Here is a 50,688-nt window from a genome sequence, read left to right on the forward strand (position 1 = left end):
TCCCCAACATCAGGAACAATCTTCCTGCATCTAGCCTGTCCAACCCCTTAAGAATTTTGTAAGTTTCTATAAGATCCCCCCTCAATCTTCTGATGTCCCGGGTACCTACGGCTGGCACGAGCCGCTACAATATATCCACGTACTCCTACGGACTCGTTACGAACATTCTGCGAGTTTGAATAAAGGGGAAAACTCGGGAGAATTTGTGAATAACTCGGGAAAGTGGGACAGGCCCTCAACACATCTTGGAGGAGCTCAGCTGGTCGACCAGTATCTGTGGGGGTGTTGCATTGTACCGTCTGCTGGGCCCTGTTGTGAACTCCTACCGTGGCCTTCGATTCATCAACTTCAGTCATTACTTCAGAGATACAGAGCGGAAACAGGCCCACCGAGTCTGCACCGATCACCCCGTACACTAACACTATCCTACACTCTTGGGGACAACCTACAAATCTGCACGTCTTTGGAGTGTGGGGGAAACCGGAGCACCCGAAGGAAAACCACGCGGTCACAGGGAGGACGTACAAACTCCATCCAGACAGCACCCACAGGGAGGATCAAACCCAGGTTTCTGGCGCTGTAAGGCAGCAGCTCTACCACTGCACCACTGTGCTGCCCCATGAAATGATATGTGAGTATAAGCCCTTCAGCAGATACTGGGCAGTGACCTGAGGAAAATCTAAGGTGCGACCTCTTGCTGGGTTGGAACCCCCCTCCCCTCATTTAGCCGGACTATTGTGTGGTGACTTGTGCTGGTGCTTGAGATCCTCACTGAAAAAGTCCTCCCTTGAAGAACAAGGTGCCTGGGTGATCCCAGCAGTGGGAGATGGAGCAGAGATCTGGTGCTGCTACCAGGGAAGATCCTGAGGTGAGATTAATAAAATGACCCCTCTAAACCTGTCCTATCCATGTACCTGTCCAAATATCTCTCCACAAAGTGTTGGCGGGGAATCTTTAAACGCAGAGACCGTTGATACCGTTACTAGGAAATTGGTCAATTCATTGTCAAAATATTTCGCTTTTATTCGATTCAGTAATTATTGGCGAAAGTTAGTCGCTGATCAAGGCCCTTATGTGCTCTGGAACACAGATGCTGATTCTGGGGTGACGACATTACAGAAAGCGGGCGTCTCATTAAGATAGTTCCAGTTCCCAGCCACAATTCGCCGGCACGCTGACAGAGCACAAAGGGAACCCCCCCTTCCCCTTCCCCTTCCACTTCCACCCGCATGTCGTACCGTTTGGTTTCGTTGGTTGTCACGTGATCCGGGGTACAGTGTAAAACTCTTGTGTTGCACGCTGCCCAGTCATCGGAAAGACTGGTTACAATCAAGACATGATTACAATCAAACAGTGTACAGTTACAGGATGAAGGGAATGACAAATGTCACAGCATTTTCCACTCCCACCGATCAAACATTATTCCCTCTCTGTCCCGCCCCGCTGATTTCATTCCGCACTTTGCAGGGAATCTTCCCGGACTAGCCGCCCCGGCAGTGGTTTCATTTTGAGCCAGATCCCCTTCTCGGTGCGAAGGATGAGCTCGGGTTTGCGGCGCACCTCGTGGGACGTATCCACGGCCAGTTCAAAGCGGTACAGAGTCAGGGCCACCGCCACCTTCATTTCATTCAGAGCAAAGTTCTGCCCAATGCAGTTCCTGGTGAGCAGACATGTGGCAGAGACAGTCAGAGAAGGCCGGTGTAGATCGTCACAGGCAGCCCAGCCCACCCTGACCCCTCCCTCACCCACCCCCTCACCCACCCCTCCCTCAACACCCCCTTCCCTCACCCACCCCTCCCCCTCCCCTCCATCACCCCCTCCCCCAGCCTCCCTCACCCACCCCCTCCCCCAGCCTCACCACCCCCTCCCTCACCCACCCCCTTCCCCACCCCCTTTCCCAGCCTCACCCACCCCCTTCCCCTGGCTCACCACCCCTCCCCATATCCTACCCCTCCCTCACCACCCCCTCCCCCTCACCCACCCCCTCCCCCTCCCCCTGCCTCACCACCCCCTCCCTCACCTGGAGTAACTCAGCGGGTCAGGCATCATCTCTGGAGAAAAAGGATGGGCAATGTTTTGGGTCGGTGTGAAGAAAGGTCCCGACGTGAAACGTCACCATTCCTTTTGCTCCAGAGATGCTGCCTGACCCGCTGAGTTACTCCAGCACTATGTGCCTATCTTTGGTATAAACCAGCATCTGCAGTTCTTTGTTTCTACATTTTCCGCCTTCTTCTTCCTGACCCCACCACTCCCAACTCATCCTTTGTTCCCCATTCCTCTGCCATTTACCTTTCTTACCTCCACCTTCCAAACCTGATGCCACATTCATTTGTACCTCCTACGACCTCATCTACTGTATCCGCTGTTCCAGGTGTCAACTTCTCTACATCGGCGAGACCAAGCGCAGGCTCGGCGATCGGTTCACCCTACACCTCCGCTCAGTCCGCCTTAACCAACCTGATCTCACGGTGGCTCAGCACTTCAACTCCCACCTCCCATTCCAAATCTGACCTTTCTGTCCTGGGCCTCCTCCATTGTCAGAGTGAGGCCCAGCGCAAATTGGAGGAACAGCACCTCATATTTTGCTTGGGTAGTTTACACCAGCGGTATGAACATTGACTTCTCTAACTTCAAATAGCCCTTGCTTTCTCTCTCTCCATCCCCTTCCCCTTCCCAGTTCTCCCACTACTGTCTCTGACTACATTCTATCTTTGTCCCTCCCCCTCCCCTGACATCAGTCTGATGAAGGATCTCGACCCGAAACGTTGCCCATTCCTTCTCTCCAGAGATGCTGCCTGCCCTGCTGAGTTGCTCCAGCATTTTGTGTTTGCCTGATACCACATCTCCCAGGTTCCTGCTCCTACCCTAATCACTGTCTCCCCAGCTGTAGTGTCCTCCTTCCTGTGGGGGCCTGATCACTTGGATGGATGGATGGATGGATGGATGGATGGATGAAGAACAAAATGAATGAATGAATGATATACACTTTATGAATGATTCATAGTTTGTTCATTCATTCACTCGCTCACTTGAGTGGGACGTGCTGGTGAGATGGAGGTGGCCTCAATGGCGTCAATGTCTGGCTTGTGTTCAAACTGTCAGAGAGACACCCAAGTGTCGGTGGAGTTTGCACTTCTCTCAGCCCTGGAGGAGTGCTGGATTGATGTCCACACCCACACACCCTTATAGATGTATATCAACATCCAAAGGGTTGGTACCCAAGGAGTTAGGTTTGTGTTGATGGAGTTCCCTGAACTTGAACTTGTGTTGAGATCCCTGAACTTGGCATTCTCTCCTCCTCGCCACCTCGCACGAGGGAGCGAGGGCTGAAGAGGGCCGGGCGAGGAGAGGGACATCAGTTCGCAGGACAACCGAATGGAGGCGATGGCTGCAACGGGCCTTTGTGGCCAAGTGCAGCTGGGATGTAAAATGGCACCTCTTGCATGTCGACCCAGTGGGCTGTTCTGTACAATCTGTACTAACCAGGAGATGCTGCTAATGTTTAAGATGCTGGAAAATCGAAGGTAGACAAAAGTGCTGGAGAAACTCAGTGGGTGCAGCAGCATCTATGGAGCGAAGGAAATTGGCAACGTTTCGGGCCAAAACCCTTCTTCAGACTGATCATATACGAGTATGGTCTTGTTGATCTGTATACAAAAAAACATCTTTCACTGTACACGTGATAATAAGTTCATGAGTTCTAGGAGCTGGATCCGGCCATTCGGCCCATCAAGTTTACTCTGCCATTCAATCATGGCTGATCTATCTTTCCACCTCAACCCCATTCTCCTCCCCATAACAAATATAGAAACATAACATAACGACACATAATAAATAAACCATTGAACCATTGCGAGTCAGACCACCCAGATAATTGAGACGCACAGCAGAAGCATTATCAATGGAAACTCTGTGAAAGACCCACAGGTCTAACCTCACCTCGGGCCCGCGGAGAACGGGATGAAGGCATACGGAGCTCTCTTGTCTGAGTTTGCCGAGTCAAAACGGGATGGATCATACACCTGTGGGATTCAACAGAGAGGGTTAACAGGGCCTGGACTGGAGAGTCTAAGCTCCACAACACAGAGGCCGACAGGGAGGACAGGCAGCTCAGTGCTTGCACCAGCTCAGGGCACCCCTGGGGCATAAAGGGTGGACGGGTGAGAAGAGGGATGTTTATGTCTAAGGAAGGAGACGGCTGGAGGCCCTGCAGCAGCCTGGGACTTGCCTGGAATGGGGACCGCTCATGAGGCGTGGACTGGATTTTGGAGCTTCTTGCATGTGGGCTCAGGAGACTATTTCTGTACACTTGCTAATCCTTCTGAACCTTCTGAATTTTGTAGTCGGCAGGGCAGTACTCTGTATATCGTCAACTTGGACAATTTTACATTTTTATCAAGCCAATTAACCTACAAAACTGGACGTCTTTGGAGTGTGGGAGGAAACCGAAGTTCTCTGAGAAAACCCACGCAGATCATGGGGAGAACGTACAAATTCTCCCCGTGACCTATGCGGGTTTTCTCCGGGTGCTCCGGTTTCCTCCCACACTCCAAAGTCGTACAGGTTTGTAGGTTCATTGGCTTCGGTAAAATTGGAAATAATCTCTGGTGTGCAGGTGTTAAATTGTGAGGTGACTACTGGCCGGCACGAATTCAGTGGGCACACGCTGAAGTCTAAAGTAAAGTCTAAAGGATGATCAATGGTCAGCATGAGTCGGTGGGCCGAATGGACTGGTTCCATGCTGTATCTCTACAACTAAAATTTAAGTGGTTTGATGATAATAGTGTGACTTTAGTTTTACAGAAGCCAATTAACCTACAAACCTGTACGTCTTTGGAGTGTGGGAGGAAACCGGAGCACCCCAGGTGGTTACAGGGAGAACGTGCAAACTCCATACAGACAGCACCCGAGGTCAGGATCGAACACGGGTCTCTGGCGCTGTGAGGAAGCTACTCAACTAGATGGTATAGATGTGTGTTGGATAGTCAGCAGGGACGTGGCGGGGCTGTTTCTGTGATGTGCGTCTCTGTGAGTCTGTCGTACCTCAGGATCTGGCCAGACAGTGGGGTTGTGGTGCGTTCCGTAGATGCTGATCAGACACGTGTTCCCTGTAAAGCAAGCGCACACCGTCACATCACCACCGTCCAATGAACCCGGCAACGAGGGCTCCGCCCCCTCAATGCCAAGTCTGCTGCCCGCGGGGACCATCGGCCGGAATCGCCAGCGTGTGGCGCTGCTGCCACCCTCTTGGCAAACCAACCTTGGGCACCCGCGTGCGACCGAGCACCGCGGCATAGAAAGCATTTCATTAGCTTCATCACCGCTTGGTTTGGGAACAGCTCCATCCAAGACCACAAGAAATCGCAGCAAGTTGTGGACGCAGCCCAGACCATCACACAAACCAACCTCCCTTCCATTGACTCCATCTACACCTCAAGGCCAGCAGCATCATCAAGGACCAGTCGCACCCCGGTCACTCCCTCTTCTCCCCTCTCCCATCGGGCAAAAGGTACAGAAGTGTGAAAACGCACACCTCCAGATTCAGGGACAGTTTCTTCCCGGCTGCTATAAGGCAACTGAACCATCCCACCACAACCAGAGAGCAGTCCTGAACTAGTATCTACCTCATTGGTGACCCCCGGACACAGATCCATGCACATGGAGCCTATCTTATCTCTAGCACCAAGTTGGGTCTCCCCTGCACAAGATAGGCACAAATCGCTGGAGTTACTCAGCGGGACAGGCAGCATCTCTCGAGAAAAATAATCGGTGGTGTTTCAAGTCGGAGCCCTTCTTCCGACTCGAAACGTCACCCATTTCTTCTCTCCAGACATGCTGCCTGTACTTCCGCACTTTGTGTCCATCTTGGGTGTGAACCAGCATCTGCAGTTCCTTTCTACACGGGTCTCCCCAACGCCTGATGCTGGGATCACCAGCTCCAGAGGGGAGAACTGAGACACCAGTGTCTGGGCAAATCTCCCGGCCAACCTGCCCCACTTATCCCCACCCCCCCCCCCCCCCCCACACCCATTCCCTCCTCCTCCCCCCTCATCTGCGCCCCCCTTACCCTTTGGGATGACCCTGTTGTCGGGCAGCTTGATGTCCTCGGTGCAGCAGCGGGCCACGGCAGAGACGGGGGGGTGCAGTCGGAGGGATTCCTTGATGCACATGGTGGTGTAGGGCATCAGCGAGAGATCGTCCCTGGGGGTAAGAGACAGCACAGGAGATCGGGATGGACGAGGAGGCTTTGGAGAAGGTGCAGGAGAGGTTGACCATAATACTGAAGATGGAAATGTCAAAGACTAGAGGGCATAGTTTTAAAATCAGAGGGGGAACATTTAGAGGAGATGTGCAGGGCAATTTTTCTTACATGCAGAGATTGGTGGGTGCCTGGAACGTAATACCAGGGGTGGTGGTGGAAGCAGATACGATAGTGACATTGAAGAGGCTTTTGAATAGGCAAATGGAGAGAATGGACCGATACTGCAGATGGAAGGAACTGCAGATGCAGTTTAAACCAAAGATAGACACAAAAAGCTGGGGTAACTCAGCGGGTCAGGCAGCATCTCTGGGGGAAAGAAATAGGTGACGTTTCGGGTCAACACCCTTCTTCACACTGATGGTCAGGGGAAAGTGAAACGAGAGATATAGACAGTGATATAAAGATATATGGAACAAATGAATGAAAGATATGAAAAACCCCCCCAATTATAATGGAAATAAACCATGGTTGGCTGTGGGCTAGGTGAAACTGAGTTTCAGACAATGGAACTCACCAGGGCTGTGGGCTAGGGGAAACTGAGTTAAAGACAATGGAACTCACCAGGGTGACAGTGAACTAGTACAACGACTCTGATGGGGGGGGGGGGGGGGGGTGACGGGGGGTGACATGGAGAGAGGGGAAGCAAGGGTTACAGTACTTGAAGTTAGAGAAATCAATATTCATACTGCTGGGGTGTAAGCTGCCCAAGCGAGATATGAGGTGCTGTTCCTCCAATTTGCGTGTGGCCTCACTCTGACTGTGGAGGAGACCCAGGACAGAAAGGTCAGTGTGGGAATGGGAGGGGGAGATAAAGTGATGTAGATCAGGTGCAGGCAGAGGAGATTAGTTTAACTCGGCTCCATATTCTTCAAAAAACTCCAGCAAACTTGTCAGATAACTTATCTTTCAGAAACCACCTTGACTCGGTTTGATGGCATTTAATCTTCTCTCAGGGTCAAGGAAAGAGCGTTCATGTCACAGCCCTGTCTCCACCAACCTTTCCACCCCCACGCACAAGAAGCGACAAGACAGACACCATTGTGTGCAGATGCCGAGACGTGTGTTCTGGCTGAACAACTTCTAATCCTGTGTGTGGACTCGATAAGAAGAAGAAGAATCTTCTCTAAATAACTATTCCTAACTATTTCTTCTGCAGCTGTATCGGGCTCTGGTGAGACCACATCTGGAGCATTGTGTACAGTTTTGGTCTCCTAATTTGAGAAAGGACATCCTTGTGATTGAGGCAGTGCAGCGTAGGTTCACGAGATTGATCCCTGGGATGGCGGGACTGTCATATGAGGAAAGATTGAAAAGACTAGGCTTGTATTCACTGGAGTTTAGAAGGATGAGGGGGTATCTTACAGAAACATATAAAATTATAAAAGGACTGGACAAGCTAGATACAGGAAAAATGTTCCAAATTTTGGGCGAGTCCAGAACCAGGGGCCACAGTCTTAGAATAAAGGGGAGGCCATTTAAAACTGAGGTGAGAAAAAACTTTTTCACCCAGAGAGTTGTGAATTTATGGAATTTCCTGCCACAGAGGGCAGTGGAGGCCAAATCACTGGATGGATTTAAGAGGGAGTTAGATAGAGCTCTAGGGGCTAGTGGAGTCAAGGGAAATGGGGAGAAGGCAGGCACGGGTTATTGATTGGGGACGATCAGCCATGATTACAATGAATGGCGGTGCTGGCTCGAAGGGCCGAATGGCCTCCTCCTGCACCTATTGTCTATGTTTCTATGTTTCTAAATAATAAATCCCAGTATCTTCCCAGCAACAGATATTAAGCTAACCGGCTTGTAAATTCCTATTTTTATCTCCCTCTCTCCATTTCTGAAGAAGCCATTCACATTTGCCATTCTCCAATCACTTGCTCCTCCTAGTACAATTCTGACACCATGGTATCACATTCAGCACAGATGTGTGGGCTGAAGGGCCTGTTCCTGTGCACTATGTTCCAACAGTTGGACTATTGGGACCATGCATCCCAATCAACATTCATAAGCTCATTAAGTAATAGGAGCAGAATTAGGCCATTCGGCCCATCAAATCTACTTCGCCATTCAATCATGGCTGGTCTATCTCTCCCTCCTAACCTTCCCCCATAACTTCTGACACCCGTACTAATCAAGAATCTATCTATCTATCTCTGCCTTAAAAGTATCCATTGATTTAACAAGATTAGAAACATAGAAACATAGAAATTAGGTACAGGAGTAGGCCATTCGGCCCTTCGAGCCTGCACCGCCATTCCATATGATCATGGCTAATCATCCAACTCAGTAACCTGTACCTGCCTTCTCTCCATACCCCCTGATCCCTTTAGCCACAAGGGCCACATCTAACTCCCTCTTAAATATAGCCAATGAACTGGCCTCAACTACCTTCTGTGGCAGAGAATTCCACAGATTGTTAAGGGCTTGGACACGCTAGAGGCAGGAAACATGTTCCCGATGTTGGGGGAGTCCAGAACCAGGGGCCACAGTTTAAGAATAAGGAGTAAGCCATTTAGAACGGAGACGAGGAAACACTTTTTCTCACAGAGAATGGTGAGTCTGTGGAATTCTCTGCGTCGGAGGGTGGTGGAGGCAGGTTCTCTGGATGCTTTCAAGAGAGAGTTAGATAGGGCTCTTAAAAATAGCAGAGTTGGGATATGGGGAGAAGGCAGGAACGGGGTACTGATTGGGGATGATCAGCCATGATCACATTGAATGGCGGTGCTGGCTCAAAGGGCTGAATGGCCTACTCTTGCACCTATTGTCTATTGTCTATTGACTTGGCCCCCATAGCTGTCTGTGGAAAAGAATTCCACAGATTCACCATCATGTATAGACACAAAAAGCTGGAGTATCTCAGTGGGTCAGGCAGCAACTGAAAGGGAGACGTTTCGGGTCTGGACCCTTCCTCAGACAGTGAACTCTCAGGGACGGGCAGCAACTCTGGAGAGAAGGAATGGGAGACATTTCGGGTCGAGACCCTTCCTCAGACAGTGAACTCTTAGGGACAGGCAGCAACTCTGGAGAGAAGGATTGGGAGATGTTTCGGGTTGAGTGGCGGATTTCAAGAGTAGGTGGGAAATGGACCAGGTCCAACTTTGACCGATGGTTCAGCCACTCACCACTCCAGCTCCGCGAGCTCCTTGTCCTTCATCAGCTCCTCGATCTCCTGCCTGCACTTGCTCTGGTACTGGGGATGCCTGGCCAGGTTGTAGAGGGTCCAGGAGATGCCACTCGCTGTGGTGTCGTGACCTGAGGTAAAACGGCCAGTCAGTTGAGTTGACGAAATGTGTCACATGCTGCTTTACACCGAAGATAGACACAAAACGCTGGAGTAACTCAGCAGGACAGGCAGCATCTCTGGAGGGAAAGAATGGGTGATGTTTTGGGTCGAGACACTTCTTCTGAGTATAAAAGTCTCTGTAAATTGCCCTTAGTGTGCAGAGAGTGAATGAGACAGTGGGATAAGATGGAACTAGTGTGTTTAGTTTAGTTTAATTTAGAGATACAGTGCGGAAACAGGCCCTTCGGCCCCACTGAGTCTATGCCGACCAGCGATTCCCGCCCATTAACACTATTTTATGCACACTAGGGACAATTTACATTTATACTAAGCCAATTAACCTACAAACCTGTACGTCTTTGGAATGTGAGAGGAAACTGAAGATTCACGGAGGTCACCGGGAGACCATGCAAACTCCGTACAGACAGCAACCATAGTTAGGATCGAACCCGGGTCTCTGGCGCTGCAAGTGCTGTAAGGCAGCAACTCTACCGCTGCGCCACCGTGCCCTGTGAGTGAGAGATCGATGGTCGGCAGGGCTGAAGGGCGTGTTTCCACGCTGTATCTCTGAACTAAACTGACCAGGTGGATGGCAGGATTGTGCCAGGGTGCAGAAGGGGTGGCGTTGATGGCGTTTCTGTTTCCAGGGGTGTCCCCCGGTCTCCCAGCTGCCGTACCCGCCCCCCACCCCCCGGCCCCGGCACAAGCTACCCCGGTTCCAACCACGTCCTTACCCTCGAACATGAAGGTGTCCGCCTCAGACTGGATCTCCTCGTCCGTCAGGCCATTCCCGTTCTCGTCCTGGGGACAGTGAGAGCATTCTCACCACATCCATCCTTCCTTACGGAGCATCCCAGCCACAGAGCGGGCTCACCCCACATCCCCTCCCTAACACCGGCCCCTCACAACACGCAGTCCAACCTCCTCACCCCATCCCCCACCCCCTCATGACCACAACCCTGACCCCCTCATGATGCCATGACCCCTCTCCCTGACCCCCTCATGATGCCATGACCCCTCTCCCTGACCCCCTCATGACGCCATCCATGACCCTCATGACCCCAGTCCTGATCCCCCTCATGACCCCATCTCTGACCCCCTCATGAACCCATAACCCCTCTCCATGACCCTCCTGACCCCTCTCCCTGACCCTTTCCTGACCGCCTCATGACCCCATCATGAACCCATGACCCCTTTCCCTGACCCTTCCCTGACCCCCTCATGTCCCACCCCTGACCCCCTCATGACCCCATGACCCCTCTCCCTGCCCCTTCCCTGACCACCTCATGACCCCATCCCTGACCCCCTCATGAACCCATGACCCCTTTCCTTGACCACCTCATGACCCCATCCATGACCCCCCCCTTTTCCCTTCACAACATTCAAACATTCATCCCAGGACTCTGGGACGGGCGGGAAAATCAATCTGAGCTTCCACAGAGATGGGAACTACCGCGGGGAGGGAATGATGGTGGGGGCAAGCGGGACACTGATGTCCCCCGTGTACAGGGTGTGGGGCTGAGAGGGATCGGGGGTCAGAGGGGACGGGGTCACAAGCGACGGGGTCAGAGGGCATTGGATCAGAGGGGACGGGGTCACAAGCGACGGGGTCAGAGGGCATTGGGTCAGAGGACACGGGGTCAGAGGGGATGGGATCACTTGGGGCAGGGTCAGCATGGATGGTCACCGTGGCTGAGCTCTGACCTTAGACAGCAGCAGGATGTCCAGGAAGTCCATGACTTTGCCTTGCTTGGACTGAGGCCTGGTGTCGTCCCCTTGTTCCTTCAGCATCTCCCGCCGCCTCTGCACCACGGCCATGGAGTAGGAGTGCACCAGGTGGCAGGCCCTGTCAAAGCGCTTGCTGTTGGCCGAGAGCTTGTACACCAGGCCGATGTGGTGGGGCAGGCAGCGCTCCCTCTTCACCACCAGCGCACTCAGCTCGTAGATGGCGCTGATGTAGTCATTCGACTCGCTGCGGGGAGGCACCAGGGCGGCAGGTCCAACACGGTGAGTGATGGTGACCACAGAGGCCTGGGGACCTCACCAACCCCATCCCCTCATCCACACCCGCCCCATCTCCTCACCACTCGCCTGGGAGACATTCCCCTCCCTACACTGTAGACCACGGCTTTCATATTCATCATTGCCTCAAGGTTCCTGGTGTTTGCTGTGGGGGCTTCATCTTTAGGCTGGTCTGGTCAGATCTGGTCTGGTCTGGTCTGGGCTGGCCTGGCCTGGTCTGGTCTGGTCTGGTCACAATCTGTTCCTTGACTGGTCTGGCCTGGCCTGGCTGTCTGGTCTGGTGCTGGTCACATCTGTTCTGGACTGGTCTGTCACATCTGTTTCTGGACTGGTCTGGTCAACATCTGTTCTGGACTGGTCTGGTCTGGTCACATCTGTTCGTGGCCTGGTCGGCCTTGTCTGGTCTGGTCAGATCTGGTCTGGTCTGGTCCTAGTCAGGTCCACACTGGTCTGGTCTGGTCAGGGTCGTATCAGATCTGGCCTGGTCTGGCCTGGCCTGGTCTGGTCTGGTCTGGTCTGGTCTGGTCACATCGGGTCTGGTCTGGTCACGTCTGGTCTGGTCTGCCCTGATCTCGTCTCGTCTCGTCTAGCTGACCTTAGCTTAGTTCAACTTATATTAGCATAGCTCAGTGTAGCTCAGTTTACCTAATGATAGTGTAGTCTAGTTTAGTGTTGTACAGCTTATCTTAGTTTAGTTTAGAGACACAACGCAGAAACAAGCCCTTCGGCCCACCCAGTCAGTGCCGACCAGCAATCGACCCGTAGACTAGCTCTATCCAATACATGAGGGACAATTTACAATTTACTGAAGCCAATTAACCCTCAAACCCGACCCCTCCCTCCCCGCCCCCCTGTAGGCACCCCTTACCTATACCACCCACCCCTCACCCCACTTCTCCATTCACCACCCCCACCCCGACCAGCTATCCCCCCATCCCCACTCACAGCTGGCAGTTGCTGTCATAGCTGAAGGTACACTTCAACAGGCTGTCCAGGGTCATCAGGCTGACGTGGTCAAACATCTCGAGGGAATGTGCTCCCTCCGCCACCAGCCCGGCCCACTTGTCCTGGAACAGCACCCAGTCCCATCAGGCTCAGAGCGCAGACCCACCCAGACCCCCCGCCCAACCCGACCCACCCAGACCCACCCAGACTCCCCACCCAACCCGACCCACCCCGACTCCCCACCCAACCCGACCCACCCCGACCCCACAACCCAACCCGTCCCACACAGACCCCCCGACCCACATTGACCCCCCCTGAACTACCCTCACCCACGTGGACCCATGCTAACCCAGGGTGGACCTATGGAGGAGAGCTGACCCAACTGATCCCACCACACATGCACTAGCACACACACACACAGAGCAGTGCAGTCAGGAGACAGATACAGCCTCTCTCCTCCTCACACAAGTCTATGACCTGGGTCCAGTTATCCCAACATCAAGCTCATGAGCTGAACCCAAGCCGAGCGTGGGTCCCTCCAGCCTCCTCCCCCTCCTTCTACCTAACACCCCCCTTTTCTCTCCTTCGTCCCCCCTGTCCCCCTAACTTTTCCCCCACCCTCTCTCCCCCTCCTCCCCCGCTGGTCCTCACATGCAAGATGCTGACGGACTGGTTGAAGATGGTGACGTAGGGCTTGAGGATGTCGAAGTGGAAGGCGGGGGTGAGTAGCTTGCGATGCCGGAACCACCGCTCACCCTGACTCACCAGCAGACCATCGCCTGGGGGGGGGAGAGAACACACGTCAGGGATCACAGCCACTCCCCGGCCTGCTACCTCCCACTGTGGGGGAGGGGGGCACCCCAACGTATCCAGGGTCCAAACCTCCCCTCCCAAATCCCAGACCCCCCCCCCCTATCCCAGGCCACTGACCCCCCCCCCCCCCCACCCCCATCATGTTATAGGAAAGATGTTGTCAAACTGGAAAGCATACAGTGAAGATTTACAAATATGTTCCTAGGACTTGGGGTGTGAGCTACAGGGAGAGGTTGTGTAGGCTGGGACTCTATTCCTTGGAGCGCAGGAGGATGAGGGGTGATTTATAGAGGTGTATAAAATCACGAGAGGAATAGGTCGGGTAGAGTCTCTTGCCCAGAGTAGCTGAATCGAGGACCAGAGGACAAAGGTTTAAGGCGAAGGGGAAAAAATGTAATGGGAATCTGAGGGGTAACTTTTTTTCACACAAAGGGTGGTGGGTGTATGGAACAAGCTGCCAGGTACATGAGGTAGTTGAGGCAGGGATTATCCCAACGTTTAAGAAACAGTTAGACAGGTACATGGATGAGACAGGTTTGGAGGGATATGGGCCGGTGTGTAAACGCGGGCAGGTGGGACATGTTGGCCGGTGTGGGCAAGTTGGGCCTGTTTCCACACTGTGTCATTCGATGACCCTAAGACTCGCCCCCACCAGCACCTCGACCACTCCCCTCATCACCAGCACCGTCCCTCCCACCCCGTCCCGTCATACCCCGTCCAGCCACCCCACCCCCGCACCCCCCACACCCCCCCCCCCCACCAGCACTTGGATAGACCACCAACCAACATGCCCCACCTACCATCAACCAACATGCCCCATCTACACTAGTCCCACCTGCCCATGTTTGGCCCATATCCCTCTAAACCTGTCCTATCCATGTATCCATCTAAATGTCTTTCAAATGTTGCAATAGTCCCAGCCTCAACTACCTCCTCCAGCAGCTCTCTCCATACACCCACCACCCTCTGTGTGAAAACATTGCCTTTCGAGTTCCGATTAAATTATTCCCCCTCACCTTAAACCTATGTCCTCTGGGTGTTGATTTCCCTACCCTGGTTAAAAGATTGTATATTTACCCCATCTATTCCCCTCATCCTCCTGCGCAGCAAGGAATACTGTCCTAGCCTGCTCATCCTCTCCCCATAGCTCACAACAGATCAGTCTGAAGAAGGGTCTCGACCCGAAATGGCACCTATCCCATCCATTTTCGCCAGATATGCTGCCTGACCCGCTGAGTTGCTTCAGCATTTTGTGTCTATTTTGAGCATCTTTCCTGCAGCAGAGTAACTAAACACAATATTCCAACTGTGGCCTCACTGGTGCCTTGTACAGCCATATGGTCAAGCTGCAGAATCAGCCACTCTCATCTTCCTGCGCAACAAGGAATAGATTCCTAGCCTGCCCCAACCTCTCCCTGTAGCTCAGGCCCTCGAGTCCTGGCAACGTCCTCCATAGATCTTCCCCGTTCCCAATGTCACCTCCACTGTCGCTGACTGGCCACGCGAGGAAGCGAGAGGGAGCCACAAGATGGCCGCTGCTCACCTAACCAAGGCCTCAGGAAACCGTAGAAGAGCTCGTCCTTAACAGCGATGGGAGCTGAAAGACAAAGTGAAGCCAGGCTTGAGAAACTGTAGCCCTGAGAGATACAGCGTGGAATCAGGCCCTTGTGCGCACCGAGTCCGTGCCGACCTGCGGTCATCCCGTATACTCGCACTATTCTACACTAGGAACAATTTACACAAAACAATTCACCTGCACGTCCTTGGAATGTGGGAGGAAACCGGAGCACCCGGAGAAAACACATGTGGTCACAGGGAGAACGTGCAAACTCCGTACAGGCAGCACCCATTAATCAGGATCGAACCTGGGTCTCTGGCGCTGTACGTTTGAGTTTATTGTCACGTATACTGCGGTACAGTGAAAAGCTTTTATTATGCGCTAACCAGTCAGCGGAAAGACAATACGAGATTACAATGGAGCCATCCACAGTGGACAGACATATGATGAAGGGAATAATGTGAATATCGTTTGGTGCAAGATAAAGCCAGTAGTGTTCGATCAAAGATAGTCCAAGGGTCTCCAATTAGGTAAATAGTAGTTCAGGACTGCTCTCCAGTTGTGGGAGAGCAGATACTCATTGTTTGGACAATCAGGAGGGGGTGCCTTGACCTCGATAGTTCAGGGTTTTTGAGTGAAGCTCTCATCCCAGTAGTGGAGACTCTAGACTGGTGCCCTGTAGACAGTGGAAAAGACAGTGGAAAAGCTAGAAGCCTCCCAGCCTCTGGCCTGCACTTGGCATCTATGTGGCTGGTCCAGCTAAACTTCTGATCAATAGTAACCAGACCCATCGAAGGATTTTGGCGGTAAGGGATATGGCAATGGTAAGGGCGGTTATGGCAATGACCATGGGAATACAGGATAGGTGGGTGTAGACTCCCTCACTAAAGCTGGCAAACAAGTAAACTGCAGATGCCAGAAATCTGAAATACAGACAATGCTGGGAAACACTCAGCAGGTCAGGCAGCCTCTGTGGAGAGAGAGAGATAGAGTCAATGTTTCAGGTGCAAGACCCTTTGTCAGAACTCATTCACTGGGGCTGAGCAGGTGATGGCCAACCATTATTTGTACGGAGTTTGTACGTTGTCCCAGCCAACAATGGGCCATTATGGGCTCCACCCTTCCTGAGGTCATCTGTTGCCGCCCCTGTTCTGGCCTTTTCTCACCTCCTCTCTATCTACTGCAGTCTGAAGAAAGGTTCTGACCCAAAAAGTCACCTATTCCTTTTCTCCAGAGGCGCTGCCTGACTCGCTGAGTTACTCCAGCATTTTGTGTCTATCTTTGCTGGTTGTAACTCAGCGGGTCAGGCAGCAACTCTGGAGAAAAGGAATAGGTGGCGTTTCGGGTCGAGACCCTTCATCAGTTACTCCAGCACTTTGTTTCTATTCAAGTTTACCCAACCTCACTTTACAGGTAATGCCCTCTAATCCAGGCAGCATTCTGGTGAACCTCTTCTGCACCCTCTCCAAAGCCTCCTCACCCTCACTGTAACAACTGCAGCTGCAGTGACTGAGGCAGAAGTCGGAGGTAGCAGGAAGATCCGTCTGGTACCGAATAAGCCAGGTTCCACAAGTAACTCTTGTCCTGATAACTCTGGGCAGCGGTAGAATTGCTACCTCACAGCGCCCGAAACCAGGGTTTGAACCTGACCACGGGTGCTGTCTGTGTGGAGTTTGGACGTTCTCCCCGTGACCACGTGGGATTTGTCCGGGTACTCCGGTTTCCCCCCGTACACCAAAGACCTACAAGTTTGTAGGTTAATTGGCTTGGTATAAGTGTAAATTGTCCCTAGTGTGTGTAGGATAGTGTTAGTGTGCGGGGATCGCTGGTTGGCGCGAATTTGGCGATCTGTGCTGTATCTCTAAACTAAATTAAACTAAATGTGTCGGAGGTTGGGAAGTCTTCTTCTGAGGCAGGATCCGCACCCTCCATGCAAGAACAGCCCATCATCTGCATAAGTATTGGGATGACAGATGGCACAATGGGCTAAGTGTTCGGCTGGCAACCGGAAGGTAGCCGGTTCGAATCCCGCTTGGAGTGCATACTGTCGTTGTGTCCTTGGGCAAGACACTTCACCCACCTTTGCCTGTGTGTGAATGTGTGTGAGTGATTGGTGGTGGTCGGAGGGGCCTTAGGCGCAGATTGGCAGCCACGCTTCCGTCAGTCTGCCCCAGGGCAGCTGTGGCTACAGAAGTAGCTTACCACCACCGAGTGTGACTGAGGAGTGAATGAATAATGCGATGTAAAGCGCCTTGAGTATTAGAAAGGCGCTATATAAATCCCATCCATTATAAGTAGGGGGTGACAGACAGCAGACCATCCCACGCATCGTGAATGACTGCTTTTCCCTGGGGGCATCAAAGCCATCCACCCAGTAACTGATGCTGTCCTGGCCTGGATGACTATCCTTCACCTAGAACTATTAGGCTGTGCACGCCATACGCAAGAAGAAGGAGAAGTGTGCGGGGATCGCTGGTTGGCGCGGACTTGGCGGGCCGAAGGACCTGTTTCTGTGCTGTATCTCTAAACTAAATTAAACCAAATGTGTCTGAGGTTGGGAAGTCCCTCAGGGTCTCAGGCGACCTGCTTCCAATCCGGACTTAATTACTCCCCTAGATTCAGCTCTTTGACTGGGTTTATGCTGTGACTTTTCAGGGTCATTTAAACTTGAGTTGAGTTTAGTTTAGAGATACAGTGTGAAACAGGCCCTTCGGCCCACCAAGCCCGCGCCGACCAGCGATCACTCCGCACACCAGCACAATCCTACGCAATTTTACAATTTACAATGTTACTGAAGCCAATTAACCTACAAATCTTTTAAAAATTGCTCTTTTTTCTTTTTTGGTGTCTTTTTAAAATTGCTCTTTTTTCCTTTTTCTTCCCTCCCACAAATATGTAATATGTGAATATGTGATTCTGTTCCATTCTGTTTGTAGTTTGGTTGTTTGTTTTTTTGCACAATTCGCGAGCATTGCCACTTTTCATTTCACTGCACATCTCGTGTGTGTATGTGACGAATAAACTTGACTTGACTTGACTTTGGAGTGTGGGAGGAAACCAGAGCTCACGGAGAAAACCCATTCAGTCACAGGGAGAACGTACAAACTCTGTACAGACAGCACCCATAGTCAGGATTGAACCCGGGTCTCTGGCGCTGTGAGGCAGCAACTCTACCGCTGTGCCACCATGTCACTACTGTTTGGGACTTAATTAGGGTCATGAATATTTTACACATCAGGTCGATTCTTGCAAGCTTTGCTTAGGGTTGAGAGATCAGGTTTATTCTGGATGGTTTCCATTACAACGCGCTTTCATCCTGACAGAGGTTGTGGAAACTCGCCCCAGAGGTCCCTGTAGAATCTCGGTGGGAGGCAGAATGGATCATTGCTTAAACAAGCAGCCTCTCTTCGTGGAACTCTGCCCTATAGGTATCTGGAGGGGCAACACTCAGACACAACTGCGGATTGCTTGATTGTAATCATGTACAGTCTTTCCACTGACTGGATAGCAGGCAACAAAAAAGTTTTTCACCGTACACATGTGACAATTATAAACTAAACATTGTCTAAAGATCGTCTAAGCATACTGGAGACCTGTGCCAAAGCCTTGAATCCATGGGGAAACACAAACAGGTCAGTCAGCATCTGTGAAGAGAGAAACAGCAAGTCAGGCAGCATGACAAAAGTGCTGGAGAAACTCAGCGGGTGCAGCAGCATCTATTGAGCGAAGGAAATAGGCAACGTTTCAGGCCAAAACCCTTCTTCAGACTGATGTAGGGTGGGGAGAAGAAAGGAAAAAGGAAGAGGAGGAGCCCGAGGGCTGAGGGAGAGCTGAGAAGGGGAGGAGACAGCAAGGGCTACCGGAAATTGGAGAATTTAATGTTTATGCCGCTAGGGTGCAGACTGCCCAAGCGGAATATGAGGTGCTGCTCCTCCAATTTCCAGTGGTGCTCACTCTGGCCATGGAGGAGGCCCAGGGCAGAGAGTTCGGATTCGGAATGGGAGGGGGTGTTGAAGTGCTGAGCCACCGGGAGATCAGGCTGGTGAATGCGGACCGAGCGGAGGTGTTCGGCAAAACGATCGCCAAGCCTACACTTGGTCTCACCGATGTAGATCAACTGACATCTAGAGCAGCATAGTGAGTCTGGCAGCATCTCTGGAGTAAAGGAATAGGTGATGTTTCGGGTCCAGACCCTTCATGAATCTACATAGTCGCTACAGGCTCAAGAAGGGTCTCGACCCGAATTGTCACCTATTCCTTTTCTCCAGAGATGCTGCCTGACCCGCTGAGTTATACAGTGATGGAGTGATACAGCGTGGAAGATTGCAACCGTCACCTGTTTTGATGAATGCAATCAACCCGGCGTGCACAATCAAATAAGATCAAATAGAACAAGTTGTCCTACAACTTTGGGCTGTGCACGCCATACGCAGGAAGAAGACAGTGTGGGAGCAGGCCCAACGTGCCCACACCGACCAACATGTCCCATCTACACTAGTCCCACTTACATGCATTTGGTCCATACCCCTCTTAACCTGTCCTATCCATGTACCTGTCTAATTGCTTCTTAAATGTTGCTATTGTCCCTGCCTCAACTACCTCCTCCGGCAGCTCGTTCCATACACCTACCATCTTTGTGTGAAAATCTTTCCTCCTTCACCTGAAACCTATGTCCTCTGGTTCTCGATTCCCCTACTCTATGCAAAGGCCTCTGTGCTTTTACGCGATCTATTCCTCAGTTGAGGATGCAGGGTAACGTTGCTACCTTATAACGCAAGAGACCTGGGTTCGATCCCGACTATGTAGTTTCTACTGATTCTCCATCAAAGCAAATCAAGCTTTGGTCAAACTTAATTAACTCCCTTTTACCTGTTTAAAGACCTGTTCCAAAAGACAACATCTGAGACAAGAGGTTAACTGTTAATGTTTAACTACGGGTGCTGTCTGTGTGGAGTTTGTACGTTCTCCCTGTGACCTGCGTGGGGTTTCTCTGGGTGCTCCGGTTTCCTCCCACACTCCAAAGACGTACAAGTCCGTAGGCTAATTGGCTTCGGTAAAATCGTAAATTGTCCCTCGTGTGTGTGTGTGGGATAGTGTTAGCATGCGGGGATCGCTGGTCGGAGCGGACTCGGTGGGCCGAAGGGCCTGTTCCTGCGCTATATCTCTAAACTACTCCAGCATTTTGTGTCTATCTTCGCTGTGAATCAGCATCTGCAGTTCCTTGCTACACAAGAGAGAAACAGAGTTGATGTTTACATCGAGGACCTTTCATCGGCTACCAACTTGAAACACAATTTGCGATCCCGTGAGTTAGCACAGATATAATGGCACGTTTAAAACAAAACTCAACCCAAGGATTTCTCCGTGTCGAACTCCTCTACCTGAAGCCAAAAGGACACACTTGATGTAACTAGGATGGAAGAGCCTCACTATTGGGTGGAGGGGGCCGAACCAGGTGACGCAGCAGGTTACATAGGTTTTGACGATTTCATTCACCACACTTAACCCTTCCTCTGAACCGCGGATCTAGAATGGAACAAAGCCAATGGGAGCAAGAGGGAGAGAGAAATTAACCAAAGAGTCTCAAGTCATCAGCCACGTGAAGTCCACGATTCACCCTGATTACATCAGAGGGGAACATCGTCCAGCGACCCAGTGCTGGTGGGCACGGGCCACACACAATCACCCGCTGCTTATTGGAATGAAAAGCTGCAGAGGGAAATCAAAGAGTGAGAATAAATCAACGGAACAGGATTTGTTTTTCTGAATCGACTTCGCTTCTCCGAAACTCTGGAATGACCGAAACCACAAGTTAAAGACAAAAAGCTGGAGGGACTCAGCGGGTCAAACAGCATGTGTGGATAAAAAGAATAGGCCTGTCCCACGTGGGTGTCATTTGCACGTCACGCAGATGGCGAGCAAAGATTTTGTACTGGGGCGCCGCCCGTGTCGTCCGTCGTGACGCGTAAACGATGTCGCGTAAATTACGCACAAATGGCGCCCAAGTGGGACGGGCCCTGAAGGGGCTCGACCCAAAACGCCACCTATTCCCTTTCTCCACAGATGCTGCCTGCCCCGCTGAGTTACTCCAGCTTTTTGAGTCTATCTTCGGTTTGAACCAGCATCTGCAGTTCCTTCCTGCAGGAAACACAAATTGAGGTCATTAGGCATGCAGTGAGGGATGGTCACAAATCAAATGCAACCATGATGTAGAGGTGGCAGACACAGGGGAAACGTTGATTTGACTCAAGCCTGCTGAGCTACATTAGAAAGTGTGAGTCAGATTAGAAAGCCCGAGCCAGATTAATTAACACCAAACTGCTGCACAAAGATAGATTTGGATTAGAAAGCACCCAGCCAAGATTAGGAAAGACCAGGATTGAACACAAACTGGGAGCTTTATTTGGTGACAATGGTTCAGAGGGGTTGCTTCCAAAGGCTTGAACCTCAGACAACAGTACTCACTGCCTCTCACAAAAACAAACTGAAGAAGGGTTTTGGCCCGAAACGTTGCCTATTTCCTTTGTTCCATAGATGCTGCCGCACCCGCTGAGTTTCTCCAGCACTTTTGTCTACCTACGATTTTCCAGCATCCGCAGTTCCTTCTAAAACAAACTAATTTAAGACTTCTCCATAAATTCATAAATTCCGAAGTGATACGAGCAGAATGAGGCCATTTGGCCCATCAAGTCTGCAGCGCCATTCAATCATGGCTGATCTATCTCTCCCTCCTAACCCCATTCACCTGCCTTCTCCCCATAACCCCTGACACCCGTGCTAATCTAGAATCTATCTATTTCTGCCTTTAAAAAAATCAATTGACTTGGCCTCCTCAGCCTTCTGTGGCATTGAATCCCACACATTCACCACCCTCTGACTAAAGAAATTCCTCCTCATCTCCTTCCTAAAAGAAACGTCCTTTAATTCTGAGGCTGTGACCTCTGGTCCTAGACTCTCCTAGTAGTGGAAACATCCTCTCCACATCCATTAACTTATTTAAGGCAGAGATCGACAGATTCTTGATTAGTAAGGGTGTCAAGTGTTATGGGGAGAAGGCAGGGGAATGGGGTTGAGAGGGAAAGATAGATCAGCCATGATTGAATAGCAGAGATGGTCCGAATGGTCTAATTCTGCTTCTATGACATGAATTTATGACCAGGTTTTTATGCACTGGTGCCATGGTTTAGTTTAGTTTAGTTTAGAGGTACAGCTCGGAAACTGGTCCTTCGGCCCACCGAGTCCGCGCCGACCAGTGTTCCTGCATATGACATAGAAACGTAGAAACATAGAAAATAGGTGCAGGAGTAGGCCATTCGGCCCTTCGAGCCTTCGAGCCTGCACCGCCATTCAATATGATCATGGCTGATCATCCAACTCAGTATCCTGCACCTGCCTTCTCTCCATACCCCCTGATCCCTTTAGCCACAAGGGCCACATCTAACTCCCTCTTAAATATAGCCAATGAACTGTGGCCTCAACTACCTTCTGTGGCAGAGAATTCCACAGATTCACCAGTGTAAAAAATGATTTTCTCATCTCGGTCCTAATAGACTTCCCTCTTATCCTTAAACTGTGACCCTTTGTTATTAACGCTACCCTGCCCACACTGGGGACAATTTAACATTTACACCAAGCCAATTAACCTCCAAACCTGTACGTCTTTGGAGTGTGGGAGGAAACCGAAGATCTAGGAGAAAACCCACGCAGGTCATGGGAAAACGAACAAACTCCATGCAGACAGCACCCGTAGTCGGGATTGAACCCGTGTCTCTGGCGCTGTGAGGCAGCAACTCTACCGCTGCACCACCGTGCTGCCCTATTAATCGGATTAATAATTCATTTTAAAACATGTAGTTCATTATCTGGGTGTATTGGGTTTACAGGTGTGTTATGCTGCTGCATGTAAGAATTCTATAGGCCCATATCAGTACATACTGTATGACTAGGAAACATTCTTGACTCTTGGAAAAGATCCTGCTCACACAGGAGTGAATATGGGAACAGGCTTCCTCCACAGACAGTGAAGAATGAGCAGAAAGCAACATACTGGCACAATATAGAAGAGATAAGCGCAGAGTTCTATCCCTCCCCATCCTAGTTAAATTTTACTTCGTATGCCTCGTTGTCACCTTCCCCTCAGCTAACAATGATCTGCTCTATGTTTTCGTTGATCGTGCCTTTTGATCTCCCGTTTTCACACCTTCCCCTTCCATATCTCTCGTTTCCCTCTCCCCTGACTCTCAGTCTGAAGGGTCTCAATGCGAAACGTCACCCATTCCATCTCCCCGGAGATGCTGCCTGTCCCGCTGAGTTACTCCAGCAATTTGTGTCTATCTTCGGTATAAACCAGCACCTGCAGTTCCTTCCTACGCAGGGCGGATCACATAACGGTGTGTCTCAGTTTCAGGCAGAGAGCTTTGCACCGTTTTAAGGGAAAGTGTTTGAATAGTGAATGTGGGAGCCGGAATGGGAAACGTAGGATAGGCGAGGAATATCATAGGAATATCATAGCAGCCTGACAGGGTTATGTTACTAAACAGTGACCTGTGACCTGGGATCAAATCCCACATCACCCAAGGGAAAGTCAATAAAGAGGAATGACAATTAAAGTCCATAATGGGGCAATCTAGGATTGATAAGAATATGGAGGAAGGTTTCCAAGTCGGATCAGATTAAGATTAATTCAAGGCTAGATAATGGGAGTCATTCTTTTCACTGTATCTCGCAGCACGTTACAATATTAAACCTAAACTGAATGTTTAACGAATTTTAAACAGGAGATAACAGGTGGAATTCCCTCCTTCTGTGCAGCCTCAAAACTTCTGTCTAATTATCTTTTGTTTCTAGTTGGAATCAGCTCTCTATGTCCTTGCCATTGTGGGATGGGGTGGGGGTGGGGGTGGGGATAGGGGCGGCCGGGGAGGGTGAGGCCAGACTCGGAGAAGCAACTTTTTTAGCTTAGAGATACAGCGCAGAAACAGGCCCTAACACTATCCTACCCACACTAGGGACAATTTACATTTACACCTAGCCAATTAACCTACAAACCTGTACGTCTTTGGAGTGTGGACGGCGGAAACCGAAGATCTGGGAGAAAATCCACGCAGGTCACAGGGAGAACGTACAAACTCCGTACAGACAAGCATCGAATAGTCAGGATCGAACCTGGGTCCCTGCTGCTGTAAGGCAGCAACTCTACTGCTGCGCCACCGTGCCACCAACAATCATTTGCATATATTTTTTTAAATAGTATCAAGAGATGCAAATATTGTATTTCCAGGAACTTGAGGTCAGGGCTTCCTTCTTGAAAATAAGCCAGTTCCCAAATTCAAAGTTTAGTTTGAAGGCTTAGTCAATTAAAACCATCTGTGGTACTAGGATTCGCAGTTTAACTTATTTCTTTATTCTAGAAAAAGGATAGTTAAAGTGAACCATGAAGGTCATCATAACCTTATAATACTTTGATAAAGGGCTGATTTCATGTGTTGATGAGGTGGCCACAGAAGTTCGTTGAGGCCAGTTCGTTGGCTATATTTAAGAGGGAGTTAGATGTGGCCCTTGTGGCTAAAGGGATCAGGGGGTATGGAGAGAAGGCAGGTACAGGATACTGAGTTGGATGATCAGCCATGATCATATTGAATGGCGGTGCAGGCTCAAGGGCCGAATGGCCTACTCCTGCACCTAGTTTCTATGTTTCTATGTCCCTAATGTCCTGGCCGAGATTTTGTTTGTTTAAACTTTAGAGATACAGCACGGAAACAGGCCCTTCGGCCCACCGAGGCTGTGCCAACAGGCGATCACCCTGTACACTCGTACTATCCTACACACTAGTGACAATTTACAATGTCCTTTTTACATAAACCAATTAACCTACAAACCTGTACGTCTTTGGAGTGTGGGAGGAAACCGTATAGGGTTGCCAACGTTCTCACTCCCAAATAGGGGACAAAAGGTCAAAATAAGGGACAAATTCCCGACAGCAATTCGTTGACCGACTCGGCCGTGGCTAGGTGAAGATGAGTTGGCCCCGGGTGCTGGACTGCACACAAAGCCCAGTCGGCAGGCCAGCTGAGGGGTTTTGGCCTGTGCGACGTCGCGCGCAAAGTCCGGCGCCCCATCCAAAAAAGATGGTAAAACGATGATAAAAGAAACACTGTTAGCCATTTGCTGGGTGAGAACAAGAAGCTGGTTCGACTGGGTAGGGGAGGGATGGAGAGAGGAATGCAGGAGTTACATGGTTAGAGAAACTTATATTCATGGAGGCATTAGGTGCTAGCGTGCTCTCCCGCCCCACTGAATGTGTGCCAGAGGTGAAGATCAGAAGGTGCCGTGCGTTCCACCAGTGAATAATTAACCACACATGCAGAAGCAGGTTGTTTCACAACAAGCCGATGACAACAGGATTTGGGTGAGGTGAAATATTTAGGGAGGAACTGCAGATGCTGGTTTGCACCAAAGATAGACACAAAATGCTGGAGTAACTCAGCGGGTCAGGCAGCATCTCTGGAGAATAGTAGATGTCATTTTGAGTCGAGACCCTTCCTCAAACAGAGAACTCTCAGTCTGAACGATGGTTTCGACCCGAAACGTCAGCCTGACCCGCTGAGTTACACCAGCATTTTGTGTCTGTCAAGGGGGGAAGAGAAGATTTACGAGGATGTTGCCAGGACTGAAGAGCTATAGGGAAAGGTTGAGCAGGCTGGGACTCTAGTCCTTGGAGTGCAGGAGGATGAGGGGTGCACCACTGTGCTGTCTGTCGCTAACTGCCCATCCTAACCCATTGAGCAATAGACAATAGACAATAGGTGCAGGAGTAGGCCATTCGGCCCTTCGAGCCAGCACCGCCATTCAATGTGATCATGGCTGATCATCCCCAATCAGTCCCCCGTTCCTGCCCCTTCCCCATATCCCCTGACTTCGCCATCTTTAAGAGCCCTATCCAGCTTTCTCTTGAAAGCATCCAGAAAACCGGCCTCCACCGCCCTCTGAGGCAGAGAATTCCACTCACTCACAACTCTCTGTGAGAAAAAGTGTTTCCTCGTCTCCGTTCAAAATGGCTTACCCCTTATTCTTAAACTGTTGCCCCTAGTTCTGGACTCCCCCAACATCGGGAACATTCCAGACGTCCACTCCAGCTCACCCCCACTGCCGCTCCTCTCACCCCAACATACACAATGGTGACGGAGGGCAGCCATGCTTTGTGTGCTGGACCCAGAGGACGATACCCTCATCCCATGCAATCACTCCTCTCTTCTAAATCCCTCTCGTTTGGGCTTGGCTTGATTTTATTCATGTGTGGCACACAAGCAAAAGCTTTTCCCTGCATCTCGGTACACGTGGCAATAATAAACCTCACCCAAAGGTGTCGGGGGTTACGGGGAGAAGGCAGGAGAATGGGGTTAGGAGGGGGAGATAGATCAGCCATGATTGAATGGTGGAGCAGACTTGATGGGCCGATTAAATATGCGTGTCAGAGGTTATGGGGAGAAGGCAGGAGAATGGGGTAAGGAGGGAGAGATAGATCAGCCATGATTGAATGGCGGAGTAGACTTGATGGGCTGAATGGCCTAATTCTGCTCCTATCACTTATGACCTTATGCCACTCCTAGAACTTATGAATATTAAAAAAATACTTTTGTTCCTTCCACCACTCCATCTCTTTGCTCCTTAAAACTAATTTGACGGCTTTATCCCAGTTCTAACGAAAGGCCTTTAAGCTGAATCAATAACCCCTTTTCTCTCTCCGCAGATGCTGCCTGACCTGCTGAGTGTTTCCAACAATGTTTGCTTCAGTTTCCGAATGCTCGTTTGTGTTTCCAATGAGGGGAACACTGCAGGAAGATACTTGTCTAAATCTAGCGTCACATTCACTAAATAACCAGCCAGTGACTACAATGTCTAAATCGCCAGAATACCTGAGGCCAGGAGGACAGGTTTAATGTAATCGGGGTGAAACAGGTGGATTATGTGTATCAGTGGTCCAAAGCGGGTCTTCATGGTGTATGGGAACTCGAGCACCCACTGTGCGACCTTTCTCATCCCTTCCTCATTTTGATTAACCTTCGTCCGAAAGAGCAAACAACACGTTAGAAGCAGGAGACAGCGGAGCGGAACGCAACACACGGGCATGGGGGAGCAGGGGGAGGGAAGGCAGGGAGGGGAACGGCAGGCTGGACAGACACACGAGGACACTCAACGAGGCCGAGGGGTGGGAGGGGCAGGGTCGGGGGGTTTATGGGGGGAGATCCTGAACCAAAGTGGATAGTGGCACCAATCGCGACTCCACCCCACCCCTACACTCCTACAACCTGTGAACTCCTATCAGAACGGGTGTCAAGGGCTATGGGGCGAAGGCAGGAAAATGGGATTAGGAGGCAGAGATCGACCATGATCGAAAGGCGGAGTGGACTCGACGGGCCAAATTCTACTTGTGAGAGAAAAATACTCTCCACCCAAAACGTGGGTGCGGTTTACAGAGTGGTAACGGGGTCCCCCATGGTCCACAGCAATGTTCGGGTTAGGTCATCGGTTTGTGGGCAGTGGGATAATCGCAGCAGGTCTGTGCCAAGGGAGAATCTTGCCTAAGGTAGTGCTAGGCCTGGCGGCCATTTTGTGCCTGGATAGTGTGGTGGGTCCCACTGCGCCACGCGCCTCACTCTCCGTCCCGACACCTCCCCCTGGTGGTGGGGGACAGGATAAATGTGGATCTGGATGTAGTACGCTGAAAAGCTCTAGTGGAGAGCATCACTCAGCACTAAATATCCATCATTGCTCCCTGTATCTGGGCCCCACCAGGTCCCCGGCATTGGGAGACTGTGAACCGTCAGACTTCCTACCATCCCAAGGTGCCCCATGAACCAGTTTTGCTTCGGAGGGCCGTCAAAGCATTTCAGCCTCCTGGAATTCTGGCGGAAGTTCCTGAGCAGGACCGCAAGCTCGAGCAGGGACTTGATGGCGAAGATGAGGAGCAGGGTGGCCACAGCGCTCCACAGGCAGCTTCTCATCGAGGTGAAGTCCAAGGGCAGGAAGCCCAGAACCCGGTCCAGCCCCAGCAGCATCTGTCGGGGAGACACAGAAACACACTGAGTCAGCCAGACCCTCAAACCTCCCTTACACACCCACTGCAGCAATCCCCCAGCCTCAGGCCCACACATCAAGGGCAGCACAACGATAGAGCTGCTGCCTTAGACAATAGACAATAGACAATAGGTGCAGGAGTAGGCCATTCGGCCCTTCGAGCCAGCGATGATCAATGTGATCATAGCTGATCATCCCCAATCAGTACCCCGTTCCTGCCTTCTCCCCATATCCCCTGACTCAGCTATCTTTAAGAGCCCTATCTAGCTCTCTCTTGAAAGTATCCAGAGAACCCGCCTCCACCTAAGACAGAGAATTCCACAGACTCACCACTCTCTGTGAAAAAAAGTGTTTCCTCGTCTCCGTTCTAAATGGCTTACCCTTTATTCTTAAACTGTGGCCCCTGGTTCTGGACTCCCCCAACATCGGGAACATGTTTCTCCTATCAAAAGCAAAGTCCATGTACTCTGAGGCTATGACCTCTAGTCCTAGACTCTCCCACTAAGAAAAGACCCTCCCCACACCCACTCTATGCAGACCATCATGGAGTAAGGAGCCCCCTTTGATTGTCACCCCAGACCCTGCCTCCCCATCCACCAGCGCACAGTGGTTACAGTGTGAACCATCTCCAAGGAACACTGTGGCTGGGACTTTGAAAATGGCATCAAGTACTGGCAACTGGCATATGGACTCAGTGGGCTGTTTCTATAGAGTCAATACTTAATCTGGGGCTGGACATGTGTATGACAATAATTTTAATGAACTGTTTGCAAAATAAGAGTTTCACTGTACTTTGGTACGTGCGATAATAAGGAGCCGATGAAGCTGTGGGTTGTGCTGTAATCCCTCACCCAGCACAACCCACAGGAAATAAAGGCAGTTCCTCATTTGTAATGTGTTTCCCAACAATACTTGTCAAACTATATTCCGAATCCGGGCACAAATCTGGCTACGAAATTTGAACACATTACACCAATTCTTAAATCCTTACATTGGCTCCCTGTATGTCAGAGAATTGATTTCAAAATCCTGCTGCTCACCTATAAATCACTACATGGTTTAGGACCAAAGTATATCACTGACATGCTTCACTATATAAGCCTTCTAGACCGCTAAGAGCTTCTGAGACCAATCTGTTAGTGATTCCCAGAGTAAATACAAAACATGGGAAAGCAGGATTTAGTTACTATGCAACAAATAGATGGAATAAACTTCCTGAAGATTTAAGACTTGCCTCAACTTTGACCACTTTTAAAACAAGACTGAAAGCTTTTATGTTTACTTTAGCTTTCAGCTAAATCTTAACTACATTGCACTTTTAACTTTTGCACTTTTTATAATGCATTTTTAATTTTGCTTTCTTTTCTTTTCATTCTTCTATTTTATTTCATTTTATTATTTCATTTTATTGTATGACATGTTTTTATGTGAAGCACTTTGAGTCTGCCTCGTGTATGAAATGTGCTATATAAATAAAGTTGCCTTGCCTTGCCTATGAATCAGAAAGGAAATTGTGACACAGGCACAGAAGGAAGATTAAAATTGATCATGTACAACTCTACAGTGAGTGAATAGAGTGAGACAAATAGAATAGGAGACGGCAATAATGCTGGAATCAGTTCAGAATTACACATTGGTGCAATGATAAAGGAAGCACATTAACCTCTCCTACCTTGGAGGTTGAGTAGTGTCATAGAGTGATACAGTGTGGAAACAGGCCCTTCGGCCAAACCTGCCCACACCGGCCAACATGTCACAGCTACACTGGTCCATATCCCTCCAAACCTGTCCTATCCATGAACCAGTCTAACTGTTTCTTAAACAATGGGATAGTCCCAGCCTCAACTACCTCCTCTGGCAGCTTGTTCCATACACCCACCACCCTTTGTGTGAAAATGTTACCCCTTCTTCTTCTTGCGTATGGCGTGCACAGCCTAAATTTGTAGGACAACTTGTTCTATTTGATCTTATTTGATTGTGCACGCCAGGTTGATTTCATTCCTCGAAACAGGGTGGACCACGTGAAGGTTACAATCTCCCACCCCAAGTTACCCCCCAGATTCCTATTAAATCTTTTCACCTTCACCTTAAACCTATGTCCTCTGGTCCTCGATTCACCTACTGTGGGCAAGGGGCTCTGTGCATCTACCCGATCTATTCCTCTCATGATTTTTATAATCTGAGAAGGTACAAACTCCTTACAGACAGCACCCGTAGTCAGGATCAAACCTGGGTCTCTGGCGCTGTAAGGCAGCAACTCTACCGCTGCACCTCCGTGCAGGTACACGGACAAATACTCGCTTGTACTTTTATATGTGGACAGTGGAGATCGTATTGACTGGTTGCATAACGGCCTGACTCAGCAACTCAAACACCCAGGAACATAGAAGATTACAAAAGGTGGTGAACCCAGTCCATCACGGGTTCTGACCCCCCCACCATCGAAGGGATCTACAGGAGTCGCTGCCTCAAAAAGCCAGCCAGCATCATCAGAGACCCACACCACCCTGGCCACACTCTCATTTCACTCCTATCATCGGGAAGAAGGTACAAAAGTCTGAAAAAAGTGACCTCCAGGTTAAAAAACAACCCCGTAAACCAGGTTTAAGGTTAGCTTTTTCCCCACGACAATCATGTTCTTGAAAACCACAAACACTAAATAAACCTGGAAATATGGATTGGCTTGGTTGCAGGAAGGACTTTGAGCTTTTGGCATTGGAGTTATTCATTTATTGATCTTTTGGTTTATCATATGTTATCTATGAATATTGTGTATAGAGGTCTGTTATGCTGCTGGGGAACTCTTAGTTTCATCGTTCCGTTGTCGGCACATCTGACAATAGAACACTCGTAACCTTTGTCTCGAGTGACATTTTACATACTTCTTGGTCTTGTGAAATGCGCAACTTACAATGTTAGAAATTACACTGCTGTAGTAATAATTCATGTGTTATAGACCTTAATTAAAGCTTGATTGCTTTGGTGATTTGAGGTATACACAGTGTCTACACACAACACTAAAGTTTGATTAGTACGGGTGCCAAGGGTTATGGGGAGAAGGCAGGAGAATGGGGTTGAGGGGGAAAGATAGATCACCCATGATTGAATGGTGGAGTAGATTTGATGGGCCGAATGGCATTCTACTCCTATGACTTCTAACTTCTACAGGTGCACAGTAGAGAGCATGCTGACCGGTTGCATCGTGGCTTGGTTCGGCAATTTGAGCGCCCTGGAGAGGAAAAGACTACAAAAAGTAGTAAACACTGCCCAGTCCATCATCGGCTCTGACCTCCCTTCCATCGAGGGGATCTATCGCAGTCGTTGCCTCAAGAAGGCTGGCAGTATCATCAAGGACTCACACCATCCTGGCCACACACTCATCTCCCCGCTACCTTCAGGTAGAAGGTACAGGGGCCTGAAGACTGCAACGACCAGGTTCAGGAATAGTTACTTCCCCACAGCCATCAGGCTATTAAACTTGGCTCAGACAAAACTCTGAACTTTAATAGCCCATTATCTGTTATTTGCACTTTATCAGTTTATTTATTCATGTGTGTATTTACGTATATAATGATATATGGACACACTGATCTGTTTTGTAGTCAATGCCTACTATACTATATGCCTATCTAGATATTGAACAAATAACACAGGATGTCTTTAGGTGCATGGAGAAGAGAATTCCCTAAGATAGACACAAATGCTGGAGTAACTCAGCGGGACAGGCAGCATCACTGGATAGAAAGAGTGGGTGACGTTTCGGGTCGAGACCCTTCTACAGACTGAAGGTCACGGGAAAGGGAAACGAGAGATATAGACGATGATGTAGAGAGATAAAGAACAATGAATGTAAGATATGCGAAAAAGTAACGATGATGAAGGAAACAGGCCATTGTTAGCTGTTTCTGGGTGAGAACAAGAAGCTGGCGTGACTTGGGTGGGGGAGGGATGGAGAGGGAGGGAATGCAGGGGTAACTTGAAGTTAGAGAACTCCAAATCCATATCACAGGGTTGTAATCTGCCCAAGCAAAATATGAGATGCTATTCCTCCAATTTGCGCTGGGCCTCACTCTGACAATGGAGGAGGCCTAGGACAGAAAGGTCAGTGTGGGAATGGGAAGGGGAATTAAAGTGTTTAGCAACCGGGTGATCAGGTAGGTCCAGGCGGAGTGAGTGAAGAATTCCCTGGTGTACGACTTTGTGAACATGACTGTGGTATAGAAGTCTTGCACAAGTACACAGCCTTGTATAAGACAAATTAGGGTGGCACAGCGGTAAAGCTACTGCCTTACAGCGCCAGAGACCCGGGTTTGATCCTGACTACGGGTGCTGTCTATACAGAGTTTGCACGTTCTCCCTGTGACCCTGTGGGTTTTCTCCGGGTGATCCGGTTTCCTCCCACACTCCAAAGGCGTACAGGTTTGTAGGCTAATTGGCTTGGTAAAATTGTAAATTGTCCTTTGTGTGTGAAGGATAGTGTTAGTGTGCGGGGGTCGCTGGTCAACGTGGACTTGGTGGCCTGAAGGGCTTGTTTCCACGATGTATCTCGAAACTAAACTAAACGCATAAATATGTGGGTGCGGCTTTGATCTTTTCTCAACGGGCAAGGGAGAGAAGGGTCGCCAAACCAGTTCCAGGGGAATGTGTGTTTGCTCCATGAGGTGAGATTGAGTAGACAAGCCCATACACCCCAGGGTACAGAACATGTTGGCAATCCTAGTCATGATGTTAAAATTGGTATTAATTTATTATTGTGTAGGAAGGAACGGCAGATGCTGGTTTACACTGAGAATAGACACAAAATGCTGGAGTGACTCAGCAGGTCAGGCAACATCTCTGGAGAAACCGAATAAGTGATGTTTCTTCAGCCAAAGGTTTCGACCCGAAAGGTCATCTATTAATTTCTCCGGAGATGCAGCCTGAGTTACTCCAACACTTTGTGTCTTTCATTTGGGCAGCACAGTGGCGCAGCGGTAAAGTTGCTGCCTTACAGCGCTCACAGCGCCCAGAGACCCGGGTTCGATCCCCACTACAGGTGCTGTCTGTATGGAGTTTGTACGTTCTCCCCGTGACCACGTGGGTTTCTCTGAGATCTTCGGTTTCACCCCACACTCCAAAGACGTATAAGTTTGTAGGTTAATTGACTTGCTATCAATGTAAAATTGTCCCTGGTATGTGTAGGATAGTGTTAATGTGCGGGGATCACTGGTCGGAGCGGACTGTCGGTGCGGACTCAGTGGGCGGAAGGGCCTGTTTCCGCACTGATCTCTAATCTAAACTAAGCTAAATTAGTTTATTAATCTTGTGTGTACTGAGATATAATGAGAAAAGTTGTTTGCATGGTATCCAGGCAGATCATAAATATATAATCAGTCATAGTATACAAGATGGGGCAAAAAAGAAAGGAAACGAAGAACAGAATAGTGTTACAGCTGGAGAAAGGGCAGATAAAAAAAGTGCAAGGGCCACAATGAGGTAGGTTGGGAGATCGGCTACACTCTTAGCTAAAGAGAGGTCCATTCAGTCCGCTATCAGTACACTGTGCTTTCAAGCTTTTGCATGTTCTGCCCGACGGGAGATGGGAGAAGAGGGAATGACGGGGGTGTGAATGCTGACATATGACACTGCGGGGGTTGGAATCTTGATTGTTGTTGGAGGATTTGGATAGGTTTATATCAGGAAATGTTGAGAGCAATATGAGCAAAGAGGTCCTTCTGCAGTTGTACGGGGCCCTAGTGAGACCACACCTGGAGTATTGTGTGCAGTTTTGGTCTCCACATTTGAGGAAGGACATTCTTGCTATTAAGGGAGTGCAACGTAGGTTCACAAGGTTAATTCCCGGGATGGCGGGACTGTCATATGCTGATAGAATGGACTGGCTGGGCCTGTATACTCTGGAATTTAGAAGGATGAGAGGAAATCTTATTGAAACATACAAGATTATTAAGGGGTTGGACACACTAGAGGCAGGAAACTTGTTGGGGGAATCCAGAACCAGGGGCCACAGTATAAGAATTAGGGGTAGGCCATTTAGAACGGAGATGGGGAAAAACTTTTTGTGAATCTGTGGAATTCTCTGCCTCTGAAGGCAATGGAGGCCAATTCTCTGGAGGCGGAATCCGGGCATATGGCGAGAAGGCAGGAACGGGGTACTGATTGGGGATGATCAGCCATGATCATATTGAATGGCAGTGCTGGCTCGAAGGGCCGAATGGCCTACTCTTGCACCTATTGTCTATTGTCTATTGTCTCTAAATGGAACTAGCTTAGAAGGACATCATGGCCAGCATGGACAAGTTGGGCTGAAAGGCTTGTTTCCTTATTTTGCGACTATATGGCTTTATGACCTGATTGCAGGAGTAACAAAGTCTAATACAGGTATACAGAGCTTTGCTGAGATCACACCTGGAGCATTGTGGCTCTGGCTTTGATCCCCATTACTCACTGGGCAAGGAAGCAAAGGGTCACCAAACCAACTCCCGAGATGGCGGGTCAGTTCCATAAGGAGAGATTAAAAAAGAAGTCTCGAGCCGAACCATCACGCATTCCTTCTCTCCAGAGATGCTGCCTGTCCCACTGAGTTACTCCAGTATTTTGTGTCTATCTTCGGTTGAAACCAGCATCTGCAGTTCCTTCCTACACAAGCCAATATTCCCCAGAGTGCAGAAATATAAGAGGCAATCTTGGTACGAGTTAAGATATTGGTATTGGTTTGTGGGTGTCACGTGGGGTGCAATGCAAAGCAAAGTAGGATGCAATGCAAAGTTTGTTTGCATGTTATCTCTGCAAATCATCTGATTACAATCAAACAATGTATGATTACAACAGATGAGGCAAAAAGGGAAAGGAAGCAAAGTGCAGAATATTGTTTTACTATTACAGAGAAAGTGCAGTTAAAAGTCAAGGGCCACAAAGTGATAGGTTCCAAAGGTTCACTGTGACACTAGTCTCCGAACATTACGAGACAAAGCACTAACATTACGAGAGAATGCACTAACGTTACGAGTGCATGTACGGTCTTACAAATACACACCCAGCAAAGTTACAAATAATGACACCAACTCTGTTCAAAAGACAAATGACCCAGTGACAGTGGCACAAGCGTTAGAGCGTTAGAGACCCATGTTCGATCCTGACTACGGGTGCTGTCTGTGCAGAGTTTGCACGTTTTGCCTGTGCAATCGCGTGGGTTTTCACCCGGTGCTCCGGTTTCATGTTCATAAGTTATAGGAGCAGAATTAGGCCATTCGGCCCATCAAGTCTACCGCCATTCAATCATGGCTGATCTATCTCTCCCTCTCACCACCATTCTCCTGCCTACTCCCCATAACCCCTGGCACCCTTGCTAATCGAGTTCCACCCCCACATTCAAAAGAAGTGCTGGTTTGCAGGTGAAGTGGTTACTGTAAATTTACCCTAGTCCGTAGTATCGAACTAGTGTACGGGTGATCGCTGATCGGCACCGACTCAGCTTGTTTCCACACAGTATCTCTCAACTAAACTAAAGACAATAGACAATAGACAATAGGTGCAGGAGTAGGCCATTTGGCCCTTCGAGCCAGCACCGCCATTCAATGTGATCATGGCCGATCATCCACAAACAGTACCCCGTTCCTGCCTTCTCCCCATATCCCCTGACTCCGCTATTTTTAAGAACCCTATCTAGCTCTCTTGAAAGCATCCAGATAATCTGCCTCCACCGCCCTCTGAGGCAGAGAATTCCACAGACTCACAACTCTCTGTGAGAAAAAGTGTTTCCTCGTCTCCGTTCTAAATGGCTTACCCCTTGTTCTTAAACTGTGGCCCCTGGTTCTGGACTCCCCCAACATCGGGAACATGTTTCCCTGCCTTTAGCGTGTCCAAGCTCTTAACAATATTATATGGTTCAATGAAATACCCTCTCATCCTTCTAAACTCCAGAGTATACAAGCCCAGCTAAACTAAAGCTAGCCCAACTCTCTGGTCTTTTAACCCACCACCATGACGTCACATACCATCCTTATGTGAATCTGCTGAGTCATACTGTTCCCAAAACATTGTGACCTGTGGGTTGAAACTAAACTGGCTTCTCTTTACTGTCAAGTTTGTCTACATTTTCTGCGAGTACCAACACAAAACATTTGAAGTCACAGATAACTGCAGATTTTGGAATTTTTAGTTTAGTTTAGAAATACTAGGAAACAGGCCCTTCGGCCCACTGAGTCTGTACCCACCAGCGATCCCCACGCACTTACACTATCCTACCCATACTAAGTTAGATAGTTAGATAGAGTTCTAGGGGCTAGTGGAGTCGAGGGATAAGGGGAGAAGGCAGGCACGGATTATTGATAAGGGACAATCAGCCATGGTCACAATGAATGGCGGTGCTGGCTCGAAGGGCCGAATGGCCTCCTCCTGCACCTATTTTCTATGTTTCTATGTTTCTAAGGACAATTTATATTTATACCAAGCCAATTAACCTGCAAACCAGTACGTCCTTGGTGTGTGGGAGGAAACCGAAGATCTCAGAGAAAACCCACGCAGGTCACGGGGAGAAGGTACAAACTCCGTACAGACAGCGCCCGTAGTCAGGATCGAACCCGAGTCTCTGGCGCCGAGAGGGAGTAGCTCTACCACTACGCCACCATGCCGTCTTGTTAAATAAAGAACAAACCGCTGGAAGGGCTCAGTGGGTCAGGCAGCATCAGTGGAGGGAAATGGACAGGTGATGTTTTCGGGTCAGGACTGATGAATGATCCTGACCTGAAATGTCACCTGTCCATTTCTGTCTGCAGATGCTGCCTGACCTGTTGTGTTCTTGAGCTTTAGGCTTTAGGATTAGGCCGTAAATTATGCAACATTTATCATTCTTATGTAATTGGACAGGCTAGATGCAGGAAAACTGTTCCCCATGTTCGAGGGGGGGGGGGGGGGGGGGGGGGGAGTCCAGAACCTGGGGTCACAGTTTAACAATGAGGAGTAGGCCTCATTCATTGAGGGGAAACTTTTTCATCCAGAGAGATGTGAATCTGTGGAATTATCTGCCACAAAAGGCAGTGGAAGCCAATTCACTGGATGTTTTCAAGAGAGAGTTAGATTTAGCTCTTAGGGCTAATGGAATCAAGGGATATGGGGGGAAAGCAGGAACAGAGTACTGATTTTGGATGATCAGCCATGATCATATTGAATGGTGGCGCTGGATCGAAGGGCCTCCTGCACCTATTTTCTAAATTTCTAACATTTGACTGCTGCCACCCACTGCTTGTTTACCGTAAGACACGCTAACGCGACTTTCTAACACCAACGACTGCTGTTGATATATGAAACCCTCAGGGACAGACACAAAGCGCTGGAGTGATTAACCCAGCGGGACAGGCAGCATTTCTAGAGAGGAGTGGGTGACATTTCGGGGCGAGACTCTTCATTCAGACTGGTTTGTTTAGATGTAAGAGGCTGGTTTCTGACTGGGCGCTGTGGATCTTAATATGAGAGGTTGTCCTACCTTGGGCAGTGTCGGCAACAGCTCCCCTCGGCGATGGGTCCCAGGTCAGGTCAGGGCAGGAGAGACGGCGTTGGTCTGCCAGCCCCGGTCTGAGAGTCGGTCGGCGGGGCAGCGGAGACTGGGCGACACCTCACAGCTCCGGCGGCCGTTCGGGCCGCGCCTATCCCGCTGCCTGGCCCCTCCCCTACCGCCCTCCCATTGGCCGGACGTGTAATTGACGGTGCGCTCGTACAAATGGGTGGGAGTAGGCGGTCCCGTAGCCCGGGATAGACCGGGCTAAACCCGGGATAGGACATGGTGTTTAGCGGGACTGCCCGGGGTAGGGACAGCTCGGGATAGGGACAGCCCGGGATAGGGACAGCTCGGGATAGGGACAGCTCGGGATAGGGACAGCCCGGGATAGGGACAAGGTGTAGCGGGATTACCCGGGATAGGGACAGCCCGGGATAGGGACAGCCCGGGACTGGGACAAGGCAGGACAGGGACAAGGTGTAGCGTGATTACCCGGGATAGGGACAGCTCGGGATAGGGACAAGGTGTAGCGGGATTACCCGGGATAGGGACAGCCCGGGATAGGGACAGCCCGGGATAGGGACAGCCGGGATAGAGACAGCTCGGGATAGGGACAGCCGGGATAGGGACAAGGTGTAGCGGGATTACCCGGGATAGGGACAGCCCGGGATAGGGACAGCCCGGGACTGGGACAAGGCAGGACAGGGACATGGTGTAGCGGGTTTACCCGGGATAGGGACAGCTCGGGATAGGGACAAGGCAGGGCAGGGACAAGGTGTAGCGGGATTACCCGGGACAGACGGAGAACGCGATAACCCGGGTCTGGGACAACCCGGCACAGGGACAGATGGTCCGGGACAATATGTAGCGGGACAACCTGAAATAAACACAGCCCGGGAATGGGACAGGCGGAGCGGGATAAACCGGGACAACAGGATAACCCAGGATAGGGTCAAGGTGTGGCAGGATAGCCCAGGATAGGGACAAGGTGTAACAGGTTAACCCGGGATAGGGATAGGGGCAGCCCGGGATTGGGACAGATGGTCCGGGACAAAGTGTAGAGGGATAACCCGAGATTAGGACATGCTGTACCTGGTTAAACTGGGATTAGAACCAGCGGAGCAGGATACCCCGGGACGAGGACAAGCGGAGGGGATAGCACGGGGTCGGAACAAGGCGACAGACATAAAATGCTGGAGTAACTCAGCGGGACAGGCAGTATCTCTGGAGTCAGAGGAAAGGGAAAGGAAATGAAACGTACAACAAATAATTAAAGGATATGCAAAAATACAGATCAAATCCAGCACAATGATTAAGGAAATGTTGAGCCCACAATGGTCCATTGTCGACTGTGGGGAACAGTGAAACTCAGCAGGACGACTTGGGTGGGGGAGGGACAAGAGGGAGGGGATGCAAGGGTTACTTGAAGTTAGGGAAATCTAGATTCATGCCACTGGGGTGCAAACTGCTGTGGAGCAAGTCTGGGTTAAGGGATTGGACAGGCTAGATGCAGGAAAAATGTTCCCGATGTTGGGGGGGGAGTCCAGAACCAGGGGGTCGCGGTTTAAGAATAAGGGGTAGTCCATTTAGGACTGGGATATGGAAAAACATTTGAATCTGTGGAATTCTCTGCCACAGAAGGCAGTGGAGGCCAATTCACTGGATATATTTAAGAGAGAGTTAGATACTCAGAGTCAAGGGATATGGGGAATGACAGGAACGGGGTACTGATTCTTGATGATCAGCAGTGATCGTATTGAATGGCGATGTTGGCTCGAAGGGCCAAATGGCCTACTTCTGCTCCTATTGTCTATTGTGTTATTCCATTTATTTCCTTCCAATCTGGCTCTCCAATTGTCTGGAGCTCTGTGTATGAAGAAACTGCAGATGCTGCTTTAAAACCGAAGATAGACACAAAATGCTGGAGTAACTCAGCTGGACAGGCAGCATCTCTGGAGAGAAGAAATGGGTGACATTTCGGGTCGAGACCCTTCTTCAGCTGAAGAAAGGCCTGTCCCAGCATTTTGTGTGTCTCCCTGTTCCCCCTTGCCCCTACATGTGTAATGACTGAGCATGTTTTGAATCCCTTCTTATGTTTGCCATCTGTCTATACACCATTTCCTTCTTTCAATTAATTTCTCACTTCTCCTCTGAACTTCCTGTAGTCAATCAGCTTCCCATTTCTGACCAGCCTAAAATTTGTTATATATTCTTTTGTTGCACCCAATCTTTTTGGTCAGCTCTACGTTTAATTTAACTTTGTCCCTTCTAGGGAATGATAACTGAAACCTGTCGTAATTTAATCTGTCACCCTTTTCTTTCATTTTCGTCGGTCACCTCCGCCTTTTTCTATCCAGTGATGACCCCCCCTCTCTCATTTCCACTGGTCCCCCTCCTCTTTGGACTCACCCGCTGTCTGAAGAAGGGTTCCGACTTGAAATGTCACCCATCCTTTTTCTCCAGAGATTCTGCATGACCCGTTGAGTTACGCCAGCACTCTGTGTGTATCGAGTCATAGAGTGATACAGCATGGAAACAGGCCCTTTGGCCCAACTTGCCCACACCGACCAACATGCCGCAGCTACAATAGTCGCACCTGCCCAGATCACTCCAAACCAGCATCTGCAGTTCCTTCCTACACTATCCATGTACCTGTCTAACTGTTTCTTAAATGTTGCGATAGTCCCAGCCTCAACTACCTCCTCTGGCAGCTTGTTCCATACACCCACCACCCTTTTGGTGAGAAAGTTACCCCTCAGATTCCTATTAAATCTTTTCACCTTCACCTTGAACCTGTGTCCTCTGGTCCTCGATTCACCTACTCTGGGCAAGAGGATCATAAAAATAGCGGAGTCAGGGGATATAGGGAGAAGGCAGGAACGGGGTACTGATTGGGAATGATCAGCCATGATCACATTGAATGGCGGTGCTGGCTCGAAGGGCCGAATGGCCTACTCCTGCACCTATTGTCTATTGACTCTGTGCATCTGAGATGCTTGTGCTAAATTTACTTATTTAGAAATAGTCCATGGCTTTATTCCTTCTGAAGATAGACACAAAATGCTGGAGTAACTCAGCGGGTCAGGCAGCATCTCTGGACAAAAGGGATAGGTAACGTTTCGGGTCGAGATCCTTCTTCAGACTCTATTCCTTCTGGCCTGGTTGATTTCCTTGAAGCAAATCCAGGAATACCCTCTTCCTCATCCGACCTAATCAGATACATTCTCGTGACGACCCTTGAGAGATTCCTTTACCTCGCTGTTCCTTGCTATCATGATCTATCGTGATCTATATTTGACCATTGGAGCCTCTATTTTCATTACCTGCTCATGGCTTTTGCATGTCTCGAATATCCTTGGAACTTTTCTCAGCAATGACTATCCCACCATCAGGTGATTTATAGTACAGCCCCAGAGGTTCAATAGTTCAACAATTCAATAGTTTTATTGGAGAATAGTTTTTTTATTGTGTACCAAAGTACAGTGAAATTCCATATTTTTGTATAAAGATCAGGAAGTTAATTGCCGTATATCATTACAAATACATAACCTGATCTCTCAGTGGCTCAGCACCTCAACTCCCCCTCCCATTCCAAATCCGACTTTTCTGTCCTGGGCCTCCTCCATGGCCAGAGTGAGTCCCACCACAAATTGGAGGAGCAACACCTCATATTTCGCTTGGGTAGCAGTATGAACATTGACTTCTCCAATTTCAGGTAGTCCTTGTTTTCTCCCTCCTTCCCCTCCCCTTCCCAGCTCTCCCACACAGCCCACTGTCTCCACCTCTTCCTTTCTTCTTGCCCCCCCCCCCCACCCCCACATCAGTCTGAAGAAGGGTCTCGACCCGAAACGTCGCCTATTCTTTCGCTCCATAGATGCTGCCTCGCCCGCTGAGTTTCTCCAGCATTTTTGTCTACCTACCACACATAAGTACAATCTCTGATTAAATATCGAATGCCAAAACCTGGCGACGACACTATCCTATACCCAAGGGACAATATTTACATTTACCAAGCCAATTAACCTGCAAACCTGTGGAGTGTGGGCGGAAACCGAAGATCTCGGAGAAAACTCATGCAGGTCACAGGGAGAACGTACAGACTCTGTACAGAGAGCACCCGTAGTCGGGATCGAACCTGGGTCTCCGGCGCTGCATTCGCTGTAAGGCAGCAATTCTACCGCTGCGCCACCGTGACCGCCCTGTCTCTCAGTCCTCCACAACAATGTATACGCTCCACCCAAATGCTGCTTCCTTTGAGTCAAGAGAGGGTCAAGAGTGTTTTATTGTCACATGTCCCAGATAGAACTATTACATTCGTATTTGCAGCAGCACAACATAATATATAAACATAGTTCACTGTAAATATAATAATTAACGAGAGAGAAGAAAAAAGTTCAGTGTGTACAAATTTGGTCGCCAAATTATAGGAAAGATGTCAACAAAATAGAGAGAGTACAGAGGAGACTTACTAGAATGTTGCCTGGGTTTCAGCAACTAAGTTACAGCGAAAGGTTGAACAAGTTAGGTCTTTATTCTTTGGAGCGCAGAAGGTTAAGGGGGGACTTGATAGAGGTCTTTAAAATTATGAGAGGGATAGACAGAGTTGACGTGGATAAGCTTTTTCCATTGAGAGTAGGGAAGATTCAAATAAGAGGACATGATTTGAGAATTAAGGGACAAAAGTTTAGGGGGAACATGAGGGGGAACTTCTTTACTCAGAGAGTGGTGGCTGTGTGGAATAAGCTTCCAGTGGAAGTGGTGGAGGCAGGTTTCGATTTTATAATTTAAAAATAAATTGGATAGGTATATGGATGGGAAAGGAATGGAGGGTTATGGTCTGAGTGCAGGTAGATGGGACTAGGTGAGAGTAAGTGTTCGGCACGGACTAGAAGGGCCGAGATGGCCTGTTTCTGTGCTGTAATTGTTATATGATTATATATATACATATACTTACAAGTACACATATATATAGATCACACACATACGTACACAGAAGTGCTGCCCACCCCCAAATGTTGCCCAGTATATCTTTATATTAGGAAGTATTTTTTCTTTCACATAATGTATCCATGCAGAATGGTGAGATGGTCAGAGTGCCAGGCTCAGGGAAATGCTGGGAAGAGGTGAATAAGGACTGATATCCAAAGACTTTTCCACAACCATCCGGAACTCACCCCGTGTGGTGAGTCGCACGTCTGGTGAATAATCTAATCTTCCAATACAATTTGAACTAACAGCAATTAAACTGTAGATACAAGGAGCTGCAGGTGCTGGAATCTTGACTGAAATACAAAGTGCTGGAGTAACTCAGTGGGTCAGCCAGCCACTGTGGAGGGAATGGACAGAAGATGTTTCTGTCCATTCTGTCTAGATGCAGGAAGATTGTTCCCGATGTTGGGGAAGTCCAGAACAAGGGGTCACAGTTTAAGGATAAGGGGGAAATCTTTTAGGACTGAGATGAGAAAAACATTTTTTACACAGAGAGTGGTAAATCTCTGGAATTCTCTGCCACAGAAGGTAGTTGAGGCCTGTTCATTGGCTATATTTAAGAGGGAGTTGGATGTGGCCCTTGTGGCTAAAGGGATCAGGGGGTATGGAGAGAAGGCAGGTACAGGATACTGAGTTGGATGATCAGCCATGATCATATTGAATGGCGGTGCAGGCTCGAAGGGCCGAATGGCCTACTCCTGCACCTATTTTCTATGTTTCTATGTTTCAGGTCGAGACCCTTCTTCAGAATCTGATGATTAAACTGAGGGTCACTTTAAGATGGACATTAGATGTTTATTAATTTGAGCAAAGTTTGCAAACTAGTGCATAGTTGGCGGCACAGTGGTAGAGTTGCTGTCTCACAGCACCAGAGACCCGGTTTTGATACTGACTATGTACGGGTGCTGTCTGTATGCCAACGTGGGTTTTCTCCGGGTGCTCCGGTTTCCTCCCACACTCCAAAGACGTGCAGGTTTGTAGGTTAATTGGCTTCTGTAAATTGTGTGTCGGATGGAACTAGTGTACAAGTGATCGCTGGTCGGCACGGACTCAGTAGGCCGAAGAGCCTGCAGTAGGCCGAAGAGCCTGTTTCCACGATGTATTTCTGAACTAAACTAAATGATATTTGACCTAATTCTAAATGTGATTTCCCTATAACTGTTCCTGACAACTTTTAACACAAGTAGGTCTAACAGCGCCCCTTGCTGGTCAGAGACAGACCTGCGACTCAGATCAGTCAAACTCTTAAAATGGATTCCCAAATCAGATGGTAGTCCATTCACAAACTGCGAACAAACTTGAGGGTCTCAGCAGAAAACGTCTCGCATTCCTTTTCTCCAGAGATGCTGTCTGTTCCGCTGAGTTACTCCAGCTTTTTGTGTCTATCTTCAACTTGAATTGATATTTTAGCAGAGGAGCATGTCTTAGAGTGACGGTGATCGGAGTGGGTCAGTTTAATGTCTCGTCTGAGAGACGCCATCTTCTTCATAACGACACAAAGTTGTTGGCAAAGGTTCGATACCCAAGCACTGTGATGGATTCAGAGGAAGGTTATGAGAATGATCCCAGGGTTAACATATGATGAGCGTTTGATTGCACTGGGCCTGTACTCACTGGAGTTTAGAAGGATGAGGGGAGACTTTATTGAAACTTACCAAATAATGAAAGGCTTGGATAGAATGGATGTGGAGAGGATGTTTCCATTAGAGGGACAGTCCAGGACCAGAGGGCACAGCCTCAGAGTATAAGGACGTATCTTTAGAATGGAGATGAGGAGGAATTTCTTTAGCCAGAGGGTGGTGAATCTGTGGAATTCATTGCTTGAGGAGGCCAAGTCATTGAGTATTTTTAAAGTGGAGATAATAGGATCTTCATTAGTAAGGGTGTCAGGGGTTATGGGGAGATGGCAGGAAAATGTGGTTGAGAGGGGAAAATATATCATGGTGATAGAATGGTGGAGCAGACTCTATGGGCCGAATGGCCTAATTGTGCTCCTATATCTTATGGTCTTATGGACTCTGATCCCAGAGCTGGAAGTGGGAGTAGAGTAGTGTATTGTTGGACCAATCAAGTCATCGATGTTTACAATCCAGGAAGAAGGGTCTCGACCTGGAACGTCACCCATTCCTTATTCTCCAGAGATGCTGCCTGGCCCGCTGAGTTACTCCAGCACTTTGTGCCTATCTTCGGTACAAACCATCATCTCCAGTAGCTTGTCACACCAGGGGGAATTTAAAAGCCATCTCACTGATCAAAAAATAAAATTTAATCTCAGATGGTCTTCAAATCCGGAGAAATGTCAGGATCAGGACAAGTAACTTGAAGTTGAAATTTCATACAAATATGCAACATGGAACAGCACAGCACAGGAAGAGGCCCTTTAGCCCACAACGTCTGTGCCAAACATGATGCCAAGTTAAACCAACACCATCTGCCTGTGTATGATTCATGTTCCTCCATCCTCTGTATGTTCATGTCTAAAATAAAATCAGAGAATGACGGGAACATTATGACCTGCTGGATGTTTAGCCTAATTGGACAATAGTGACCAACATGTGCTATGTAAGCTAGTCGCATTTCCGGCGCTTGGCACATACTCTTCTAAATCTGATGTACCTATTCAAGTGTCTTTTAAATACTGTGTGGGGATGACTTAGAGTCATACAGTGTGGAAACAGACCCTTCGGCCCAACTTGCCCAGCTGACCAACATGCCACGTTATTCCCTTATCTAAACATTATTCCCTTATCGTGTCCCTTATCATGTATCTGTAATTAAGAATAAGGGGTAAGCCATTTAGAACGGAGACGAGGAAACACTTTTTCTCACAGAGAGTGGTGAGTCTGTGGGATTCTCTGCCTCAGAGGGCGGTGGAGGCCGGTTCTCTGGATGCTTTCAAGAGAGAGCTAGATAGGGCTCTTAAAAATAGCGGAGTCAGGGGATGTGAGGAGAAGGCAGGAACGGGGTACTGATTGGGGATGGTACACAAAAATGCTGGAGAAACTCAGCGGGTGCAGCAGCATCTATGGAGCGAAGGAAATAGGCAACGTTTCAGGCCGAAACCCTTCTTCAGATTGAATAATATCAGACTGAATAATATCAGTCTGAAGAAGGGTTTCGGCCCGAAACGTCGCCTATTTCCTTCGCTCCATAGATGCTGCTGCACCCGCTGAGTTTCTCCAGCATTTTTGTGTACCTTCGATCTTCCAGCATCTGCAGTTCCTTCTTGAACACAATACTGATTGGGGATGATCAGCCATGATCACATTGAACGACGGTGCTGGCTCGAAGGGCCGAATGGCCTACTCCTGCACCTATTGTCTATTGTCTATTAACGGGTGAGCAAGTTCTGTTTTCTCTCTGTTGAAGTGAGGAACTGCAGATACTGGTTTACAAAAAAAACACAAAGTGCTGGAGTAACTCAGTAGGTCAGACAGTATTTCTGGAGATCATAAAGTCTGAAGAAGGCTCCCAACACAAAACGTCACCCATCCATGTTCTCCAGAGATCCTGCCTGACCTGCTGAGTTACTCCAGTACTTTGTGTCATTGGACTTTAGAGAAACAATGACCCTTCAGCCCACCCAGTCCGAGTTGACCAGCGATCACCCCGCACACTAACAGTATCCTACGCACTAAGAACAGTTTATTATTTTTACCAAAGCCAATTAATCTACAAACCTGTATGTCTTTGGAGTGTGGGAGGAAACCGGAGGAACCCACGCAGGTTAGAGGGAGAACATACAAACTCTGCATAGACAGCACCCATAGTCGGGATGGAAGCCGGGTCTCTGGCGCTGTAAGGCAGCAACTCTCCCGCTGCGCCTCTACACTGGTACACTGTGTCTTTCCTCATTCTAATCCAGTTAGAGTTTGTGCAGTAGAATTGAAGGAGTCTCTTGTTCAACTTGATCCTGAGCTGCAATAATAAATGACCACAATCAAGGGGGTAGGCTGGGGCTCTGGTGGAGCCTGCCTGTTGGACCGCAGTGTTACTCCACAAACAGAAGCTCACTGTTTGCGCTGGCACCGAGCTTTAAACCATGTGAAATTCCTGGGCTTTTAACCAAACATAAGATGTAATATTCTCCTGTTTCCAGGAAGTTTAAATTATTTGTTTTAAAACCTCATTGCTTTCTGCTTGGATTGAAAGGTTGCAAGTATGGGCCTCTGGTGCAGTGACGTGAGTGGATAAGGTAGTCATAAATGCTGGAGAAACTCAGCGGATGAGGCACTATCTATGGAGCGAAGGAATAGGTGACGTTTCGGGTTGAAACCCTTCTTCAGTTGCAGAGCAATTTTCACTGTTCACTGTCGGCCTGTTAAGTTTCACTCTTTGTATCACTCTTCCCCACTGTCAACAATGGACCATTGTGGGCTCTACCTTTCCCTGATCATTGCTGCTGGCTTTGATTTGTCCTTTTTATGCCTTTCATTCATTTTTTCATTGTACCTCTTCATATTTCTAATTTGACCCTCAGTCTGAAGGAGGATCTCGACGCGAAACGTCACCTAATCCTTTTCCCCAGAGATGCTGGCAAAGTTACTCTAGCATTTTGTGTCTATCATCAGAGATATTTCCCCTGTTTTTATCCATTCCACCCCCACCTTCTTCACAACATAAAGATAACTTGTTTTGTTTCTCCTGGAAACAACGAACTGCTGGTGATAGTTTACAAAAAAAGACACAAAGTACTGGAGTAACTCAGTGGGTCAGGCAGTATCTCTGTAGAACATGGATACATGACATTTCGTGACGGGTCTGGATAATTTGTAAAAATATGTAATGATTTTTGTTTTAAAATCCAATAAATCAATAACTGTAACACTTTGCAAAAAATAACATCGTTACGGCAACCAAAGATGTCCATGGTTGCTGACAAAATGTTTGCACCGAAGATAGACACAAAATGGCGGAGTAACTCAGTGAGTCAGGCAGGCAGCATCTCTGGAGAGAAGGAATAGGTAACATTTTGGGTCAATAGCCAATAGTCAATAGATAATAGATGCAGGAGTAGGCCATTCGGCCCTTCGAGCCAGCACCGCCATTCAATGTGGTCATGGCTGATCATCCCCAATCAGTACCCCGTTCCTGCCTTCTCCCCGTATCCCCTGACTCCGCTATTTTTAAGAGCCCTATCTAGCTCTCTCTTGAAAGCATCCAGAGAACCTGCCTCCACTGCCCTCTGAGGCAGCGAATTCCACACTCACCACTCTCTGTGAGAAAAAATGTTTCCTTATCTTTGTTCTAAATGGCCTACTCCTTATTCTTAAACTGTGGCCCCAGGTTCTGGACTCCCCCCAACATCGGGAACATGTTTCCTGCCTCTAGCGTGTCCAAGCCCTTAACAATCTTATATGTTTCAATATCCTTCAAGGGTCTTGTTTCAAGGGTCTGAAGATCCTTCTTCAGACCCTTCTTCAGAAGTAGGGTCTCGACCTGAAATGTCACCTATTCCTTTTCTCAGAGATGCTGCCTGACGCACTGAGTTACTCCAGCGTTTTGTCTCTATCTTCATAGTTGCTGAGGTTAGTGTTGTGCAGTGTGGAGTAATTTGGGAAGATGCTTGTTGTATTTTAACCTGGAGATCAGTCTTCAGGCTGCTGCATCATCTTCCCGATGGTAGGAGTGAAATGAGAGCGTGGCCAGGCTGGTGTGGGTCTTTGATGTTATTGACTGCCTTGTCGAGACTGCATCTCCTATAGATCCCTTCAATGGCGGGGTAGTTAGTACCTGTGATGGACCAGGCAATGTCCACCACTCTCTGGAAATCTCTTTGTTACTGGGCGTTCGAGTTGCCGAACCAGAGCATGTTGCAACCAGTCAGCATGCCCTTTTACCGAGCACCTGTAAACATTTGCTATAGTGGGGGGGGGGGGGGGGGGGCACAGTGGCACAGTGGTAGAGTTGCGGCGTTATGGGCCTGTCCCACTTGCCGATTTTTTAGGCGACTGTCATAGTCGTAGCAGGTCGCCGAAAAACCAGCGACAACCCACGTCATCCTAGTGACAACCTACGACAGCCCCTACGTCAGGAGAAGTCAAGCTACGCTCATTGGCGTCAAAGCCACTCTCGCCAAAAAAATTTCAACATGTTAAAAATTTAGCGGTGGCCAGAAAGACGCTACGACTTTTTGCGCGACTGAGGAGACTTCTCCCAACGACCACTGGCGACAAACTAGTCGACTATAGTTGCCTAAAAAAATCGCCTAAGTGGGACAGGCTCCAGAGACCCATGTTCAATCCTGACTATGGATGCTGTCTGTACAGAGTTTGTACATTCTCACTGTGACCGCGTGGGTTTTCTCCAGGTGCTCCGGTTTCATCCCACATTCCAAAGATGTTGAGTTATGCAGGTTAATTCCCTTTGATAAAAATGGAAAATTGTCCCTAGTATGTAGGATAGTGGGGATCGCTGGTCAGTGGGCCGAAGGGCCTGTTTCCGTGCTGGATCTCTAAAAATTAAACTAAAGCATTGACCGACCATCTACTTTCTCCACTGGCAACACTGTAGATAGTGGCCACACATAGTCCTTGAGAAGACACAGATCCATCTTCATGCCAAGGACTTCGCCCGCATCCCAACCCAGCCTATTCCATGTTTTTGAGAAGATTTCCAATGCCACGGGCAACATTTAATGTTCATTCCCAATGGCCACAAGGAAAGTCTCACAGGTGAGGTTGGAGTCAAATAAAAGCATGGACCTGGCCACAGGGATCGGGACTTCTCCACCAATGTGGGAAGGCAGTACACAATGCCTCGAAATGTCACGACACATCTCCACAGAGGGATTAGTGGAACAAATGGGATTTCATACAAATCCAGTGGTTTTACGCTTGCCGATCACTGCCATAGGCTTTTTATTCCCAGTTTATTAAATTACTTAAAGAAAAAATCCTTTAATACCAAATGATTCAAACTCAAGTATCTGGATAATATCACCCAGACTTCTAAATACTAGTCAGTTGACATATTACAATGCTGGAGGAGGCTATTCGGCCCTTTGAGTCTATTCTGGCTCCAACCCCATGAATCGCATTCCCCTTACTTCACTGCATTACTATCACTTGTAATGGTGGTGTTCAATTAAATAGATAGTTTAGTTTATTATCACATCTACCGTGGTATAATGAAAAGCTTTTTTTAGTTTAGAGATACAGCGCGTAAACAGGCCCTTCGGCCCACCGAGTCCATGCCATCCAGCGATCCCCGCACACTAACACTATCCTACACATACTAGGGACAATTTACAATTATACCAAGCCAATGATTCTACAAACCTGTAAATCTTTGGAGTGTGGGGGGAAACTGGAGCACCCGGAGAAATCCCACGCAGATCACGGGGAAGAACGTACAGACTCCGTACAGACAGCTCCTGTAGTCAGGATCGAACCCGGGTCTCTGGTGCTGTGATATTGGGGATACGGTGGTGAGGCAGGGGGCGGGGATGGGGGGGGAGGGGGGTAACCGGGCGGTTGCCAGGTACAGTGGCAGGCAGGAGACAGGGAGGGAAGATAGGACTGAACTTTTGTAACTTTGGTGGCAGGGAGGGGCCATTCTCACAGCGCCACACTGTGTGTGGGGTTGAGTTAATGTGCTGGTCGGTACGGACTCGGTGGGCCGAAGGGCCTGTTACCATGCTGCATCTCTAAACTAAACGTACCAGAAACGTGGGGACACTTGTGTCCAGCCTAGGTGAGGTCTGCTGTATGAATTAACCGGGTTGTAGACAAACAAAGCATTTCATTGTCCCTAGATACATGTGACAATTGAGTATAATTGAATCATTGAATTTTTGAATTGAATCATAGAATCATTGAACTGATTCATTGAATCATTGATTAAGTCGCTACTAATGGTTGGTCTGAGGGCACTCCTGTGCTGATGATTAGGAATGATGTGAGGAATGACTCCAGTCTTTGCCTTCTGATGCCAAGTGACTTCATAAGGTCATAATTTCTAGGAGCAGAATTGGGTCATTTGTCCCATCAAGTCTACTCCGCCATTCAATCATGGCTGATCTATCTCTCCCTCTCAACCCTGCGCAGGTTTTCTCCCAGATCTTCGGTTTCCTCCCACACTCCAAAGACGTACAGGTTTGTAGGTTAATTGGCTTGGTGTAAATGTTAAATTGTCCCCAGTGTGTGTAGGGTAATGTTAATGTGCGGGGATCGCTGGTTAGTGCAGACTTGGTGGGCCGAAGGGCCTGTTTATTGTCATGTGTCCCTGATAGGACAATGAAATTCTTG

General features: G+C 49.0%; 1 protein-coding gene across 2 annotated transcripts; it reads right to left on the reverse strand.

The window, feature by feature from the left end:
• Nucleotides 1–998: 998 nt before the first annotated feature.
• LOC116991821 (cytochrome P450 4F22-like) lies at nt 999–37,621 on the reverse strand. 2 transcript variants are annotated; one of them, XM_033050787.1, is made up of 13 exons: nt 37,439–37,621; nt 27,717–27,938; nt 20,262–20,406; nt 14,866–14,919; nt 13,161–13,288; nt 12,510–12,631; nt 11,247–11,514; nt 10,277–10,343; nt 9,382–9,511; nt 6,068–6,201; nt 5,044–5,108; nt 3,940–4,022; nt 999–1,657 (listed from the first exon to the last, which is right to left on the reverse strand). In XM_033050787.1, the coding sequence occupies exons 2-13, from the start codon at nt 27,936–27,938 to the stop codon at nt 1,450–1,452; spliced, it is 1,626 nt and encodes a 541-aa protein (XP_032906678.1). In that variant the 5' UTR covers nt 37,439–37,621; the 3' UTR covers nt 999–1,449. The 2 variants fall into 2 exon arrangements, with proteins under 2 accessions (XP_032906678.1, XP_032906677.1); XM_033050786.1 differs by lacking the exon at nt 20,262–20,406 and adding an exon at nt 26,796–26,940.
• Between the last annotated feature and the right edge of the window lie 13,067 nt (nt 37,622–50,688).

This window comes from Amblyraja radiata, chromosome 35, assembly GCF_010909765.2.
Source record: "Amblyraja radiata isolate CabotCenter1 chromosome 35, sAmbRad1.1.pri, whole genome shotgun sequence".
Taxonomy (NCBI): domain Eukaryota; kingdom Metazoa; phylum Chordata; class Chondrichthyes; order Rajiformes; family Rajidae; genus Amblyraja; species Amblyraja radiata.

Bases quoted from the DNA above. Each gene is read 5' to 3' on its own strand.
- LOC116991821 (XM_033050787.1), bottom strand. From the start codon at position 27,938: ATGCTGCTGGGGCTGGACCGGGTTCTGGGCTTCCTGCCCTTGGACTTC. The intron at 12,632-13,160 runs GTGAGGACCAGC...GTGCTGTTCCAG, and splicing joins AGTCCGTCAGCATCTTGCAT to GACAAGTGGGCCGGGCTGGT. The intron at 9,512-10,276 runs GTAAGGACGTGG...GTTTTACCTCAG, and splicing joins GGACACCTTCATGTTCGAGG to GTCACGACACCACAGCGAGT.